The sequence below is a fragment of the Haplochromis burtoni genome, unplaced genomic scaffold (genome assembly GCF_018398535.1).
Source record: "Haplochromis burtoni strain Fernald_Lab_line unplaced genomic scaffold, NCSU_Asbu1 Contig_7, whole genome shotgun sequence".
NCBI classification, from domain to species: Eukaryota; Metazoa; Chordata; class Actinopteri; order Cichliformes; family Cichlidae; genus Haplochromis; species Haplochromis burtoni.
The window spans coordinates 4,376,488-4,448,576 of NW_024582368.1; the positions used below are offsets into that span (position 1 = coordinate 4,376,488).

Consider the following 72,089-nt stretch of genomic DNA (forward strand, 5'->3'; position numbering starts at 1 on the left):
ACAAGCAAAACTGCGATAGCTCGTAGGTGGACTTTAGGATAAGTTTAATAAATGAAAACACAATAAAAACCTTAAAACCGATCTTTAAATTGTGATTTTCAGTAATTAGTAAAACAACCTAACCATCCAGGTTTCTACTTTCTACTATGTGTAAGAATAGCAGCAAGTTGGTGTAGAACCCAAAGTGGCAACAGCTCTGATATCTGCACCTCCATACACCGAGCTTCTGCAGTATATTAAAAACTCAGCGTCTTCCTCCTCTTTTTGCTTCCTTTTTTTTATTCTCTAAGCGCAGTATGTGGGTTGTGCAGTCCTACTTTGGAGAGTTTTTAGAAGGGGATGATTTAATTCTTCTACATGCTCCAGAATACTGTGGATAAGGCAATGCCACACAAGATTTGCACATGAAAATATCACTCCAAGCTCTTTAGCTTTAATATCTGATCAGCGGGTCTACTTAAAGATTAAACTTTCACAAATCATTGTACAGCAGCCTGGGGTTTTACAATTACAGCTTAACCGCATCCACATTATGATATTTTACCAACTTCACATAATACAGATGTGTGTTCCTGCCAACAGTAGAATCACATGATTTTCTAATCTGTCTGTAAATCTGTCGTGCTGTGAGTAAAATGATGGGTCAGGAAAAGGATGGTTGAAGAGAGTTTGCATGCAGGGATCCTGCTTTTGCTTGAACTGCCAGAGTTTTGCTTGACATCTCTCTTAGATGCTTTGTATTTCAGCTGCATTCACCAGCACAGCAGGGGCCCCAGCTGAGACAGGAGGAGATAAAACAAATTTCTCCAGTACCAAGCTGCAGTCAGCTGGCAAAAGGAGCCGAGCTGTAAATGTCTTTTAATCAGCTGTGGAAAATAAAAGTCAGGTTGGCTGAGCCTCTGAGGTTAAGGGCTTAACTGTCAGACGTGGGCTTCACTGTAGCACTTCAGCTCTGGGTCAGTTCAATGACAAACCGTGGAAGTCATAAAAACTTAAGTAGTACCACTGTGGAGACCTGCTGAACAAGTCTGAAGATATTTCGACGTAGCATAAAGAATATTTACATTATGAATGTGACACCAGCTGTTAAAATCCTTGAAGCTAAAACACAAATTGCACCAAGTTTGACAGTTTTGCTTGAAAAGTAGATGAATGCCAAATGCTTGACAAACCAAATGCTCCATTCTGCTCGCCCGCAGTCTATCATCATTTTAGCTGTCTTCTCCAGCTGTTACCAGTCGTTAGGAAAAAATGTAATGAAAAGAAATCTCCAAGTATAAGTAAGCATCCTCTCTTCTGTATTCATAATTAAACCAGAGTTTCCATTTAGTGTAACAGATTCTGTTTTCTACTGTATTTTGTGTTTGGATTTGCCTGAGGGAGAAAAGTGTGTGTGTGTGAAAGTCAATATTTTGTCTCATTCAGTCTGGCATTGCCCTGCCTTATTGATTTATTTCTCTGTGATGAACAGCGTGGTTTTGATAAAGCAATTTCTACAAAGAAGTGGGAAAAAAACGTTTTCTGTGAGGGTCAGAAAATTCAAAGTGGCAAAACAATTAAAAGAGCCCAAGTGAGCTACAGGAAATGCTATTGTGATTTAGACTGAGACTTCAGGACTAATCTAAGTTCAGTGGAGGTATTTGGACAATTTCCCAGCTGGGGTTTTCCTCAAGACAGTTCTGAAACGGCATGCTAGTGTGTGAGGGATTTCTTCAATAAATCTCCTGCAGGCAATGCTGTTTAAGCTTGTCTGGTCCATCTTTTCCCTTTTTTAACTGCATGCATTTTAAACTTTGCACATAGGCCAACGCTGACATGCTGATGTGATTACAAGACCGCTGGCACAGGAAAAGAGCAGTGAATGAAAAGAGATTTTCCAAAGAAAAAGTTTAAGATTCAGTTAAACGTAAAATGAAGGGGGTTTCTATGTGCCTGCCATCATCCTGCTTTGAGAAGCCTGGAAATATTCTCATTACACACACGTTGGTTAAAGGAAATAATCCTACTGTCTTATCAGCAGCATTAGCTAAAGATTTTAGTTATGAAAAAACCTTTTTGCCATCCATTCTAGTCTAAATTTTGGGTTATTATCTCAAAATTCTAAGTCCTTAACTCAAACCTATGAGACAATAACTGAAGACTGAGAAAATATCCTGATGCTTTGAATGATTAAATAGAAAATCTGAGATAATTACCTAAAAATTTGACTTATGGATGCCGATTTTATTCTTTTTCCACTGGTGGAAGCAAGCTTCTGTGTTTAGTGATGAATCTGTAAAACATTTTGTCTGAAACCTTATACAGTGGTTTAAAGGGAGGATGAATAATAAATCAAAAAAAGAATGCATGTTCAAACCAAATCTGTGTATTGATGTCAAAGAAACAGCAACAACTGTCACTCAATAACTCACTGACAGTCTCTGTTTAATATTCTCTTCACCTCTGCTTTTCCCGAACAGAGAAGCGTTACCAGATGTGTTGTTTCACTGATCTGATGCATTCAAAGGTCAGCTGAGCTAATAACACGGAGGAGGACAGAGTGCTGTTAATTGCAGTCTGTCTCAAAGTCTACGACCACAATGGAGGAAGAGAGCTTGTCCTCCCTCACGCATTTGTTCTCACTCCAATACGCTCCAATACCATCATTAAAGGACATTATCTCCCAGTCGCTGCTGGGTGATGTTCTGGCGTTCTCCTGAAATCTGTCCCTGTTGTTAGATTTGGAATAAATATGCAAAAGTCGCTTCTTACCTTCAGATTCTGCAAAGCACAATTTCCAAATCTGTATCGTGTGTTTACTGATGAAACCCTGTGCTGGAAAATAAAAACTTCAAGGTGACTGACATCCAAATATTTGATACAGAATTAGAATACTGGATGGGAGCAAAGTATGCAATGTGCAGAGAAGCTTTTGGCTTTTAATGAGCATTGCTTCCCTTCTAGGGTCCGCAATAGCAGTATAAAATAACTTCCGTACCTTGTAAAAAGACTGCAGCCCTTTGAAGAACATATAAACTTCCCAGAGACAGAGAAAGCTTGCAGATCTGTGCTGTGTGCTTGTGGTGTAACTTGGTGGATTTAATAATGTATGCATGTTTAAAAAAGAACTCAATTTACTGTTGATGAGTGTTTTTAAATAGTAATAGAGAAGAAAGTGAATATAATTATAAAGTACTTTAAGTATCAATAATAATGTGAAATTACAAATGAAGAGTTGTCAGAGTTGCGGATGCAAAGGCCGTGAAAATACCATCTCTGTGAAAAAGCTCTTGCTTGGTGTACGATAACCGAAGGATAAGCTGATACTGTGTATCTGCAAAGCATGTTGATAAAAACCTCTAAATACCATTTCCCGTTATCTTAGTGGTAAAAACCAGTAAGTCCACGGCACCACCAATGAGAAGATGCAGTCAGAGCATGTGACATTGATAATTCAAATCTTGTTTATCAGTTTGTTCAAAGCGTTATCATGATGGTGGTTTCCAGTTTGGTGCATCTCTTGTTATCTTAACTTACTTCACATGACATGACTGTTTTTCTGTTTATTTATTTTTGTTAATTTATTTTTGATACATAATTTTTAATATAAATGTTATATTTTGATCTTGATTTTGAGTTAGTTTTTTTTCATCCCACCCTGAGGTGCCAAGGGTTGGATGGAGATCTTCAAGGGCCGCTGTTTATTAATAAAAAAAATTGACATAAGCCTTAAATCTTAGAAATTATGATTGTTACAAGTGTGGTGAGTATTTTCAACATATAGAAAGTACTGTATAAATATTTAAACTTTCATGTAATATTGACCTCTTACCTCTTCAATAGATGCTATTAATGCTATACGGAGCTATTTAAAAGTATGTTTCTTACTGCCATTGTTTCTTTTGATAACATATAGACATATAGGGAATGATATATGAGGATTCTAAATATCATGTTACTCTCTGAGATCTTCTTCAAGGTTAAATAAGGTCAAACTTTAATGAAATGCCTTTTATCTTCAAAATTAAACTTAAAACTTTTACATTTCACTCCTGCCTTTCTTTCAAGTTTATGCGTAACAACTTTAAAGAAAGTATTGTCAGCAGAAAGAGAATGAGCTTCTTAGAAATATAGCGTAGTGTAATATAGTAAGCTCAAGTTATTGACATTAGAAGCAGTGCAAGATCACACAAAGTCGCAAGTGTTGGGGGGTTTCAGCTAACTGAGTAAAGAACGATCCTCGGCCACTACCTTAAGTAGTGGCTTCTTCACGAGCCTGTGATTCGCACAGGTGTGTTTGTTCACAGGCGGGAACTCGTGATGAATCCTACCCATGAAATCAGATACAAGCAAACAAGCACAGAGAGACGAGACAGAGAGAAAAACAAGGGAGAGACAGAAAGAAAACAACACCTGCAGCAGACAGCCAAGGAGGACTGGGGAACCAGGAAAGTTCTTGTAATTATTTTTTGCATTATGTGCTGGAGTTTCATGGTTATAATTTAGTTCCTGAGTTTCAGTTTATGTCATTTTCAACTAGCATGTGGTTTATTTTTTCCTAGCCTTCTCTGTGTTTCCTGTATCCAGTTGTTAAGTCTCCCTTGGTGTAGGTGTTCTCATGTTTTGCTTACTTCCTGCTTTATTTTATCCCCCGTCCCTCGTCTTGTGTGCTTTATGTTCAGTTTTGCTAGATTTTGTCCACCCGTGTTTTATTTTCCCCAGCTGTGTCCTCTCTCCCTAATTAGTTCATGTGTGTATTTGAGCCTTTAGTTTTCCTCAGGTCCTTTGTGTTTTCTCTCTCATGGTGTGTGTGTTTTCCATCTTGTCTCAAAGTTTTGCACTTCTGGCTCCAGCCTGGCCTTGTTTGTATTTTGTACTTTGTACCGTGACAGCCTATTATCCATTACCTACTCCAACACTAATGTTTGTGTAAAGGAAACATTTGTCAAGCTTTCCTTATCTGATTCTTACTGTACTATTACTAAGTATGTTTAAAAAGGACAAAGAAAACAGAACAAATACAAACCACATACTAAACTGTTCCCTTATTAAAAGTAAATACTGCCCAGAGAGTGAGCTGCCTTGGCGGAGGACCATGCTCTCAGAGTGCTCCCTGTTTTGTTTTTTTAAATATCATTATATGTGGTTTTACTGTGCGGTTGCTGGTGTTCAGTTGGTTTGATGTTTCATTTTGAATATTGCATTTATCATTTCCAATGTTTCCAGTTGTGTCTTTAGAAATGAAGCACTCTGTGTCTCATCCAGATGTGGACTTGGAGGTTTCACAGTGGGTTTTGGTGGAAAGACAAACAAATGGGTTAAAAACCAATAAATTGACTTTGGGTAACATTTTAGGAGACATATAAACTTCTGTCTTTTTAAAAGTAAGGCCGGGCCCTATGGGTATGAAACTGTAGTGTAAGTAGTGGAAAGCAGATTTTGGTTTTGGTAATTTTATGATAATAATAAGTCGCCTGTTGTGGTTTAAAAAGCTGCTATGGGAGTGAGCTACAAAAGCACACAAAGCTCAAAAATATCCATAAATCATAGTTTCTACATTTCTATGGCAATCTACTAAACAGCAAAATATTCTAGTCTGGCCCTAATATAGTGCCTCCCTCTTAGTTTGGCTATAAATTCTTGAGATTAACTGTATTTGTGAAGATGGATAACCATTTTAAATTTGTGTTTGAATACAAAAATCAACAACGAGCTCATCCGATCCATTCAAACTGATCAAAACGGATTCATTAACTGCAGGAAATTAAACTTCTTGACTCCATTCATACACACAGCTTGTGCATCTCGATGAGATGTGAATAAATCACAATCAATTTAATAGGAATTAACAGCAATTAGACTCGCTGTCTCATGCATATGGATACATTTGAAAGAGGAGGCAGTTTATTCAAATGAGACATTATCTTCATATAGCAGCGTCAGTCTCCTAGGGCAGCCTCTTGCACTTGTCAGAAATTAATTATTTTACCTCTTTAAAGTTGCAAGCGGTGGGAGTTCCAAAGATGAACATCATGGCAGCCCTCAACATTTCATTTCATCCCTCTCGGTATTTTTCTCCCTGTTTATTCCCTGCAAGAAACAGATGTCATGAAAGATGTTGAGGGAGTTGGCTCATGACAAAGAGTTAGTTTCCTTCCTCTAAAGAAGAGGAAATGTGTCAATGACTTCAGCAATTCCTATTTTGTCTGATTTACAATAAAATGAAATGATTCCTTAATCAATAGTCCCCCTACTCTGTTAAACCACGTGTACTAATAAAACCAAAGAGGGGAGTTTGAATATTGGGCTGATTGTTGTTAAGTGGTGTATTCAGGGCTCTGTGGTGACAGCTGTGGCCAGAGTAACTAGGTTTTCAGGTTGTTTCCTTTTTAAGCGCTTCCAGAGAGTTGTTTTAAATTTAGCACAAAGCTTCACCTGAGATTTAAGATTTTGTTGAACAAAGGTCATAGGTCAAGCTCACCGTAGCCTCACAAAACACACTTTTATTTTACTTTTAAATAAATAAATAAAATCTTGCACTGATTATGGTGTAATTTATAAAGTGATTTGACAGTTTGGTCCAGATACACTCAACATGCGCCACTTGTAGCTGCATATTAGACTGGTGAAGAGGGCCGGCTCTGTCCTGGTCCCTCACTCAATGCCTCTCACACTCACCATGAGACTGTGGAGTCCCTGAGCAGTGCCTTCAGCAGCAGACTGCTACATTATGGAGAACTATTACAGTACCTTCACCCCAGCAGCAGTCAGACTGTAAAATACGCACAGGATACAGGCTAGATGCCTACTAAAAATACTCGAGTATATGTTTTGATTCCCACTGCATCTTTGTTACATGTCTTTTAGTGTATATAGTGCAATGTACAAATTTCTCTTTATTGTTTTTATTATTATTGCATTTAGCAGAATTATCATCTTTTGTTGTACTTTTAAAAAATTATGTATTTTCTATTTTTATGTTTTTCTAATATATCTCTCATTCACTTTTTCTTTCTGATCCTGATGTAACAAGTAAATTTCCCCAGTGTTAGATAAATAAATAAATATATCTATATCTATTTTTATGAATATAGTCATGGTGAAGATGACTATTTGAAGCTCAAACTGAGATACAGAATGGGGAAGAAAGGTGACTTATGGTGAAAGATGTGCGGGTCTGAGTGTTTCAGAAACTGCCGATCTGCTGGGATTTTTCAGCACAACCATCTCTAAAGTTTACAGAGTTTGCAACTGTAAGATGCTATCGTGTCACTATGGACAAAAATCTTTGAGGAATGTTTCCAGCACCTTTTTGAATCTTTGCAATTAAGAATAAAGCCAGTTCTTAATGCAAAAGCAGGTCCAACTCAGTACTAGCAACGAGCACCTAATAAGAATGTCATATGCAGCTTCAAGTCCTCCCAGGCTGATGCCACATTTTTTCAGGCCCTTAAATTCAAGCTGGAAGTCTCCACTTTAAACTCCCGTTATTCACATACCAAAGAGTTAAATGTGTTTTGAAACACGACTAAACAGCAAAAGTTGTGTCAGTGTCCAAAATCATGGTTGGATCTAATTGTGTAGATGTATGTGTCTGGACATGGATGTAATGTAAATGACAGCCCTGTTAGAGTGCAGTTAAATAACACTTTTGGGCTTTTTGTGTAATCAGAGAACAAGTGCTTGCTTCTTAACCAGTCGTTATGTAACAACACTGACACACACAAACACGCATCATGCTGAAAAAGTAAGAAAACATATACCACGATGTGTTATTAGTAACAAACACTGCAGCAAGATAAAAATGTGTCTCTGAGCTGGCAGCGCATTGGCACAGGTGCTCAGCTTACACACTCGTGCCTGTTCTCAGAATTGTAAAAAATGGAAAACACTTCTCCGTGAGATAAAGAGACTGTGCGATAATCACTGAAATGCCTGTGGATTTTTTTCACACAGCATCAAGAGATGGCAAAGTGTAAATTATATAAGTGGTAATTTGTATAAATATGTGTCCTGTACTCTGTAAACAAAATGATGAATACCACCATCACACATTTGTGTGCACTTGGAGTTCGCTTCAGCTTCAGCAGCTTGTGTTTTTGTCATTAGGCCCACTGACTCCTACTCATACAGAATGAGTCATGACAGCTAATGAAGGGAAAAAAATCCCATTTATTTAAAAGAACATCATTTAAAGATTAGCAGCGGTGACCTTTCATGCGCACGACAGTTTTTCTGGTGATAAATGTCCCAGATATAAATATATCCTAGATATTTCACAACCCTGAAAAACCCCTGATTGCATAACTCTGTTCACAGCAACTATGAGAACAGCTTCTAAAAAGTTAGCAAAAACATTCAACAAAAGCTTGTGAATGTTGGACTTTTGAAGCTCACCTCCACTTTGTGTTCTGCATCACCATCTTTTCATCTTTGTTTCAAAGGGGTAAGCGCCCAGTAGAGATTAAATAGTAATACGCTTTATATCAAGGCTGGAGTGCTACTGTGTATTCAAAGAGACTGGCCTGTTCATGAAAGTAAAATCACAGGGACGCAGCCAATCTAGATTAAATGGAGCATTTAGAGTAAATGCTGTATATGTTATGGAAATTTCATGTTATTGAACTCTGAGGAGTTTCTTGAGGACACTTGAGCAGTGTGAAATATTCACACTGAAATATATAATTTAGTAAAAATTAACTGGTGCCAAACACTATAGATTTTTCCCCCCCTCTTTATTTATAAAGTTTAGTTTTTTTAAACCTTTAGTTAACCAGGAAAAAAGACAACACTTGAGATGAAAAATCTCTTTTACAAGAGCGTCCCGGCCAAGAAGGACAGCAGTACGATCATAAGCTGCACAAATTAATAGCAGATACACGTCAGAATCCGTACACGGGTTAAATACAGGTAAAGAGTAAAAAAAAACAAACAAACACACAAAACAACCAAAATTATAAACGTGATTATCAATAAAGAATGAATACCTTAGTAATATCTTGTCTAATGCCAGAAACAAAGGTATTCACGCAAAAGATTTGCAGCCTGAAATAAAAGGTCGTTTAAAATGACCGTGAATTTATTAAGTGAGAGCAGTTCCTTAAGTCTTATTTGATTAAACTCTAGCTTTTATAATATAACCATTAGACAGATAGATAAAATCGCTGCATCCATAGTGGTCACCCTTTTAACGCACAGCTGAACTATCTTCTACTTTAAAAAAAAATCCCCTTCTCCCCAATCGACCAGCAGGAAAACGCCAATCTATTTTAGCTGATATCCTATCGGTCATATCACTCAGCAGCACAACAGCACTTCGAAGAAGTTGAAACGCAGATAAGACTGAATCTGCTGCTGCTGCTGGTGTTGGAGGTGGTGTTTCCTGCTACTTGCGTGCACCTCCCCTTTCTCTTCCACCTCCTCCTCTGTGATACGCGCAGGAGAGCTCAGTTGGATGGAGACTCCAGACTTCCGCGGTTCTTCGACGAAACCGAGCCGGCGTTTGTTATAAATGAAGACATCGTTCATACCTAGGTTCATCTGCTGTGCTGTTCTCCACCCCGCCTGACGCTTAATACAAATACCCGTCAAGTCGCTTTGATTACCTTAAGTGGCGGTCTCAGTGGCTCTTAAGCGGCTGCACAAGAGACTCTTGGAATAAAACCGACTCAACTCCAGCGTGAGTATCTTTATTCAGCGGGATAATCACAATAACAGGAAAAGTGACGGGAAAAGGATTTGGTCATATTGTTGCTATGATTTAAGAAGGTTCCCAAGCTGATTTATAGATTTTTAAAAAGTTTATTTTTCTTATACTAAAGCATAATTGCGTACTTTATCTAATTAATCCTTTTGATATATATATGCAAGTAAACGATAGACAATATGGTCCGATAACTTGACAGCTTCTAATAGACACCTCCTCTGTGCAGTACCCCCCATAGTCTACTGCGCGGAAGTGTAACCTTAACCTCCTAAGACCGGAATTCTTCCTTGGCTTGCATTTTTAATTTCTCTGTGATATTTGGGCATATTGGGACCTGATGAATGTAAAAACAAAGAACTACCTGATATTTGTTTTACCTAATTTTTGTTTCTAAGAAAAATGAGAGCCACATATGAGATATTCATTTAAAATTTCGACAGAATAGTTGCAGTATAATGTCCTCGTAAGTGGATATCAGGCCCTTGGAGAGCAAGATTGAGTATTTTGGTCTAAATAACCCAAAATGTGATGTCCACATATGTGGACGCCAGGTCCTAGGAGGTTAAAAAAGATATATGCCATAAGAGCACTGCATATGCTTTCTTTAACCCCCCTCCCCCGAAATTGCTGGAATTTTGCCTTTGCAATGTTTAAAACTTACTAACCCCTTATCTCCATCACTGAACAGCTGCAGAACATCACAGTGTCATGTCTCTGGGGGTAAAAGACTTTTAGCCCAGTTTGTGATTCACCGACTGAATCACAAACTGGGCTGTGTGATAGGGTTAACATAAACTGTGTACATGCTCTTAATGTCCTTGTCTTGTAATTATTATTCAGTTTATTATTACAAAGCAAAACCAGAAGGTTCTACGTCAACATCGGACTATCTGAGAGTTCCCCTGGCAAATTCCTTTCATTATAAGTCTTTATCTCATGTATCCAGCAAATGATGCAAAGTTAATTGTACAATGTGTTTTTGTTTGGAGAGCTCATGTTGTGTGAGATGTTTGTGCACTCCCTGTAGCTGTTTGACATTATGTCTTTTCTCTCAGTTACAGTCTATGCATGGGGTGCATAGCAGAGGTCCTGACAGGCAGGTGACCTTTGGACAAACCTGCCTCTCTCTGTGCAGTGTCGGAATACCCAAAGTTGTATTTTTTTGTTAATTGGAAGGACAAAGAGTTGAATCTGAAAGTGAGTGAAGGGGAATGTAGATTTAGTGTTTTTTTGTAAAAGATAGCACATCTCTACACCTCATTACACTGCACACACCCAAACTAAACCACATTATGGCTGCTGCACCTCTGCACTCTGTATGGTCTGCTAGGAAGGAAGGTTTTAGGTTGCCCCCCTGAAGTCGTGGAACAAATTTCTAGAGCTGCTAGGATGTCAATGCCATGCTTCTTTTGGCCAGCGGTAGAAGGCTTAGGTCATGCTAGAAGTATGAGAGGGGAGAGGAAAAGCGAGCGAGCAAGCTGTACCATATCAGATTGTTTAGACTGGACTCTAGGGGTCCACTTCAAATGGAAGAAAATGATTCTGTAACAGAACATTGGGAATGTGGGAGGACTGCGTGATACTAAAGTGTTTTGGCATCTTGGTATCTCAGAGCTTCTATTTCAAGAGTTGGCTGTTTTAACCTGTCATGACAACAAGCCTCAGTAATCCAAGATTGACTTTATTATTTCAAGCATGAAAGCTGGTTTTGAACCGATGCTTTAGTGTAGTCAAACCTTTATCTGCACCTGTCACTCTCTTGGCGTTGAGTAAATTTCCTGATGGATGATGTTTTTCACTCTAATATTTTCTTTTCCATTTGTTGGTCTTTCTAGTTTGATTATCTGTTATGTGAACATGATACTTTATACAGATGTGGCAAACAGATTTACACTTGGGTGGAGTTGATTTTTTCCCTCTGTGTTTGAGTTGTTTTTTTAAAAGGTTTTTTTTTTTTTGACAATTGAAGCACAATTTTAAAGCGGGTAAAATTCATCAATTTAAGTTTTACACACTGAATGAATTCTAGTGCGTTTAAGGAACACAGTAGCCAGAGTATATACTGTAAATGTTGAAATAACGTTTGTTTTAAAGTAAATTGAGACACATTAACTAATATTTCCAACATTTCCTTCTTAGTTTTATGTTAAAGTTGCATGCTTTATGATTTACCCATTAACAGCTTGGAAACAAAATGGAAATTTAATTATCCACATACTGTCTGTAGCCCTGAGTCAAGTCTGAGTCACTAGGCAAGACAAATATTTTCTGTAACATATGACAACATTATAATGTGATATTAGGCAGTGTTCCAAGTGAAGCAGACAAATAAGTGATTAGTTATTCTAAATATATAATTATTATTACTGACATTATAAACATGAATTAAAGTCAAAAGAGACAGATTTACGGGTTAATGATGAGTTCAAACTTTAAAGATATTAAGTCAAGCAAGTATGTGGACAGCTGTTGGCTAAAAATCTTTCATAGAAATCAGGTTAGGTCAGTCAAGCTGCTGCATGTCTTGTATCCACACCATTTGTGTGCAAATGGGATTTGCATGGATGTTTTCATAACCAGTCAAAAATAGTTCAATTGATAAAAGAACTTATCAAACATTGCTGACAAGTTCTTTCTTTAACTGTTTTCATTATTAGTGTAGTGGGCAGCTGAAGGCGAAGTCGCTCAAGAAGAGACATGCCAGGTTCAAGGAGAAGACAATAACCAAAGCCGGAACAGAGAAATGAACAGAATTTCTGTCTCTTCTCTCCACTGATAGAGCAAGCTGTGCAACAGCAGTAATATTCAATGGGAAGAATACTTCAACACAGATTTAACTGTCTGGTTATACTGTGGTTATTCTTACTTGTAAGTTATTGCACAAGTTTACTATGGAGAAACTACTGGAAAAAAGTGGGTGCGGCAGTAAGATGATCTGATGTATATATGATAAAAACCAAGGTTAGGCCTAATCAGTCAATCAAATGTCAGCAAATAAATGCATTTAGGGATGCAGATATGTCAAGTCAACCTGCTGAAGCTTGAAATCAAGCATCACAATGGGAAAGAAAAGCGATTTAAGTGATTTTGAACGTTTTGTCACCGATGCCCACTCTTATTGTGTGTGGTGGGTCTTCCCACCTCTGGAGTTTCCATGTGTGCATATGGAAGGGTGGGGATGTGTAACCCAGAACAGAGGCATATGGCACAATATAAATTACAGCAGGTGGAAATAACAATCTTCTTTCCGCTGCAGTGATTCTGAGTGAATTACAGCAATTAACTCGCGGTTAATGTTATGGAAGATTTAAAAGAAAGAGCGCAGATTCTCACTTTAAAACAGGAAATGCACATGAGAGTTTCCTGCGTTAAGGTTCCCTGTTTTATTGGTCCAACTATGGCCTTTGTCATAATTACTGCAACAACTTTGCCACTCGAGCAAACACAGTGGCACAAAAGGCACTGTTTTTAAAAAAAATGAGAGAACAGTCACTGGGATGATGGATCGAGCACAGTGGCAGAGTGTGAATACTCAGTGGGTCCCTCAACACACCACAATCTTGAGCCTTTTGCTTTTTAGTTCTCTTATACCCTCACTTGTTCTTTTTTGATCTATTGTACTTCCTGCAGGCTTTCTTTGCAAAGGCAAAGGGAGGATTTCACATGTGATCACTGCTGCTTCTTACAGCGTCACAGCTCACCCATGCTGACCCCAGGTCCTCAGATGTTTCCCTTCCATTTATTAAACAGTAGTGATGCAGATGTTCTCTGTTTTCTATTGATATGACATTGGTTTTAAAGTCTTACTGAAGCAAATCATATGTTGATACTATAAATTCATATGCATGCAGATGTACATAGTGGCATGTATCCACTGACCCTCTTGAGATCTGGACTCCAGATGTCAAGAATGTCTATATAAGCATATTCTTGTTTTCTAGTTACGGTTTCTTTTTGACCGTACTAGTGGGTGTGGCTTATGAGTCAGATTCCTGTAGAGACAAAATGTTGTTGTTGTTGTTTTTTTAGTGGAAAGTAAAAAGGAAAGGGAGGCTTAGTCCAGCTCTATGAAGTAGATTAAGCCTATTTCCTGAGATATTTGTGCTCTCGGGGTGCTTTTTCCTGCTGATTTTATTTGTAATCTCACTGCGAGGGCCTCTGAAAGGAGAAAAAAAAATAGATACATGAGTACCTCCCAGAAAATAAGTATTTGTTGTTTTCTTTCCTTTAAATTGCTTTAACTTTTTGATTTCTTTTTCACCCACGTTGAGAAAGTTTTATTATTACCTCCGTTTGGAATCCAATCTGTCTTTGTTTGACTTCCCCATCAACAGGGAGACTTTCTTATTTCCTTTTGTGGCATCAGGTTTTCCTTGTGCCTCCCTTTTCCTAGCGCTGGCATTCTGCCAAATCCCACTCACAGAATGCCCTGGATCACATCAGGATGTGTTTACACAGTTATAAACATTAAGACATGATTAAAACATGTTTCAGGAGAAGCGATAATGTACGTGTATACTGAGTACTTACTCTTGGAAGTCCCCTCTCTGAATAATGTTCTGGTTACAGTGCATTCACTCAAAGGTGTTTTCAGAAGTCACGTTTCATAGACTCGTCATGTGAAATGCTATACAGAGCTGTGCCACAGTTGCATAGCATAAAGCATTTTGTTCACTGGATGAACTCTGCGGAGATGCTTGTAATCACTGTGTCTAATTCCTATCGTTTTATCATGAACACTAGAGATAAAGAGCAAAACAGAAATTAAGAGTGTAAGGCATTGAGGAAGGTTCTAATGAGCGTGCCTTTGTGTAAGCATAAAAGCAGGAAGTATGCATACTGCGAACGTGTATGTGTGCAGGGCTCATGCTCCCATGTATAAATTTAACATCTCAAGCAAGATTTTCAGTTAGCAAATCAAACAGATGCATGACGAACCACCAAATATCATAAATGCAATCAAGCTTGAGTGCACCACCTTTGACACCGCCTATGACTTTTTTTTTCGATCCAAAGAACAGAGGGAACGCAAATAACATATGTGGAGTAGGCCTGTTGTTTGACAGTAGACATTGTTCATATTTATCATTGGAGTAGGTTAAATTCCAGATCTGACACACATCTGTTAAATCTGTGCCGCTGGGGCTGATTAAAAATAACGAGCTCTCGTTGTTTGTCCGTTTTACAGCCACAAGCTCTTGATAGGCTAAGCCACAACTGAACATATTGCCATTAAGAATCAGAGGACATTTTATTTTCACTGTAACACTTGTGAGTAGACTCCAGACAGACGGAAAAGGAAGAAACCACTTTTACTATTTGTTGACTACAGCCATATTGACTACATGGACTGGGATGGTTTCCTCTAGCCCCACCATAAGGTGGATTTTTTTCCCATTTTAATTGAAATGGGTAACATAAGATTTAGTTTTACAAAACTGTGCTAACTTTGATTGTATAAGCAGAAATGTCATGTGTGATTTGCAAGAAAAATATTCCTATGTTTAACTGCAATATGTTTGACCTAATCTTTGGCATTAAAGGAAAAAAAAGAAAAGAAAAGAAATAAAAAAAATTAAATGCTTTTCACATGATCAGGCTCAAGAAATCCCAGAAGATTTTATGGAAGTTTCCACATTAGCTCAAGGACAATATTGACCCGAAGATGGGGTCAGAGGAATAACAGGTGTTAAAAATGGAAGAAGTTTTCTCTGTGAGTATTTGGTTATGTGTGCGTGTGTTTTAACGGTGGCACTTCCTTTCCTTAAGTCATTTCAACATGACTCCTTGTGTTTGCCATTGGCCAATAGGAACTCACTAAAAGCATTACCATTAATCTTTCAGGGTCAAGGAATGTGCACTGTAAGAAAACTCACATGTACGTGTTGCAATATGTTTATTTGGTCCAAAATGTGCGATGGACTGAACATCTGCATCTCATGAAAGATGATCCTGGATCAGCCCTCTTTTCTACCAGTTAGCATGGCCAAGTATTCTAAGGAGCCACTCTTGATGGTTGACTCCTTCCTGAGCAAAGAACCCTAGGATGTCCGAGCAGAAATGCAGGATCAAGTTCCTCTTCCCACGGCTGATATGTTGTAACATGTATTTTATGTTCTGCTTTTAATGGTAAAATTTTTAAGTACAGGTGCATCCTGGCAGTCTCATGTATGCACTCTAGCTTAAAACAGAGGTTATATAGTTTACAACTGCATGCAAATTCTATTTGGATTCATGAATCCAGATAGATTTATTGGCCAGAGGGTTCCATCTATATTTAGTTTATATGAGAAACAGGTTTTATGAAGTCAACCTGTTGGACATAATTTTAGCTGTATAGCTCACGTGGTAGAGGATTCTACTCTTAATCTCCGGGTTCAGGGTCTTTTCCCCATGTCGGAAAATCTTAAACAGTTCTGAACATTTAAGCCTAGTCACAGACCAAAAGAAAAATCAAATGAAGATCACCACTAAAAAAGGTTTTTAGTCTAAGACAAGGCTTAATCCACGTCTGGGAAACTAAGCCTTAGTATTTAAGAGATGTTAAAAACCCGTTGCTTTAAGCCACGTTCACACTACACAGTATAGGCACTAAAAAGCCAGACCGAAAACGAGTGTTCGTCATTAAAATTTATAGTTTTATCCTCAGTCATGAATTATGAAATACTTCGACTAGCGTGACAGAAACTTCTTCCCTTCTCTCACAAAATTGAAAAGCAGACTGAAAGCAGCATAAAACAACATCTGAATTGTCATCACTATCTGATCTGTGTCTGACTTTCGCTAAATTGTCTTTCAGTTTAAAAGTTCTAAACAATAGTTGTGTGTTTGATAAAAACTCTTTCTGGTTTATTTGTATATCCACTGTGTGTTGTCCAAAGGAGAATGGACAGCATATGACTGCACGAGCCATAAGCTTAGCTACTCCTACTTAAACTTCCTCTTGTGTTTACTTTGTGACTTTTGCCTGAGTGAGTGAGCTAAGGTGCTATGGTGCCAGAGTCATGGGTTGAATCTTTGTTGATGAAAGGCCCTTATGGTTTCCAATTTAATGTGTAGATTCAAACCATTTGTCTTTAGATTTCATTTAAGTTGTATGATGGAGCTTCCCTTGTGTTTGCAAGCCAGAGTCTTTTTAATAACCCTCTCGAAATTAAAATGATGAGACTCTTAATTCTAGAGGCTAGAAGTTCAACCATGTCAGTGAGTGGTGAAGAGATTTCATCCAACTTTCTGTTCATCAACATCAGGGAGTTGCTTAAAGCCACATAGGCACAAAAGGACCTAAAAATGTAGACCCACAGAAAGAAAATAAAATCTGTTGCAGTAATCATTCTGACTTTGATATTCTTGCACAGCCATCTTAACATTTTGTATGCTTAGGACAGCAAAGGCTTCTAACTCAATGATAAATGCAAGTTTTTATTTTGGTTTATCAGGATTTTTATGGTAGGGTTTCACCTCAGTCAATCCCACGTGGTGTTTATTGCTTCCCGTCGTTGATTGATTTTGAGACCAAAGAATCTAAAACCCGTCTTTCCTGCACGTTCTCATGCTGTTTTTCTCATCTCTGCTGCTTCAGTCCTCCACTCTGTGCTTTACCCTTGACTTTCACTGTCCTCTTTATGCTCTGTCACATTTCCAAATCCCTCTCTTCTCCCACACTTTGAAATTTGCCCAACCAGACATAAATCTTTAATGGTGATAAATAGATAAATAGATGCAGAGAACAGAAAAGATCACAATTACCTGGTTTGTAGAAATAAAACATGAAGAAACAGAAATAGGGGAATGGAATAATTTATTAATATGATTATGGATCATTAAAAAGAATGAAAAAGCTTGTATATATGTGAATATATGGCATATAGGAAATAAAGATTAGTATCACACACAGCCATGTTTACTCAGAACATGAACTGTTAATTATGATGGATATTATACCTTCTTTATCCACCGATATTTCACTAAATTATCCCTCACAACTCTAGTTGGATCAAAAATAAGTTCAGTCTCTGCAGCTGCCCACGCAGGCTTACAAATATCGACATGCATTCCTGATAAGTCTGCAAGGGCTCAGGTTGGTCCCATTATGAAATCTGCAAGTCTGTGGGAATTGTTTAGGATTTTTGAAGCTCCATGTGCACATATTTATCAAACATGCTGCAGACCTTACGTGAGTACTACACAATTTATATCAGTGTTGCAGAGTGACAAGTGAAAGGCTATAAACATTAAACAGATGTGCATCTATTGCGGTAACACTGAATCACAGTATGATTTTCAGAAAATTCCTTGATGTTAAGCTACAGAAAGAGTAAATTCTAGGTTTTACGTAATGTAACTTGATATGATCATTCGTTAGACTCTCTGGTTTTGAAAGGAGTGCAGCCATGTTTATAATCCAGGCTTCAATTAAAAATTGTTCGAGGTAATCCCAAAGGCATGAGTATAAAATCATCCTAGTGAAATGAGTAAATTGACTAGCATTTGGGGTATGCCGGTACGCACACAGTCCACTTTGTTAGAACTGCTCAACTGCTTGTTACGCATTCTTATCAGCTAATCAGATGTCAACAACTCAGTGTATTTAGCACACTGGGTGCCACTTAGAAAACTGAGGCTATAATTCACCCAGACTCACCAAAACTGGACAATAAAAGTCTGAAAAAATGTTGCTTGGTCTGATGAGTTTTGATTTCCTCTGTGACATTTGGATGGAAGTCAAAATTTGGTCAACATATTAAGTATTCAGGCTTCTGGTGGTGGTGATGTTTTAATTGTGGGGAGCATATTTTCTTAGCAAACTATGGGGATTATTGTACCAACTGCGCATTTTTTAAACACCACAGCCTACCCTGAGTATTGTTCATGACCATGTACATCGCTTTATGACCACAATGTACCCATCTCATCTATGCCATGTTGCTCGCCTCAAAACAGAGCAGATTTTTTCTGTCTGTATTCAGACAGCAGTACCTTGTGAACACCTTATAACCCTCGTCTTCTCTTCTTTCCAAAACTGCTTGATTTTTTTCTCTAGCACAAACTGTAATGGAGTTATAGTCATTTAGTGCTTTTAAAATAGGCCCGCCAGCGGGCCCACAGGAAATAAAGGGTTAATCTGACTTCAGTAACAGACGAAGTAGGTTACAGGAGAAACCTGCTCTCAAGATAATATGACAGACTTCCAGTAACTTGTTAGTGCACAATAAGTAAACGGTCATGAGCAGGTGGGACTTTCTCTTTCACTTGAAGTCATCTAATTACTGGAACTGCTTGTTTGGTTGAAGCACTGAAGCACTGACGCATAATCACGTTTCACTATAACAGATTTTGTGAACAGGTTGAGATAGCATCGCTAGCGTGGTTGCATTTTAACAGACCCTTTTCCATAGTAAGGAAAAAAGAAGTTGCATCCATTAGAACTGGTGCAGGATTTCATTCCTTGCTCTACTGGGATTTTTAAGTCAACAACAAAAGAAAAATAACTGTAACTGGCTGAGGACATGTCAGAGTAAAAAGTCTTTTAATAATGTTTTACACTTTAGTGCTGGGATTTTTTTTCAGTACGACATTCTTGAAATAATCTACTAATTTACTTTCTTATTATTCATGTGGTGGGAAAAGAAAACAGTGTGTGCACTGTTTGGCCACCTGTATCAATACCTAATGTGGTTTCCCTGTAAAAATAAGTTAATCTTGAAAATAACATTCATAGGTTAAAGAAATAAAGCTCAGAGTGGGCTTTTAGCTCGAAGAGAGTAATCGTGTGTTTTTAGTTTTGAATTACAGAGCTACCATTATTCTGACCTTGAAAATTTTCTAGAAGAGCTTGCCTTTGCATGTGCTTTATACCCCAAATCATCAAGCCGGAGATCTCCATATAGCAGACCACACACATGCAGCAGCTAACCTCAAACATTTTAGAGGTGACTCCTATTATAGAATGGAGAATAGGATGAATTTCACATACTGGTGTGTGAGAGTGACAATGACCCGTAGTGCTAAAAATGTTCACTTAGTTTGGGTGACACTCTATAACTTCAAAGGAAAGCACACTGCTGCACTTTGATTGAAAAGACATGTGTTGTGTTTTAACAACTGTTTCTGCTTTACAGGAGGCCACATTGAAGACTCAGACACATGTAGGAAAAATGAAGACAAGCGATGACCTGCAGCTTAATTTCACTAAATTCTTATGGGTGAAACAAAGCTTTTTTTAGAGAGTAATTTCCTTGCTTCTATTTCTACATGCCTGCTGTGATTCTCGGTCACTATGTCACTATCAGACTGCAAAAATGGGAGCAACACTCCAAGGCTCCAAAACCACCTTCACAGCTTGCACATTGCTGAAAACTATGCAAAACGGCCCGTCCGGACGTTTTTGGACTTCAGGGACACAAATGTGGCTGAAAATCTGGACATCAAACATGTTCCTATGCTGTTTTTCAAGAACCTACAGCGCATCTCGAAAATCAAAGTGGTTAGCTTCCTCCTGGGCTTGACGTTGACATTTTTCATTATGGCTTCTTACGTCCTAATGTGGGATAAGAAAGGACCTTTGTTCACTCCATCACCATATCAGCTCAGACCTGCAGCCATCCCGACCAGCACAACAGCAACAAGAGCTTCTTCTAAAAAGAACCCAGTAAACGTGAAAGTGCTTGTAAAGCTCATCAAACAGGAGTACACACCCAGGAAAGTGCCTGATGAGAAGGATGTCATTGCAACAGACTCTCATGTAAGTTTGCTGCAGATTTTTACAACAAGAGCTTTCACTGTAAATGCTCCAGACTATTGTCACAAACAGAGACAACATAGAAGTGATAACTGAATTTATTTTTTAAGTGTTTTTTTATTTGTTGGCAAAAATGAATTATAGGTGTCAGTTAATTTACAAGCACCTTACAGTCAACCCTGCAGTAAATGCCTATTTGGTGAAGCTCATAATGACAGGTGTTTGCTAAGAATGGTTTCACAAAGCATTGCTAAGGGCCTATGGACTACTTTTACTACGTGCTTTTGCAGATGTCCTGTGTTTAGCGTGTCATCATACATTTCCACATTACAGTGCGTAATTTTGCACTATTTATGCAGAGAGCATCATCAGTTGTTGCTGTTGAGATGACTTTTACTACGTGCTTTTACAGATGTCCTGTGTTTAGCGTGTCATCATACATTGCCACATTACAGTGCGTAATTTTGCACTATTTATGCAGAGAGCATCATCAGTTGTTGCTGTTGAGATGTACAGTTATTACTACCATTACAAGTGAGTCATTAGGAGCAACAGTTAGTGGGAAGTTTGTGTCAAACATTTGGAAACACAACTGAATTTTTCCACACGGCCATATATTCTTTACTGGCTATTAACAACTTGTAAACACTGGTGTGCAAAATATATGACATAACTGACAGATGCAGATACCGAACTATACAGAGGACAGGATTTTACAAAAACAGCATCATACAAAAATGACAGATGAGTATCTCTTCCTCTCCAGCTTTTTTCAGTGATTCCTCACCGTTTCTTGCCTGGTATCAAGAGCCCTTGCTGGTACGAGGAGTTCTCCAGTAAACCTGGCAATGACCTGTACAGGAAGAACCTCTTCACACTGCGCTCAAAGTCCTTCAAGACTGTGTGTGACCGCCTGAGGGCCAATTTCCACAAGCATTTATACCACAAAGATGGGAAGGACTTTCGTCTGCGGTGCCTGCCATACTTCTACATTATTGGTCAACCAAAGTGTGGCACGACTGACTTGTTTCACAGAATGCTACTTCATCCAGAAGTCAAATTTAACATAATGAAAGAGCCACACTGGTGGACCAGGAAACGGTTTGGTAAGTCATCAGGAAATGGATGTCATTTTGGACTTGTTTTTGTAAATCTCGCAAGTTTAAGTAATACTTTAATCGATCATTATGACAGATACTTTAATGTAGATAAAGCACAAGCAGATGGTACTAAATCAACTGGTTTAAAGTGACTAAGAAGTGAAGCCTCAGTAGGAGTTTATGTGAAAAACTGACCTGGAAATAAAATGTCCACAAAGTGTCAGATTATTCCCATGGGAGGGTAGATGCCATTTATCCCGTCTGCTGCACACGCTACCCAGGCAGAAACATTTCTTCATCCAAAACTAGAATATTTCCTCTGGCTATAACTAGTCTGACACATACAACCTCACATTCTGTGCTGCATTTGAGGGCAACTCATTCAGGGGCATTTACCATTTTTCACTTCTTCTGTTCCTTATGTATAACCCAAAAATGAGTGTGCAGAGTTTTCATAGTGGTTGTGCAGATCCTTGTGTGCGTCATCTTAAAATTCCAAACTTTAGCGAGGAAAACAAGTTTAGTTTGTGCAACAACTAAACATGAGTTCATCACTTACCTGCAACATGACAAACAAGATGACACATTCATCACTGACCTTCACTGGAAGCTCAGAAAAAAATGTCAGGCTCGAAAAAGAGTTTACAAACCATAAAAAATGTTGCTGTAGCTAATGTTACATAAAAATAATAATATTCAGTAGTTTGTTTTAGTTACATCATTTTCCCCAGTAGCACTAACAGCTATATTAATGGATGGAAGAAGTGATGTCTGCTTCGGTGAGGCTGTAGTGTGCTCTGCATGGAAGAATTTTATTTAGGGAAGTCCTTTCTCCTGAACAGAGAGCACGGTGTACTGTTTACTGAATGTACAGCATGGAAAGTTACACAACTCTTAACTGCAGAAAGTAACTTCCTGAAGCTATGAGGTCACTGCGAGGTTAGAAAGGTAACCAGTGGAGACCACAGGAAGTCATGGTCACGACACATGTTCCAGCAACCGCATCCACTGTCCACATTTTACACAACCGTCCGTGATTAAACAAACAAATAGTGACTTTACAAGTATGAAGAGCAGCTTTAAGGAAAATGAAAAATGGGTGATCTGTTTGCTGTGTTCACTTTACCTTTTATGCTTCCTACGCTGTCTGTTTTCACCTGATTGAACTTGTGCTCATTCCCATTCTTCCAGCATTTTTCCTTCTTCTATACAGTTAAATACATAATAAATAAAATGGAGCTTTTAAATGTTTTTAGGAAAATAATCTTGTAGTGTGTATCTGTATAAAGTCACCATTATTTGCTGATTGTATGTCATGTAAATGTAGCTAGTGTGCAAAATGGAGTCAAATTATTGCTTATTCATAAACAGAAGAAAAACAGTACTGTTTCAGAGTCCGGAGTTTGTTTGTCCTGCCAGGGTTAAAGTGTACACACTTCATTCTCTTAATTTGATTACAAAGCAGTCTAAAAGGAAATACATCATAAGTGATGTTTTGGTGTAAATGGGGTTGCAGGTTATATCCGTTTCAAAGATGGCTTCCAGGAAAGTTTTCGTGTGGAAGATTACCTGGATCTGTTTGACTTGGCAGCCCACAGCATCCAAGAAGGAATCACTGGAAATTCATCTGGACACCACCGTGCACTCCAGCTCATAACAGGTGAACACATGTGAAAGTGTTTGTGTGTGCAAGTGGTTATGATCTATTGTTAGTGTCACTGTGCATCAAATGGAAGAATGTCTTGGCTTTTTATTTCTCATTTTGTATCTTCTGAGGGGCTTTCAGCAGCCAAACAACTGTATCCTGACCATAATTCAATTGAGTTTTTTTCTCTCTCTTCTTTTTCTTTAGCGTCAGGCCATGATCATTTTCAGCAAATGGCTCTCGTCTCAGAAGCACTACAGTGCTCAAGAGAAGAGCTGGAAGGACACAATGTTGGAATTATTCATGATATATATTTTTGCGATGTAGAACAGATAGCTCAGTGTATTTATAAGTGTACACAGAAAGCCAAATGACTTGGGGCTCTGTCACAAGAACATTTCTTGCAGGTCATTCTGTTGCACGTTGAGATTCAAAATGGAACTGGTTTCAAACCTGGTAGTGAGAGACAGCAGGACTACCAGCATCTGTTTTAGTCACACGCATTTCCACATTTTTACATGTAAAAAGACAAAACTGTACCCTTGCAAAGCAGCTCAAGCATATGCATTTACTGTATCAGGCTGCTGTTCCCAGTTAACTAGTGAACGCAAAATCTTTTTCACAGCTTTGCTTAATAGGAATCTTTTCTATGCTATAGTTTACCCAAAGGACTGCACAACTGTATTAAATCAACTGTTGTTACCCAGAATGATACTGAGACTGTCACTGTCTTGTCAGGTGAAGCCAGTGCATCCACTATGTGGGACAACCAAGCCTGGAGCTATCTTCATGCAGACAAGGAGACAGAGCCCCCCTTCCTGGCCCAGGACTTTATCCATGCAGTCCAACCCGATGCCAAAATTATCATAATGCTCAGAGATCCAGTAGAGAGGTAGAAAGAATTTCTTACCCACATCCATCTGTGTAGACACAGACTTGAATTTCTGTAGATAAACAATTTCTAACACTTCTGATTGCTTCTATGAGACTCCCTTATGTTTTTTCATTGTTGCAGAACATATTTGTTTTCAATCAAAATTTCCACTGCACAAATTGTGCAAAAATGTGCTTTCCTGCTTCCAGTTGATTTATGGTTTCACTTTGTTGCCAGGCTCTATTCTGACTACTTGTATTTTAAGACGGCCAACAAGTCTGCAGAGGACTTTCATCAGAAGGTCATAGAGTCTGTGCAGTTGTTTCAGTCCTGTGTCTCTGAATGGTCACTGCGTTCCTGCGCCTACAACACCAGCCTCTTCAACGACATGCCAGTGAGCTAAAATGATTTTCTCATTTTTAAGAATATTAGGAGCCTTTTATAAGCATTTTCAATGATGAAACATTTGTACTTTGAGAATCCACCTGACACTGTAAATGGATGTTGCTGTGCTGAAGTGAAGCAAACAACTATCATGCAGCACTCTCTTGGGAATAAGCTGAGTTATGAGCTCTGGCAGTTGGTCATTTTTTATGATAACATACAGATGACAACACTGTTATCTTGAAAGATTTAATACAGTAAAAGCCAGTTCATCCCGAAAACACTGTGAGCCAAAGAATGTGTCTCTGATCTAACAGCAAGTTCAGAAAAACAAACTTAATCCTTTATTTACATGACTCTTCTCTTACGAAAGAGAAGATGACTAGGGTTTGTGGCACTCGATTTGACCAGTATCACAGCTACAATAGGTGATGTTGTATAGTGGCGCCCTCTGGAGGACTCAAAGTGTCTGTGCATTTAGATTAAATAATATACTGTCTTGCTTCGTGTTATTATTTAGGTTCAAGAAGAAAATTATACTAAATAATCACTATAACTGAATCCATGCATGTGGGTCACATTAGTTTACTTGCTGTTAATATCTAATTTATCCAGAAAAGGTCTTGTTGGCTTTTTCCATAGTTCATCTGTGTTTGACAACAGTTGTTATGGTTTTGAGAAATATTGAGACTTTTGATGCACTTTGCCACATCTGTATAAAATCAAACGCATTTCCATGCAACATTTCTGTGAAAGAAGGAGACATTCTTAAGAGCTCTCCGAAACAGTAGTTAATGATTAATCATCTGTTTATTAATGTAAAATACACTACTTACACATTCTAAGAGATCTATATGTCAAAATTTGGTATAAACATAGAAATCATACCGTAAAGGTATCAAACGGTATGTAATAGACTAAAATGAGCACTTTAAAGTGGTCAAGAATTTAAGATCAGTGCTTGATATACTACTACTCAATAATGTAGTATATTAGTAAATCCCATGACAAAGGACAAAACCAAAAATCAGTATTTACGCTGTGTGCATTTCTTCACTTAAGCATCATAATTGCAACTGATGATTTAAACAGTTAGAAATAAAATACTTTTATCATATAAAAAGCTCAACTGTTTTTTAAATAATGTATTTGGTGTTTTGTTTTTTTTGTTTGTCTTTTTTTTAGATATCTACAGGAGGACTCAAATTTTGACTTAAAACTTTCAATTAATTAGTTGATAATAAGGAAAAAAAAATAAAAGCAAGAGCAGCTGTGCCCCTTTAATTTCAATGACTTTAGATCAACAGGTCATATTCAGATTTTATTTTTGGCCTTTGTAACAGCAGCTGGCTCACCACAGCGATTTGTCATGTTGATTTGTTGTTGTTGTTTCTCACCTTTGTCCCAAAGGTGAGATTAAATCTGGGGATGTACATCATCTTCTTACTGGACTGGCTGAGTGTTTTCAGTAAGGAACAAATCCTTGTTCTTCGACTGGAGGACTATGCAGCAAACCTTAAAGAGACAATCCAAAAAGTTTTTGATTTTCTGAGTGTAGGTAAGTGTCCAAAAAGCTACAAAAACATCAGTCAGAGTGACTTTGTCTTTGTAAGTGAAATAAAATCCATTTTTACGGGTTGATTATGCATTGTTTGACTTTTCCTGTAGGTCCTCTGTCACAGCAGGTGGAGGCAGCACTGACCAAACAGCCTATGTCTAACACTCGGCGGGAGGAAGACCGGAGTCTTGGTCCTATGCTTCCGGCTACCAGGAACATCCTCAGGAATTTTCACCAGCCTTTCAACCGTAAACTGGCCAGTCTGCTGGACAACAAGGCCTTTCTCTGGAATAACTCCTGAAGGAGCACAAGCACTGATAAAATTCTTGTTTGAGATATTTATTTGCTTTTGGAATATTGTGAGCCTTCGAGATAAGATAACAATAAAAATAATTGAATTTGTTTTTTGATTTTTTAAATTGTGGCTTTGATGCACTGTTACAATAATAACCAATACATTAATCTACACTGAATTTAGCTTTCTCTTCTTTTAGGCCTTAAAATGCTTTTATTGAATATCATAGGATCATGGTACTATTTTATACAGTATAAAGAAACATTACCTGTCCTAGTATTGAGTTTTCTCTTTCAAATATTGTTTGCAAAGATTAATGGAAAATAATTTACCCCTGTAACAATACAATTTATGAATGATCCTCAAATGAAATGGATGTTTATAATTATAAAGACTATTGTGTACTTTGATAGCACTGGTCTGTGCTGGTCAGAAGGTCCAGCAGGTCTGGAGAAAGTCAGGCTTGATATTTCATTACTTGAAAGTGAATCTCTTAAACCGTAAGCCCTGATAAAAATGCAAATTCAAATTAAAATTACAAATATAACACTTTGAATTAACTTCAGATATTTCTGCTTCATTTTTCATGAAATAAAAAGGGAAGAGGCCTCACCTGGCTATTAAACTGTTGCCAGTCATTTGTCCAATTACTTTTGAGCCTCTGAAAATGGGGGACAGTTTATAAGACTAAACAATCTTGATTATTTCATTTAAATCCATTGTGGTGGTATACAGAGACAAAACTACAATAATTTGTCTTCGTCCAACAATTTATGGACCTAACTGTAGAACTAAACATTATCAGTATAAAATAGATGCCAGCTATGTGGGATAATTTATTAAAGCAACAAAACAGTGCTGCAAATAACTACACATCCTGTCATTCCATGTGGCCACAAAATCTCACCAAACGCTTACCTACAAACATGACTCTTGGGTTTGAAAATTTTTTGTAAATATATACACATAGATTCAGACAGAGTCAAACCAACTTTGGGGGAAATAAAAGGGCAAATGTGGATGGTAAGTAATTAAATATATGATACGTGAGAGATGGAGTGATGTCTGAGTGAGACAAATAATACATCATGCTGAAGTTAAGGCATTAATCACAAGAGGGCACTAAAACACACTATAATTCAACACTTTAACACCATGCAACTAGACACTGAGACATCTCAAAGTATTATAGGTATTATACTACAATGTCACATTGATAACAATTTCATAATGTAATATGTTATTAATATTCCAATTTATTAATATTAGGTGTGTGGACACTTTTCAAGCAAGAAAACGTTGAAATTCCAAGACACTTATTCAAGTACAAAAAGATGTTCTCGTGAAATTAGGAATTTTTAAATAACCAACACTTTAGTTTAGCAGAAGAGTCTCCTTTTCTGTGATCACCAGTGTTTTGGTTTGTGTCACTGAAAATTACACTTTATCTTATATAATGACCTGCCTTCACATTCCTTGTCTTTAAGGACTAATTGGCTTTCAGCTCAAAATAAACTACTGCCTCATGATGTTGCACGGAGTGAATTAAAGTGCCATCAAAGTTTTGCTCACATGAACTGCTGTTTTACGCAGATGAGTTACTCATGCAAACACTTTTCTATAGTCATGCTCAACTGTTATTTGCGGAAATTACAACTATTAACTGTGACATTTTAACTCTTCAGCTGTTTCCCATATAATTGGTGAGAGAAAAATCAAAGGTCAATGACTGAGAAAGGACTGTGTGTGTGTGTGTGTGTGTGTGTGTGTGTGTGTGTGTGTGTGTGTGTGTGTGTGTGTGTGTGTGTGTCTGTGTGGTGTGGGAACTCTACTTTGTCTGATTGATCACTGGAGTGAAAACTTGGTTTAGGTCCTTTCTGAGATACTGCCCAATTTTTCAGTGCTGTAAAACCACCAGAAAGGGTGGTTCCCACAATGCATGTTCTGGTCATGTGTCCCTACAACATCATAAAGACAAGGATAGAGGGTGTGTGTGTGTGTGTTTAGCATTTTGATTATGATTGTCACTTGTCTCACAGAAGCCAGCAATCTTTCAAGGTGTGTTTCTATTTATGTTAAAATAAGAGAAAAGTAGTTCAAGCATTTCAGGAATGGCCTTTAAGCGTGATGTTGATGGCAATTCTCTCCAGTAATTTGGAAAGCACAAGAGCCTGATAAAATGGAAGAATTTTAAATGACACTTTATCAAAGCCGTGAGACATCTGAGTGTAGAGAGTAGTGTGTGTGTGTCTGTGTGTATTTAAGGTGTTAAGATGTTGTTAGAGTCAAGTGCCTTTTTTTGTTGCATCACTCCTCTTCACACCCGTTTTCACAGTTTCAACTCATTCACACCTGAGAGCTGTCAAGAGAAGCCATGATCATTACCATCATCACGACTGAGCAGTTTTGCTATAGAAGCATAATATCCAGTGCCTTGCTCATGAGCACGTTGAGTTTGGTTGCACAGAGTAAGGCTTCTGTTTTTCCTCACTTCTGTGTGGAATACGTGCTGTTGCACAATGATCCCTGGACATAAATACATTAACATTTCAACACTAAGAGTGTTTTTTATCAGTAAAGTCTAGTGGAGAAAGCTGAAAATGTAACAATCACCCGATTAGTAAACCACAGTAAAAAACACATTTCTTTTCACTTGAGACTCACATGTCACAGTGAGCAAAGTGCTGGTGTAAAAATAAATGTAGACAATAAAAGATGACATTTGTTTTATAAATTTTTCTTAAAAAAATTCTCGTTTTTGTTTTCCACTCTTGGCTCATGATGACCTTCGTTAAATTAGAAAGCTTTCATGTGGAAGAAAAAGGCAATCAACTCCTTGACGCATCCTCAGCTCTCTAATGAGTGGATCAATCGAGAATGCATTGAATAATGATCATTAGTCTAGACCTCAAACATGAAAGGCTCAAAGGAGACAGAGACATAATGGGAAGAGGGAAAAGAGAAGGTCTAGGATATTTTTAGTAGTTATTAGTTAAGCTACCTGTTCAAAATTGAAGTAAAGTTGTTGTTTGTTTAAATTGTGAATACAGTACATTTCGGTACAGTACATACACTGTTGATTCAATGTTGCAGTTAAAGAGAATCGACTGATTTCTCTTAAACCCCATTTTTCTTCTTCTGTTGTGCTCTCTTTTTTGCGTTTTGTGTTAATAAAGACTGACTGGCAGGAAAAAGAAACCTCCCTTATCCATATATTTGATCTGAAAAACCTAAAATTCTCTATTTGTCTGAAAAAGTCTGACAGATAGCAAGTGGAAATAAGAAACTATATTGTTGTCCACTTAACTTTTGTTAATTTTTAAAAATCTTATTTTGTTTGTTTCTGTATTCTCTGCTCTTCTTTGATATGTAGGTAACTGACTTAAAAGGCCATTGCCATTTCTATTTACCAGTAATGCATTCAGGTTTTATCTAGTAAAGCTTCTTAAAAATACGTGAGGTCAGAATGAGAACAATGAGCCTCTTGATAATGATGACTAAACAAAAACAAAACAAAAAAAACAAATGCAAAACATTAGCACGTAGTTTGATGCAGACGCTTGGATGTCCTGTATCCAGGGTCTACAATTTTGTTGTGACATCCACATCTGTGCTGAACATAGTGAAGTGCCAACATCTAGCACTCTAATTAATTCAACCCAGTTAATCACTGTTCATCTATACCCCGATTATGAGAATGTGCTGGCAGTTGTTGATGTGCAATGATTAGCCAGATTCTTGGCAGCAAGGAATTGCAAACCAGAACTATTTGTTTCTGCTACTCCTTAAAAAAATACAAAAAAAGAAGAGTTGAGTAAAAACTAGCAGACACTGGGAAAAGAAAAATGACTCCAAGGCATAGAGAAGCAGACAACAACAACCAGTATCTATGAAAACACCAAATATGTAAATATTGGAGCATCAACACTTACATGGATGTCCTCGGGTTTTATCTTTTAATGTGTTTCTCTGCAGACACTCGGGGTTAAAGTGGAATTTGGCAGGTGGGTGAACCAAAAGTTCAGGTGTAGTGGAGCAGCGTATGGTCATGTTACACTTGCCATTATGGCTGCTTTAAATGTAAAAAGCATCTGTAATCCATAGCCAGTATAAAGCTGGAATTTGGCAACAGCATAATGTCAAACTGAAACTGATGACATCTACTAGAAGCAAGTCCTGTTACTCAGCAACAATATTGTAAAGCATCTGTGCACTTGTATTTACAATTATTTTGACTCAATATCTAACTTACCTTTCATTTCAAAGGTGGCATGTCACTCTCTCTCAGTTTATGCGTCAGTTTAAGCGCATTTTGGATAAAGAATTTCTAAAACTTACCCCGATTATGCCCATTAAATGTCTGTAGAGCTAGCTAGTTGCTGAATACGGAAAGACCAGTTGTAAAAGTGGCATGATTTGGTACTAATGGCTTTCCGTACATGAACATAACTTTTTTTATCTTACCCCTGAACGCATCACAGGGATGAGACGACAAAAGCATTTGTGCACCCTGGATCATGTGGCAACTTAACTGTGTCTGTCACATCACCTAAAATGATGCCAGACTGCATAGAAAACTGAAAACATTTGACAATATTTTACTGCCAATCAGATTTAATTACTCATTAAGAGGAGGTGTCGGATCAACATTCTGGGTTGGCCCACTTTAACTCCTGCTGAGCCTGCATCTTTATGACTGACTCAAGCGGTTTATAAAGGTACTCGGTAAGCAACCACCTGCCATGCATTGCAAATGAATGATGCCGATAACGGTGTGTAGTCGAACAACAAACGCTCATAAGTGTCAGAATTAATCTAATTAATTACTTAATATAAGAAGTTTTAAAATAAAAATTGAATATTGGCTTCGATTTGTGAGATTGATTTATATTTTTTGCACAAAATACAAAACAATTTCACTTTGAGTAAAATATGGAGTATTAATTTGGAAAAATCAGTGTAAACATGAGTTCAACTGAAACTGGATCAAACCATTTCAGACAGTCAAACAAAGTGAAATCATGTTTTGTCAGTGCAAAACTTGTCTCTCTCTTAACTGTCCATGGAGAACGATGTATATTTAACGTAAAATTCAGCTTGTAGAAAAAGTTAATGAACATTCCGTGAGCCACTTCATAAGTTTAAACTGCTACTCGTGTGCCTGTTAACACAAATATCAAATTAGCTACTCACATGGCAGTAACTGAATACATTTAAGTAAATAGACATGGTCAGTATGTGATGTTAAAGTTTAAATGAAGCATCAGAATGGGGCAGAAATGTGATTTTAAGTGGCTGTGAATATTATGGTTACGTGGGCTGGTCTGAGTACTTCAGAAATCTCTTATCTACTGGGATTTTCCCACTGACGTGTCTCAAGAAGTGAATGGTCAGGAAAAGAGAAAATATCCAGGAAGCTGCAGTTCTCTGGGCAAAAAAATGCCTTGTTAATGCCAGAGGTCTTAAGAGGATGATGAGACTACTTAAAGCTGATAGGAAAGCAAGATAAACTTAAATGTAAAAAGCATCTCTAAACACAAAACATGTTTAGAGATAAATTCTGAAGCAGATGCGCTAATGCAGCTGAAGACCACAGCAGGTGGGACTCCTGTCACTTAAAAACTTGAAACTGAGGCTACAATTTGAAAGCAGTCATCAAATTGGACAATAGAAAACTAGAAAAATGTTGCCTGGGGTCAAAATTTGGCATAAACAACATGAAGGCATGGATCCGTGCTGTCTTGTATTACCGGTTCAGGCTAGTGGTGGTGGTGTAGTGCTGTGTGAGGTATTTTTGGCTCACTTTGGGTCTAAGTAATACTAAGGGATTCTTAGTATACTTAGTATACAGCATTGTTTAAACACCACAGCAGCTAACCTGTGTATTGCTGTGTTATTTTCATCTTTTATTTACACTGAACAGAACAAAAAAAATTGTGCTATTGGACCATCCATGTGTTGAGGAGTCCTCATGGTGTGTATATTGGTCTCTAAACAACAGTTTCTCATTTTCTTCTTTGCAGGGACTAGGGGTAAAAGAATGATAGAGATAAATCTCTGTGTACTAAGAGTCCTGAGCAGAGGCAATCAGTCATGGTTGAACTGTTCTATGACTTCAATTTCGGTGTGAGGAAACTCATCCTGCTATCTCATTTGATTGCACAATAGAGTTGCCCTCAGCTGGGACTCTGTTTTTGTCATTCTGTTGAAATAGAGAAATGCAACATTTTTGTCAATGATTTTTTTTTCCTTTTCAGTGTTTGAAAGACACACACTCATGTTGAATGACAATGTGCACAGGGACACATACTCATACAAGTCTGCTTATATTCAATATTACAAAAAATACAAATATAACAATAAAAATAGAGAGATAAAACACTCAAATAAATACAAAAAAGGGGCACATACGTTTTATTAAGAAACATTTCTGTTCTTTATACTCTGGAACTCAAATACTGTCACTACCTCCATAACCATTAATAGAAGCTATAACCTGTGCATTCGGTAACTGCTTCAAAGTGAATTCATATTCTTTGTGGTATGATGTTTACTTGCTGTTAAGTAATTTGTAGTCTTCTTTCCATGGTTGCAACCCCTATTCTTTTTGCAGTGGCAGTGCAAGAGTCTTTGGGTGTTGCCTGGGCTGAATTGACCACACCTGGTGAAGTGTGGATAAACGCATGCCTGAGGCAAGTTTTATCGGGGAACACCAATCTTTGTCTTTATGCTGGTTTGTTTTAGCTAACTTATTATGTAATTTAAAATAAAAACTATTCTTTAAAAAAAAATCTGGTGTCAGTCTCTATGGTTATGTTGAGGCTTTTGAGTCGGGTTGTAATGCTGCCTTTGTAATCATCTGGCCTGCCCTGTAGTTTCACCTGTGTTGTATAAGTCACACCAGTTTCCAATAAGCTTATCACCCTCTTCCATAATTAAACTTCTAGTTGTTTACCTCTCACTTGTCAGACTCGAGCTGACAAGCATTTCCCGTGGTTCTCGTATATTTTTGTGTTCCACTATGTTTGCGGTTTTTATCCCACATGTGACCTTTTTGTCTGATTTTTTTGAGCTGGTCTTTTATCTGCCCCTTACTGGACTTGTTCGCCTGTGTCTGACCTTTGTGAGGATTTGGATTTTGCTCCTTCTACCTCCTTTGTGTTAATATTTGGGTCCTCCAGTAAGCAAAATCTACTCCTTCACACGCAGCTTAATTAGTGTTGTGTTCTCTATTGCATTGTTTTTCTTGTGTGTTCTTGTTGTTTGATAAAGGGGTTAAAAAAATGTAAGAAAAATAAGTACCTTATCCCTGTTATTTGTCTAGATAGTGTGGTATATTTGCAATAGATCTGGTGCTTTGCATGCTAATCAGATGATCTTTTTTCATTTAATGATTGAGTTTTTTAAGGATTGTTTGCCTTTGAAAAGGTGTTTTTATTTTTGGCTCATTTGGCATAGAGTTTGTAGTTAGTGTGTAGATTTTCAAAGCTAGTGTGTTAGTAACAAATATATATAAATATATAATATATAAAGCCTCATCTTCATCTAACATTTAGCATTTGCAGAATTTTGTACTTGACAGACTATAATGCCCCCCCCCCCCATAAATCAATACTTTGCCAAAGCTGTTTTTTTTCTTCTTCTTTTTTAATTATCAGAATTCTAAAAAACAGCGTTATCTGGGTATTTATCTATAGTTAGGGAGGAATTTTGGTTTTCTTCCTGCAGGTCTTTCAAATGTTTTTTGAATATTGGCTGCTTTTTCACTCATTGGATGAACCGCTGTTGTGTCTTCACATAAGTGACAACTTATCTTTAGGCATTTTATTTCTAGCCTGTCAAAAAACTACAACAACAACAGGTTGTATGTAGGTTATGGAGTGATGAATCCAAAACTTGATGAATCCAAACTTTTGCTTCACATTATCATATATACTCATTATCATCAATATATATGGAGGAGGTCAAATGAGAGGTATAACAGTGAGTGTCTACAGCCATCTGGTAAACATGGTGGAGGCTCTTTCATGACTCAGGGCTGGATTTCAGCCAGTGGGGATCTTATCAAAACTGATGGAATATTAAAGCAGAAAAGTACATCTTTGATAAATAATGTAATACCTGAAAACAGTCTGATGGACAATGACTTCATGACAATGATCTTCCACACACTGCTAGTACAGTAAAAGCATACCTGTATAGAAAAGCATACAGTGAAACACTATCAGTCATGGATTGGCCTCCACAAAGCACAGACCTCAACATTATTAAAATGGTGCGGGCTCATCTTGATAGAGAATGAGAACAAAAGGCAAAGGAAAGCTTTGAATGTCCTTCCAGAAACCTGGAGAAGTTTTCCTGAAGGCTACATAAGGAATGGAACGAAAGTGCATAAACCCTGTTTTTCCCTAAATATGTATGTTTGCAGATATTTCCATAAATCTCTTCACCAATTTCTCGTTTTCCTAACAAAACATATTGAAGAATTAAAGGTGACTTAGTTTTTTGCACATTACTCTATTATATTTATAAGATAATTGTAGTCATGCTTAAATACAAAACATCGTTGACTTTTGGATTAAAACAGGACACAAATCGCAGTCTTCAGTACTTTAGCCCAGTTTTTCATGTGTGAAACATAAATGGCTACATCGGCTCTCACAACACTGATCGAGGCTTAGAAATTGCTCTGAATTTTAACCCACAAAGATCCACTACAGAACTTCTGTCTCCTGTTGTGAAACTACTATTCTTTCCTGGTAAGGCAAGAAATACACATGTTACTCTACTGATACAAAGTGATATTATGATGTTCACAAGTACACAGAAGTGTGAGTGATTAAAGAAGATTCAATTAATTTGGATGTATCATGTGTGACAGGAAACGTGACGGGAATGCAAAAAATATCGTTCTGAATCACATAAAGTGAACATGTCTATTTAAAAAGTCATCGACCAAGACTCTTTGTTCAGTCAAGCAAGGTCAATGTGCAACTATCATCTGTGCTGCTGCACTGCTTTATCTCTGACTCATCCTCCTCATTCGTCACAAATAATTACAGTATGCCAAACTTAAAATGCATTGATAATTGCTTTTGTAATGTGATGATGTGCTGAATGATGATTCAGATTTGTGAGAAACAAGAATCTTTGTTGTTGGTGCTATTAATAAACACAGTTATTAAAAGTGAGTTATTAGATAATAAAGGAGGAATATGAATATCTCTTTATCATGTTCCTTAATCATGTGGAAATGATTTTTACCATCATCATCAAAGTACCAAATTAAAGAAAATCCTTTCACAGAAAGATATTATAGCCTTTCAGTAGATTGCCAAATATATGCAGATTTAAAGCTTTTCTGGCAGCACTCAGTGCAAGGCCCCTGCAACACACGTTATGGTAGTATTTCTTGCCGGTAATCTATCAGCAGCCTGGAAATTTTTCTTTTGCCTTTTAGTGAGAAGTGTGACCACTGGACCAGGGTAAATGTATAAGAAGCTTTCATAGTTCACAGCAGGCGATGATTGCATGATGATTCCCTTTCTCTCTCAGGTTAATGTCATGCCAGCTTTTATTTGCTTTCCCTTTTAGATCCCTCTCTTTACACGTGCATCCAAACTCGCTCATACAATCACACATATCAGCTAATGGATGGCGGATGGTGTTGATGGTGCTTCTGCTGTGGAACATGTTGCACGTTCTGTGTTTGCAAGGAAATTTAACATACACTGCATATACTCCACGTGCTGGCACATTTAGAGTCCTTCAAAAGGTTTCCACAAATGCACACCTATAGTTTTCCACTTCACTTGATGAGTGTAGAGTTCAAAATTTGAGGAAAATTGAGTATTGAGACAAAACCCATGCAGACGCTGTCCAGTGGAAGAAACCAGGAGTTTTTTAAAAAATTTTTTAACTGTGCTGTGAGCATAGTTTCACTTGGTTCAACAAAGCTTTGAACTTGTTCTTTGCACTTGTACTCAAGCTGATGTAAATAGACATAACTGCTTTGTGTCCTTTACTGATAACACCGTGCAATGAAAAGGATCTAAAGGAGTGTCCTTTCAAGATGTGGTTAAGTACTGAGCACGGAACTGGAATGCTTTTCAAATTCTTCTCAGATCACTACATTTTTTTCCTGGATGCGCTTATGTTTTCACAATGGGAAATATACAAGAAGGTCATCAGCAATTGTAGGTGCCTCTCAACCATTGTTCTCAAGTATTTTCACTTGATAGTGATTCTCCTTTTCGCAGCTTGTATGTTCATTTGACCTCTGTGAGAGAGGCTTATTCATGTGTAACCACAGTTCTCCAGAAAGTGGCTCCATTGTCTCCAGTTCTTTTCAATGCTGACGTCTCTCCGATAATGAAATGACTTGATGGATTTTCCCTAAGCCGTGGGCTCTTAGGTGTCTGAAAGAATAATTACATGGATCACTTTTGTTCGCAGTTCTACTGATAGATTCCCAATCCCTCTCTTTGGGTTTTTTCTGCCTCTTATAATGGCAGCCTCCTTACATTTCTGCCGGAAATTTCCTCAGCATTTGAGGGTATTGACGGACTGGAACAAGGCTGGAAAAAGACATATATGGTCAGTGGGCGACAGTCACATCCTGTTACGTTTAAATGCCCTTCTATTTCTATTCTTCATATTGCTCCACTCAGCATTAGTGGACATATTTTTCCCTCTCGGGCCATGAATCTATCAATGCAGTATGTTATAATATAACCATTGTTGTTTTCTTCACTTCTGCTTTTGCTTTAACCTTCTGCGAGCTTTCACTCACCTCATAAAGGATAAACGTCCTCCCTGTGTCAGTTTAGATGTGCCCCTCTTTGGTCTCAATTATTGTCTGATGGGATTTTTAATGGTACCACATGTCACACTGGGTCTTTGGCACATTTTTATCACACACAACCCTCACTGCAGCTGACAGCAAGGTAATGAAAAAGGTGGAAATACCTGTCAGGCACATTTCACGGCATTGGCTCATAGCCTAAAGTTTATCTGAAGGATTTATATCAAAATGACAGAAGCTAGTGATGCACTGGTGTGCTTATTAGATATTATAGAAGTACGCTGCTTTGAATGGGTATGTGACTGAAAACAACAGTTTTTCTTGCATAATTACATCAGTAGAGTGCCACTGTAGCTTGATAACAGCATGTGACAAATTTAAAAAATGGATTTAATTAAAATTGAGACACTATCAAGTGAAATTAATGGATTTGAGTAAGATGGGAGTCTGGATGCAGTGTTCTATCAGTGAAGTAGGAGGCAGCTGTCTGAATATGTGCCTTGTATACTTGGCAGGATGGGTAAACATGGGCTGCATGCTAACTCGAAACATGAAGGTCAGAAAAAGACTCGGGGAGCACAGACAGCATTTGTTGCTGTAAGCTTGTCGGCAGTTTGTTAAAACCAGACTTAACTTGTCTGACACAAAGTTTCCAGATGCAGGTGCAGTTGGGTTATAGCTGAGGTAACACCTCGATCAATTTATATTACATGCACACATAGGACAACCCGAGTTAATAGGACAACCTGAATTAGTTTTACTGCAGAGTACCATCTGATATAACCCTCCTCATCGAATGCCAGTCTATATTTCATGTATTCATCCATCTGTATGCTGCAAGCTACAGTATTTACCTTTCAGCTATCAACTCATACCTTCAAAAGCTGACTCGCAAACACGGAGCTTCAAAGCTACACCTCATAACGAAATCTATTATTTCATACTGAGTTATATTTTGTTGTTAATGTAAAATATCCTAATAAATCAAAATGAAATCAATCGTTTGACAAAAAGCTGTTATGCACAATAATCGCAAATTCACCCCAACTTTCTCCCGTTATTGTATCTCGTGATCATGAAGCAGATGGTTAGAAATGACTCAGTCTGAACACTGAAGCCACATACATCATCCTCTCATTAACTGTCAGCATTGATGCTCTCAGAGCAGCTGGCACAGTTAAAGTCACCAAAACATTACCATATCCACATGATGCCTTAAAAGTGGCCAAGCAGGAAATCACAGAGTACTGTGGAGTACTCTTTAAGAAGCAGTGATAAACACCTGGAGCAAGCATTTGTATTTAAATAGATTAGCTTTATTATTCACTTGCAAATAAAAGCTTTGTGGTTACACCTTAACCTTTCTGCTGCCTTGTCTTGAATTTTGATGAGGAATAAAAAATGTGGAGCATCTTTTACCCTCTGATCTATTTTTAAGAAGTGTAGAAGAATTCCCACCTCTGGAGCTTTCTGTTTGATTCAGGGCAACATTACTCAGCTGTGTGTGTGACTCAGACAAGAAGAAGCTGCAGGAGAAAGAGGAAGTACTTGAAGTGAGGTCTCATGTTTCCTTTATCATACATGTGCATGAGTCTTTTGTTCCCTCCTGTCTTTTCCTGTTAAAATTTAGAAATGCACAGATCTGAAAGAAGCATATATCTCTTCAATACATACATGTTTAATTGATTGCACAGTGAATGCACCGTGAAACTCTTTGATTATTCTGAGGATGGTGCCGGTAGTGTAGTTCTCAAAGCTGGACAACAGTCAAGGTTTGCATAAAGACCAGATGGGGTTACAGTAGGTTCATTAGTGCTTTTATTGCTTTGACTCTGGAACAATGTGGTTCTCACGTTGTACCGTATGCTAGCAAGATAATGTCTGTACTTCTTAATTAGAGCTTGTGTGCAGCACATGAAAATCATACCACAAATGCCCTTTGAAAGAAGTCTTAATAACAACATCTTATAGCTACAATAACACTTTTGTGGGGATTGCATTAGCAGATGTTTTTGTCTGAAGTCATGGAAAATTTGTTTTTTGATATCATTCTTTTCAACAAACGCAACAAAACAAACAAAAAACTTTTTTAGTTAAACTTTTTTCTAAACAAAAACATTTAAAATATTGCATGTTTTTACGAACACTGTTTCTCAGGAGACCATAAGCCTAAAACTGGATAAGTGACTAAGAGAGGAGATGGATGGATGGATAGATGGAGTGATATGATTTAGTGATGTAGAACCATTCCAGAACAACGGGAAATCTGAGTGAATAAAATTACCCTAAATTAATGTGTTTTCCCAGTAAAATAAATTGACCAATTTTCCGATATCATCATGATGACTTTTATTTAAACAAATAAATAAATAAAACTTGATCCTTTTGTGTTTATGATCATTGAAAATTGAACTATTTGATGGCTTGCCAATGTATTACACAGGATGACTGGTCTCGAGAGGATGAATGCCAGTGACTCCTGGGGTTATACAGCACAATCACTAGTCTGAGTTGACATTTGTGCTTCAGAATGAAATGTCTATTTTGGTCTCTATTGGATGGATTACAATTCAATTTAAGGTGGACAGATATGGTCTCTGTTGGATTTGGTGACTATGTCACCCCTCCCACTGTCTCCGAGGTGGTCCTGGCCTACTCTTGATGATGACTGGTTGACAAGGGAGGGTTATAAGCCACTGCAGTGATCCTGGGGCTTCCAGGTTGTAAAAGCTGGCCTAGATGAATTGCTGTCTGTCTAGTTCACTCAACCTTTTTGGTGTTTGTGGTGGTTTATGTTTGATAAATTATCTTTTAATGAAAAATAACATCTTGTGTGGATTTGTTTATTTTCACACAAGATTTCACAGGACTTTGGAATCCTGTGAAAAACTAAGTACTCCACATAATACAATAACATGTAGAACCACTTGTAGCAATAACTTGAAGCCACTGCGTTACTTTATCAGTCTGTCACATTGTCGTGGAGGAGTTTTTTCTTTACAACATTACTTCAGTTCATGGAGGTTTGCAGGCATTTGTTTATGAACAGCTTTCTGAAAGTCCTGGCATTTCAATCAGCTGAAGTCTGCACTTTGATTGTGCCACTGCAGCACATTGAGTCTTTTCTCCTTCAGCTATTCTGCGTGTTTGGGATCATTGTCCCATTGCATGACACAGTTTCAGCTAAGCTTTAGGTGTTGGACAGATGGCCTCACATTTGACTCCAGCATATTTTGCTACTCATGGCAAAACATGTCATAGACACGCTGGTCCACCTCATTCAATTCACCCTTTACTAGCTTAATCGTTTCTGCTTTTTAAGGACTCTGGGATGCACTTTTTATGTTTTTTGCTCACTACCGACGTCTTGGCTTTAAATATATTACCTCTGTCTGCTGGTCTCTTCTAGATGCGTCTCCATTTCATGTTTTGGAGAGACAAAGTGTGAAATGGACACGAGGAACGGGCATGTCTATAACACGTTTTGCTGTGATACTGGGTTGTCAGGTCATACCCCAAACATCACCCCTCCACCACTGCCTGACAGTTGGTAGGAAGTGTTTGTGCTGATTTGCTGACACGGTGCTGTGCATTAAGCAACATTGTCCCAGAAATTATGTCTTTGTTCAGATGCAACTTTGAAAAGCTAAGCAATGCTGGCATGTTCTTTTAGGAGAGATGAGATTTTCTCCAGCCCTTCCAAACAAGCCTTACTAGTTCAGCCTTTTTCTGTTATACTGTCATTAAATTTAACCTGCTAACTAAGATCTAACCCAAATGTAGACGTGGGTTTTTTGTAGTTTCTCTGAGTATTGTCTGACCTTTGGGCTAGTCTGCTGGGATGTCCACTCCTGGGAAAATTGTAGTATTGTGTTAACACACACCAAGATCCTCCACACTAACAAAATGCCAAAACTAGTGGTCACACTTTCTGATAATCAGTTAATTAAGTGCATTTAATTAGCAGGACCTAGCTGCTACTGACCCTCAGTTACTGCTCAGTAATGATGCTCTTTATTTTTCATGGGACTACGAATAAAACTTTCTTTTTCACATGATTGCAGCTTGAGCCAGTTTGTGAAAGTGACCTCTTTGACCACTCATCTTAAATCATTTTTTTATAGTTTAAATTTGTCTCATTTTGGAAAAGCAAGTGGGCATCAGTATTCAGTTAATGCTCAAAATATGCAGATACATAAACAGATATTGGCATGTCCATAAGCAGTAGAATCAATGTTTACATGCTGAACAGATGGCTGGAGCATAACTGACTTGTAATGCTATTAATTTAATATTTGCTTGACATTTTTGCTGCAGACGTGAACACGCAGTGTGGACTTTGTCCTTATGGTGAGTTATCCATGGTATCAAAACAAATAACTCTTGCTGCTCATTAATTTTGTCATGTGAAAAGCTTTCAAATCAGATTTTTTTTTTTAATTTTTAAATTTTGAATTATTGCCTTTATAAATTTGTGGAATGTTAAAATTAACCATGAAGTCCTTGAAGATACTGAAAACAGTAGCATGAGGTTTTCGCTTGAAGGCAGTGATACTCTTTAAACGTTTCTGTAGTGGTTTGGGGGACAAAAAAAATAAAAAAAATAAATAAAAAACCCAGGGGAAAAAAACAAAACAAATGTGGCATTCCTGGACAAAAATAGATGGTCTTTTTATTACATCTATGAGCAGGGCAGGCTGTTTGCTTAAGGGCATGGGGAAAACTTTGACATTTAAGACCAACATTCCCATGATTCACATTATGTGGTTTGTCTGGTAGATTTACTGGAAGAGATTAGGATAAACTGCTATATAAGGAATACTTGGAGATTAAAGACAAAGAAAACTAGAGAATAGAGGCCTAGTGAGACAAGGGGACATAATAGAAAGTCATGCCTTCATTATCAGCATTATCTGCTGTTTTCCTCGGATATGTCATGTTTAAACATCTACGGATACTGTATGTAAACCCTTCTATGTGCTTCTGCAATTAATGAGCAGATCAGAGGGAGCTCACGGTGAAAGATTGTCTAACAGAAATTAAAAAGATGAGTCAGTTACGTTTTCTCAGTGTGTGCACGGTGATTCTTTTCTTATTCAGCTCGCTGTAGCTGCTGCTGATTAAAAGAGGTTGCAGCACACGGGTGACTCCAGCTACTGTGGCAGTCTTGCACAAATTTGACAGCCAATTTATTTTGCTACAGTCTTTTAAAACACCCGTGTGAAATGCCACATTTAGATTGTAGTGGCTCTTTAGCTCTAAAACTTCATCACTGCATATTTTCAGGAATTTAGAGGTCTGGCATATTTGCATGCTTTTATGAGTTATTAATATTTTGTTTATGAGCTTTGGCCTTTATGATAAATTTGCACACACATACTGTATTCTGTGTAATCTCCTGCAATCTACTTCTACTTTACTATTGTGGTATGATGACCTGTTATAGCTTGTTCAATAAACTCAGACAACACTGTAAAGACGGTGACTGCACTAACATTTTAAATTGAGCTTGATCAGTTTAAGAGACCTGACATAATCTGATCAGGAAGTCAAATTTGTACAGCGTTTAAAGCTCACATAAAACCATAAATCCTTTGATACTGAACTGAATTTTTACCTCACATGGTCGTAAATGGTTTTTTTTACACGAACAACTTTTACTTTGTCGGAGTGGGAGAACTGTAGCGAGCGCCACTCCTTCGTCGTGCCCTGACACTCGGGTCGCATGAAGTCATCCAGCAAACTCATGTTCTTCTTCTTCCTCCTCTGCTTTCTTGTCCTTCCCACGCACAGTGACTTAATCGCTAGGTCTGTACACAGCATTTCGTGTATGGCAGGTTTGTGTCTGCCACTACACTACCCACTCACTAAATCTCCCAGGGAGATGTGGTATGCACACACCTCCAGACTGGGGCTCCTTCCAAACTCACTGAATACTTTCAGCTAATTGCCCTCGCTTGGTGTGCTTCACAGTGATATGGTCAGCTCATCTTTTGCCCTTTTGGTGAATAATTCAATTTACTGGAGGCAGTTTTGTCTTATGACAAGACATGATTGTTTCAAATTTTTTGATTCAATTTGCTTTGCATTGGATTTAAGTAGGATAGATGACACAGATGGCAAGGACCTTTGAAAACTGCCACAGCATTTCGCGAGATAATGCCTACCTCCATCCTTTTTCGTGGCTTCTTTTATTCTTTTCCCACTCCTTCTAGAAGCTCTGCAATTAAGAAAGCCTTTAACTTTCAATCCTGATGCTTTTGTATAAAGTCTTTGTTCTGCTGCCACATCAACAGCAGCAGTAGTGGGAGGGACCCTTAAATGATTTTTCAGGTTAATTATTATTTCTCCATGACTTAATCATCGTGGGAGAATAAAGGTGTTGGAAGATTGGTGCTATAGTAAAGCATTGTTCAAGATCAGATTTGCTGAATTCTCTATGCATCATCTCAATAAAAATACAGATGATAAATGTTTAAGAAGACAGCTTGGCACAGTTTCAAATGTCAAAATGCACAGCATTTATTGTAATATCATCACAAACGTATTAGCAAAATTCAGACACAGTTTTGACAAAAATAAATAGATTTTTTTTTTGCCTTTTAAAGGCTTCATACTGTCACAGTAAAGTAAAAACACAACATCCTGATTAGTCAGTGTTGTCTTACAACACAGATATCGCACAGCCACTCATATGACATGAGCTCAAATGTTAATTACACATTACTGAATAGCTGCTACCACATTCAATAACATTTCACCTTGTGCTGCCTTACGCAACCAAATAACGAGGTTGTATTACAAAATAAACGTTACTTACAAAACGGACTACTTAACAGGATTAAAATCACACACTTTACCATAACACAACCATTGAGAAAAGTGTTCCCTCTGTTGAGTTGTGATTCAATCAGAGACTTCATAGGCACTTTAGAAGTCAGGCCTCACAGTTATACTGTACAGTATTTTCAATAAAACTATCAGTGTGGTGCAACACAACTTTAAAATATCATCTGCTTTAAATGATTCCATGAACACATGAAGTATTTAATCCAGCTTTCTTCATCATGAGTGAGGTCAGAGGTTATGCTTGAATTTCAGTCAAGACATGCAGCCATTCGCTTTAGGTGGAACACAACACTTTGAGCATCTTTTTCCAAACAATATAACTTATAAATACATCGATTTGAGGTAATCAGATACTTCTGTTCCTTCGTTCTGCATTTTGGAGATGGGGCGGCAGTCTTGTTCACGTGCGCTGCAGTTTGTGCCTTTGAAACAGTCACTAGATTACCATGCCACAGCAGTCTAGGTATTTCACACAAATTTACCAGAATGCTACAAAGCTATATCACAAAAAACAGGTCCAAGACCTTTGCAGAAAAAGATGTACACTTGTATTAAATCCTCAATGCCATTAAAGTCTACAAACATAGACCTCCCCACAATAAACCTACTCTATTGAGAGTTAACAAATAATAATTGAAAAACATATCTACAGTAAGTAGCACTGTGTGACATGCTTCTTGTAATCACGAACATGGGTATCTGCTGTAAATAAAGAGATGTCACTGTCAATAACGGTCAATGCATTTTTGCATTCAGGAATACAGATGCGAAAAAAGCAGCACAATCTGAGCATTTAGCTATCTAAGTCAGAAACGGTGGCAAATTAATAAAGTATGGAGATGCGGAGTAACACATTGCTGGTTTTGGTCTTTTCATTGAATTTGTTCACAATAAAAAGTACAAAATATCTTGTCCCTTAACAAGTAATTACATGAGAAACGTTTGATATTATAATATCACTTTTTATGTTATCTCAAACTCAGAAGAAAATGTCAGCATCCAAGATCAACACTTCAGCTGTCACTGTGTTGACATTCACTGGCCGAGGGGTTTTTCGGTCGGTGGTTGGACATTGTTGGTTGCATTGGAGGAGTTGTCACTTCTCCTTGCATTGTTCTCTATCCTGAGTGAGGAGGAGTTGAACGTGCTCCTCTTGAGGACTTTGTTTGCCAGAAGGCTGCAGGTCTTCCTGTACTGGTGACGCAACAGTGAGTAGACAAATGGGTCGCTTGCTGCCTTGGTGTAGGCCAAGCATTTGGACAGCACACCCCAGTGAGAGTTTATGGGTCCTGGGATGAAAAGCTCTACAATTCTACCTCAAACAGAGAAAACATGGGAAGAAAAGTCACATACAATTGATGGACAAAGTGCAGCTTCTTACATGAGTGAAATGGAAGAAATCTACAACACTTAATGAATCTCCACCAGTGCCTCAGTACTGTGAAAATGTCATCACTTCATTTCACTTCACTGAAATGTCATCACTATGTTCGGGGAATCTGAACAGATGGCTGTGGCTTTTGTGGATTCTCAAGTTCTTGCAAATGATGATTTCTTTTTAAATTCCTATTACATCAAAATAAAGGCTAGACAAACCAGCAAGAGCATTTTTTTGCACTTGTTATTAACAGCAAGTGCAAACAGTGAGTGCACGTTATACTGTAAAGAATTAAGTAAAGATGTAGTAGCTTAAATATTTAAAATATTATCTTACACATACAGTAGTTACTACCATCTGTATTGCTGTACTTGATAAGCTTTTGATCATTAGCTGTAGTCCAATAGCTCCTTGATGCCAGTTGTTAAAAATGTATTTTTAATCTTTTGATTCAAAATGAAGAAAAATGTACGAAACCTTCACATCTTCTGGTGACAGTATGGTGGTAAATATCTCTCACAAACATGGATTCTGCTCCCACCCACCCACACACACATACACATCCACAAACCATGCAGCATTATACATCGCTCCTCACCTTGTAATGACATAAGGCGTGAAGCACACCATAAATGTGCCGATGAATGTACTGATTTTTTTGGTGGCCCTCTGCCTCCTCCGCTTCTGTTCATCCAAGCATTTCTGGCGTACACTGTCAAAGCACACAGGTAAGATTATCTCCCTTGTATGCATTACCAGAGACATGCAAACATAATTAAGCAGTCAAAAGAGAAGACATATGAGGCAGACTTGAAGAGAACAGTACACTGTGCACTGTTATCTAAAACAATTACATCAGAGATTCTCACACTACAGAGATAAAAAGAAAATATACAAAGAGAGAGCATTTCAATTCTGTTACTAGGAATCAAATGTGGTTATTTTATTCAATCAAATGTCCAACATTTGATTACAAATTTTGATAGACATTATCAATATGATGGACAGCTTTATAACAGCTAGTGAATCTGTAAAGATTCTGTTTGATTTAAATAAATGCACTAAATAAAGGTTTTCTTATATAGTCACAATTTGCTGACAGAATGATTTAACCTCCAAAGTATCCAAATGATTGTTTGACACACTGGATAACATAAATAACAATGGGTGGAAATGTTTTATTAAAAGACACATGTATTAAAAGGACAGGTGGATTAGAGCGAATGCATCTCTAATGCTTGTTTACCTGGGGTGGATATCCACAAGCAACACCAGTGTCTGCATAGTGATGACGTCGATGCGTTTACAGTGAAACCTCGCAACTTTGAGAACTTTGAGATATGTTACACACAGCACGATCAGCGTGAGAAGGAAAGTGAGAGAGTGCAAAACCACGGTGAAAATGATGAACTGCGTCCCGGCTCCCTTCGCTCTCACACTGCACAGCGTGCACGATGCGTAAAGGTGGTTGTAGCCGACCCAGGAACGGCAGGTAGCCACCGTGGAGAAGCAAAGTGAATGTATCCACGTGTATCCTAGGGCTATCACTGCATCCCGGTGCCGTATTCTTGAGTGGTAGCTCAGCGGGAAAACCACCGCCACCCATCTATCGATGCTAAGAGCTGCCATGGTCAACATGGAGTTTGTGGTGAGAAAAGTGTCGAGGAAACCCACAATTTGACAGAAACCGCTGCCCCCGGGGTGGCCCGTGGTGATGAGCCCGATCAGAGTTAGTGGCATGTTGGACACGCTCAGCAACAGGTTGCAAAACGTCAAATTGAGAATAAAAAGGCCGGGTACCTGTTTGCGGATCTCCGGATTGTACATAAAGCAGATCAGCACCACAACGTTGGACAGCAGCGACACGACAATAATCCCCAAAACCAGCACAGAGGCAACTATGTCCGCTGCGTCCATCATGCTTCCTCTCAGAAACCCAGACTTTTGAAAAGTGCATCCATAGTCCTGATGCGAGCTGTCATCGTGAGTTGTGGACACAACGTATATGAGTCCAACAGATGAACATGCTGCTTACCCTCACCGGTATACGAACGTCTTCATTACACGAAGCTACTCTTCCAGCAGCGTCGAAGATGGGGTTGTGGGAAATTCGCACAGAGACCGCTCACCTTGTTACTGTGGGGGAATTTAGAAGTCTTCTTTACTGGAATGGGGTCACAGTAGGAGGCTGGTTCTCTTGCGGCGCTGCGGTAGTTTTTTCAGTGGTCAGGTCACTGGTCTCACACATCGGGGGTTCCTGCTGCGCAATTGCGCACTGACATGATGGACGGCTTTTTTTAAGGACAAAAAGTGCTTAAAGCAGGCGCTGTGTTTGAGCACTTACAGTCTATTGTCTTTTACTGCCAGCGTCTGAAGCACGCTGGTGCACTCGTTCAAAAATAGCTTTTTAGTGTAAAAATAGAAGTGCGACGCACGATTACGTGGCTGGTGGTAATGCTGATGTCATAAGCGTCACGTTGAAATCTGGAGTTTGGTAATGAAATGTTTTTGTGGGGTTTGGGGAAAAAATAGAAGCTTTAAAATATTTAAATAGCTAATTGAATGTTTTGCAAGTCAGTGTGACGAGATTAAATGGCAACACTATCATCACTTTATTAACATTTCACAGCAGATACACTTTTGCCCAGAGCTCAGAAATCGTTGCGAGAACTGAGTTACCGGAGCAGTAACAGCCCAGTGTTCAAAGCTTTACGTGGTGCTTTAATTGGACGCAGTGCAGCTGGATTACATCCAGGGTATTAGTCCACAGTGCAGCAGTACCACCGCCTCTGGCACAAAACAGAACCGCGTGCATCCCCCAGCCCTGCAAAGGAAGGCACACTGTTAGAGATACTGTGTTTTCAATAGATCAGCAGTGTGTGTGTGTGTAGTGTGTGGTTAAAGATCTTGAATTAGAAGACATTTCGGTTCCTTCCTGTCTTCTTTACAAGATTGTTCAAGGTATATTTAAGCTTTACAATTAGAAATGCGTTTAGATTATATCTGAAGTTCAGCATTTAAAATGGTGATTTGGAAGTAAGGGAATAGTGAATTTATGATGTACTGTATACATCATTTGCCATCTTTGTGAATTAAAAAATAGTCTTGTTTGAGTTCAGAAAAGCACATAGGTATTAAAATATAGAAAAGATGACCCACATAAATGCTTTCTTGTTTATCAATGGTTGTAAATAATGGCAACATTTTTACATAAAGGTAGATCAAATTGATTTCAGTGAAGATTTAGAGGTTTAAAAAAAATACAAAGGAAATACAAATGTGAAAAAGTGCACAGTAGAGTTCTGCTTAGTACCTATATTATGCTGATAACAGTGCACTATAGGTCTGTACAGATATCCTTCACTACCCATACATTTGAAATATTATTTTACTTTATCGCTGTCCCTCACTATCACTAATATATGTGTGATAGTTCTTTTCTATCTATCCAAAGTAGTTCAAATGCAACATGATGCCTACTTTTGAATGCAGAAAGTTCAGCTTCAGACATACAACAAAGAATTAAATATTCATGCAGTGTCCTCTTTTCATTTCAGTTAACAGCCAAACGAAAAAAAAAGAAAAGATAATGACATGTTTAGGCTACAGCAGTCTTTGCAGTGAAGCACAAAGTTAATGGCTCTACAGATTTACCCTATTATGTGAAAATGTTCACACTGAATAATATGGTACAAGGCTGACAACTGTGCAGAGCACTGAAAGGGAAAATATGGTGTATTCTTTACAAATCACTAAGTGTAACTAGATCAGACTAATGAAAGTGGTGAATAATGAGTTGCAGTGATTATATGTTGTATGTGTTTTGATACATGCTAAATCTTATGTCAAGGGTGAATCAGGGAGGTCAGACAACGAGAACATTTAACATCTTTGTCATGCTGCAGTTACTGTGTTGTATTAAATTGCTGTTACAGTCTGAAAAAAAAAACAATCTCACACTACAAACCTGTAGACTGTTCATGTGACAAATGTAATTTGTGACCATCGCATCAATATTAGTCATATAGCAGTTTCTATTTTCACATATCCATTAAATACACAGTATAGAGTCATTAACCACTGTCGCCATCCACCACACATGTGAGCTCTTTGAACATTTCAATTAACCTGTTCAGTGAGACCGGCACAGTAAAGGTGCAAATTAAAATTACTAATTTCCACAAAAATCATTTAACTCAGATTAGCTTCAGGGCCAAAATTAAAAGCTTGGATTTGATGTATGGTGTTTAATTGAAAAAGATTTCCCCACTGTCCAGCTACAAGGTGAGAAGCCAGTCTATTTGCTAGAACAGTGGTCACATGTGCAGCTGTCTAGCCATCTTATAAATTAAAGGTAATGACAAATATCTAGCAGGGCACTGATTTTTTTAATTAATACCACAGAGAGAGAAGTTTTTAACTTTTTCATACAGGAGCAGATGGTAAGTCCACAAAGAACATCAATTTTCCCTGGTGCTCCCAAAGCCAAGATAAAGTCCAACTTCATTTTCTTACACAGACTGAGTTAATGAGGTGAGAGGTTACAGCTCCAAATGGCCATACAAAGAATCACCCAATGGTCTCTGCAGACACTAGAAGTCAGAAGTAATTTCTAAAACCTTTGATTTAGTTCAATTTTCTTCATTTGTGTTCAGACTGACCAAAAAAACACAAAGGATTAAATCCATGCTTTCATTTTGTTTCTGTTTGAAAATACCTTTCTCTGGCGCCATCCAATGGTAGGAATAGAAAAAGACACCACGACCAGACAGCGTGAACACAAGATGAGCGTGCTTCAAGCAACAGGTAGATGGCTGTGTGTGTTAAATCATTTTAAATCTGCTGTAATACACAAACAAACATTAAAGCAGCACAACTGAAACAAAAGTCGCTCTTGTGTTGACAAAGTGCTTCACAATGTTTGGCTCTTCCTTGCTGGCGTGTTCAGCCGCATTAATGCAGGTGTCTTCATTCATGCTAAGGTCGCATTTGACCTGATAATAATAATGCCCCTGGTTTCGGAAGGCTTGGTTAATCATTGAGTAATATGCTAACGCACACCAGAAGTTTTCTCGTGTTTGCTGCCGATATCTGTCTCTAAGGTCTTTTCAAATGAGTCGTTTAAGTGTCTGTTGCTGTTTAGATGCAGTTTGTGATTGGTTAATGGCTTTGCTATGTTTTCAGGCGATGTGGTGCCTGTTCAGTTGTTGTGTGCGCATTCAAACTGTGTGATTGTTGCTATCCACAGTGGTCAATTGTTATCTTCTTTTAAATATTCGCTTTTGCATCCTGCTTTATCGCTAGATTTATATATTTATATAATATTACTGTTTTTAGAGATTAATATAAGGATGAGGCCTGGTTGCAAATACCGTGTTTGGTTCTGAATGTGTCGCTCTCATGAACTTACATTAGTATTTTGGACATGTATGCCTTCTCACCCAGTATTATTGAGTTCCATCTCGGATGAGAGGGGCTTGCTGGCATTCAAATCACAGTCTGGAGTTCATCCACATAGGTTGGATGCATCACAGTGTAGAATATTAATTTTGAATTTGAATAAGGTCAGTATCCAGCGACAGCAAGCTTAATGCCACATGGGACACCGTGATTTAAGCCTGTTCTCATCAATTTACGTTCTCTGCAGGCGGCCTTGTTTGTTTTCGTGTAGTTATATGAATCGACTAATTAAAACTGACTGTGCCATTGGTTTGTCTGCTTAGCTGGACATCTCCTGTGTCCATCTGCACAGTTACTGCTTCGTCACACCGAACATGCTACTGGCTAAAGGAAAAAAAACTTGATGACCTTTAAAGGAGAATCATAACATTTCCCATCTCTGTATATTTTTAGGTCAGTTACTCAGTACACCTGTGCTCCCTCTCAGTGTGCTGCCTTCTTCAGATGTTGGATTGCTTTCATGTTGAATTTACACTTCATGCAAAGCTCTGGTTTTAATATTGGCTAAACCTCAAATGGCTGGTTGTTTCTTGGCTGTACATAAATTGTTGCAGCCATTCCAGGCTCCGTTAATCATACCCATCGCCCATCTGCTTTGATGTCCTTTCTCTGGTAATGAGTGTAACATCGCTGTACACAGCCGCGACAGTAAGCAGCTTCCACTAGCCTTTTAAATGAAGTGCTGGGTAAGTTTTAATGAGATGTCACGATGGTACATGTCAGGACCTTCATAATCTGGACATATGAAGCTTTGCTTTATCCTTCTGGTCTCCCCTAGCACCTACAACTGTGTGTGTGTGTGTGTGTGTTTGCTCGCTCCTAACCTTCAGTTCTTATGGCAATTAAAAATTGCCAGAAAAAAATGCCTGACTGCAGCCCGAACTGGCTCTTTTGTATTTTCAGGCTGTCTTTTGTTCTTCTTCTCTGTTTGGAGCCATATCACTTTTTTTAAGCACAGTTTCATTTCCACATAAATTGCCAAACTGCTAGACAATGTCATGGTTCATCCTTTTGACAGAGAAGTGCACAATTACATTTCTGCATTTTAATATCTATAGGTGATGTCTTAAGTTCAATACTATAAGTTCAATATTCTGACTTGATAATGCACATAGCAATAGAAGTAAAGGGTTAAAGTGGGGATATGTTTTTCTCTTTTTTAGCTGCAGAAAGCTGCAACAGAAAACATATAAAAATGAATATAACCTTGAGAATGTTTCAGTTCAGGATACTCAGACAGTTAATGTAAACTCATTTTCTTTGTTTGCCTCTCTGACCATAAAAGCTATTTTTGTTTAATAGCTGAACAATGTGGTTCCTGAAACATATTAAACTCAATTATTTTAAATAATGATGTGGAGGATTGGAAATGTCGGCGTTCACATTAACAGTAAAGTGGGGTTTGTTTAAAACAAAAGCCGCCTCTGTTTTCTGAGACGACTGAGGTGCTTTAACATCTGTTTGCTCGGGATGTTTTATGAGGTTGTGGTTGCCAGCGCCATCCTCTATGTAGTGATGTGCTACGGCAGCAGACTGAGCGCAGCGGATTACAACAGACTCAATAAACGGATTCACAAGGCCAGTAATGCTGTGGGTGTGGAGCCTGGCTTTCTGACAGAGGTTTCAGAAAAGAGGATGCTGTCGAAGTTATGGTCAGAATTGGACAATCCTTCACATCCTCTCCATTTTGTGCTGAACAACAACAGGAGCATGTTCAGCAAAAACTCCTTCCACCACAATATGTCGGAGGAAAACATTTTTTAGTTTTCAACCTAAATTTTCATTTGGATTGATTGTTTGTCATTGCGATGTCACTATATCTACTTCTATGGGTAGAGCGAGAGAAGTGTCCATGATAGGAGTGCACACCTTTTCATTTACCATTAAGGCTGCTCTACTGGTCCTTTCATATCGTAAGCACCACAGTATGATAAATGACTGTGGATACATTTGTTTGCTTTCATTAGATGCTCATCTTTATGTTTCATTGGGATGGCATCAGACAAAAGTTCCATTGTCATCTCTGCGCCCATTCCAGATCATCCACAGTACACAATTGCTTCTCTTTAGCTCTACAAGATTTCCGAGAATGCTTTGACAGAAATTGAGTGCTGTTTCTGTTTCTTCTCTTTTGTTTTCCTTTTTTGCTCATTTCCTATTTTCAGGGAATCATGTTTAAATTTTTCTGTCCTTATGCTTTGCTTTCTTCCCATACATTTTCCTTTTATAACCTTTCTTTTTTTGTATTTCCTGTTTAACTAATCAATATCTTTTGTCCCACCTATGATGGATTTCACTTTTAAACAAGATGTAAAATCCTTTCCATTGTGTCAACTCGTATATCTCTTGTTGAGACCACAGTTCCCTTCAATCAGCCAGGTCCTGGTTAATAAGGACTGCAAACTGCTCTGTTTTTAGCTGCAGACTGTTTGGATATTTAGATTTGTGCAGGTATTTGTCTTGGAAATGCAGGCTTTTTAGTGTTGTTTTTCATCAACATCAAATGATTTCATAATTTCATCCTCTACTTGATCTGGAAAAAATGTAGCATTAATGACATAAATCTGAATTTTTTAACCAAAATAAACCAAAATACATTTGTGTCATATCAGCTGAATGAACGTCCTCCAGGTGTGTTGATTTCATATTTGTTCTTGTACTTCACCTTTGTTTAAACCTACAGCATTGTATGTGGAGGATGCGTCCCCTTGTGGTAAAAGAGGAAAGTAGGATTGTTGCCATCTCCTCCATGTGACAGCAGTAGCATCACGCCCAACCTGATGTGGGTGGATGGATGTGCTGATCTGTCAGTCACCTGCTCCTCCCTGACAGTTACGATTGCTGTAGTTACAAAAGCAACACTTGCACAGGCTCAAGCTTATGTTGCTGGAATATTTGCTAGGAATTCATTGTAACATTAACACTGGACATCTTTTCACCTAAAGCATGGTAGAGATTCTGTTAATCTGCTTTCTGGTGCAGTGCTTCCCTCTACTGATTAAGAAATGGTAAGAAGGGAATGACTGTTATTCAAATACAAGAGTAACCGTGTGACAATATTCTTGCTACAAATAAAATTTACATTGTCAATTCTGAATAATTCATTAAAACTTTTTTTAAATTATATTAATGTGACTATTGGTACATTTTCTTAATAGTTGTAGTCATTAAATTACATTGCATACAATTATGAGAAGATTTCTCAGTTTTACCTTTTTATATTAATGGGGGCAGATACAGGAAGGGAGAGGGGGAATCGTTTCCCTGGAGCACCTTTGAGTCTTCTGGTGATGTCCTTTTTTGTCCAGAGGAGGGCGCTCTCGGCTCTGTTGACGCTCTAAAGGCTGAACCTGGTGGAGGTGAGCTAATGCAGTGGGTGCTGTCTGAGCTGTCAACACTCATTAGTGCTGTCTCATTAAAGTAATGTCAGTGGCACTCCATTAGCAGTAAAATGAACAGCTGCCCTGCCTTGAAGCCAAGTCAACAAGTGAACTTTGTGAGTCCGTGCAGCCTGCAGGTCAACCTCCTTTTAAGTAGGAGGAGAGAACAAACTGTTATTTGTTTTGGTTTTTAAATGAGTCTGCAAAGCTGTTTTTAGGTCAAATTGTAGAATATGGTTTCAGATTAGGATCAGGGATAGCTCAAAATTTAGGTAGTCACTGATATTTGAAATTTTGCAGGATGTATGCAGATTTTGGAGATGCATTTGCAGTCATGGCTTGTTTAACACAGAAACATTGTAGGTGTCTGTTTTTCTGCAGACAGGTCAATAACAAAACATGATGATATAAAATTTAGAGATCTCAGTAAGACATGGGGAATCTGGCCATAGGATCAAGATTGAGAGACACGGGAAATTGTACCTTTGCTGTTGTGGCCCTAAAAGCTCTCCAGTAAGCTTTCCTCTGCATATTAGACTCACTTCTCCACTGCCTTTTTTAAAAAAAAAGGTATTCCACTTTTAAGATACATCTTTAATTATACAGTTTTAACACTGTGTGAATATAGCTTTTGTTTTTGTTGCTGTGTAATTCGTATTGCTCTCGTCGCTTAATATCCTTTTTTTTTTTTTCAATTGGTGTTTTTAATACTCTGTTTTTCTGCTTTGTACAGCCTTGTTTGGTTTTGAACACACCGTCTTCATCATTTTGAATTGATAAAATAAACAATTGAATGGGGAAATGGGGTCCAGAGATTAATTATCTCTTGAGTATTTTGTTAATTTTATGATTTAATAATTGTGGCGATCATAGAAGACCACAGGCAACTGACTCAGAACTTTTTATACATCAATGTGTTCAAAAATTTCATGTTGTGACACCAGAGGGTGAAGTTACCCCTTCACTTTGATGTAATGACTGTGTAAACATTCGATTTTGGGGCATTAATATAGTATTTATTCATGAGACATCAATATATGTGTGATTTGTTTTCTGTCAGTTGTCAGTTAAAGATGTTTATTAAAATGATGATACTTGTCTCATTACTGTTGTAGCCCATTCATGGAGTTCCAGCAGCTCAGAAATTTTGCCATGTTTTTATGTCTTCCTAGTAATGACAGTAGGTTTGTAATTCAAGTTTCAATGTTCTTCGTTTTACTTAGCCCACATTTTTTTAAACACATCTTTACACATTTAATGTTTAATGTCCTCTACCACAGTGGAGACTATATCCATAATAGTGAAACAGAGAACAGTGGAGAGCATTTTTTGGGGGTGGGTGCATTTTTACCCTTTCTAATTGATAGGAGAGTAGAGCATAAACAGAAAGGGAGAGAGTGAGGGGGGTATGACCCACGGTAGCTAAAGCCAGGCCCCTGCAGCCTTTCAATATATATATTGGAATTAATATAGATTAGAAATGAATATATATATATATATATATATATATAAAATCAGTACTTTGCAAAAGTTTTAAATAATTAAAACGGGGATCAGAATGGACATTTTACGTTATTTTTACATCATATTTTGAAAAAAAAACCTATATATATATATATATATAATATCATATCTACACACACACACACACACACACACACACACACACACACACACACACACACACTTTTCAAATATGATGTAAAATAACTTAAAAATGTTCATCTGATCCTGGTTTCTAATTTCCCGACTTTGAAACTTGGCAATGTGTGTGCTTTTAACGATCTGCTAGCAAATTACAGCAAAAACATTTGATCTTTTGAAATGCCTTAATAAAGGCCAGCCACACTTTAGCTCTTTTAACACAATCCCCTTCCTCTCCATTGGCTCCTTGTTACCCAACACATGCTACACCTCAAACAGCCACTCAGATAGACCAAGATCTGAATGGTATTTGGGGTCAAAACCACGATTTCCCCCATTTGCCTTCCTCCATTAATGGCCTATTTAGCGTACTGCCTATGGCAGTAAAGAGATAGCTGGGCTTTTATACCTTCTGACTGGATATATTAGCAGGTAATGTCCTTAAAGAGGATTAGCGGATGGAAAGAGAGGAAAAGAGAAAGGGAGGGAGAGTGGCTGAAAGTGCCGTAGGGATGGCATGGCAGTAAATAGGCAGGTGATAGCAGGGAGGACAGGAGAGCTTATGCTGCCTTGTGCAGCCTCTGGCTATAGATGGGGGGGATTAGCTGCCATTCTGGATTCTCTGGTATCTTTAAGCATGTTAAATCAGACCTGCGTAATTTTTTATTTCTTTGCATACAAAGACTATCTGTTGGAAAATAAATCTTCCTTTTCCACATATGCATTGAAGAATATGTTGTTTTATCATATTGTTAAACCTCATTGTATAGCACTTTGGGGAAATGCAAGGTATTAGTCGCCATGGTCAGTAAGTGGTTAATTCTGCATCTGTGGTTATCTGTTCTTTCCAATCCAGTGGAGTCAGTAAAGAATGTGCCCTAGATCAAAGGTCAAGAGTCCCAGTAAACCAAACAAATCACCCGTTTACTGTGTTCAACCTCATTTCTACTTAAATGCATTCTTAAACAGGCAGAGCGATGTTTAATGGCGACGTTAAGGAGGTGAATTATGAAGTTGACAAATGTGCGAGTGAGGGAGCAATTAAAAGTATTCATACTGTCCATCAAATGTAGCAGAGCATATTTGTTTATGCGACTGGGCTTGAAAGGAGACACTGATTCTAAAATGGTAGTGCTCCTTGATGCATATCCTTTATTCTATTTCTATTTCTGTGTGGCTGGTGATATTTTCAGAATAATGACGATATCTGGCCATTTTGCAGCTTGTTACACGTCAATGTTCAATTTCAGTGTCCTTCGTGTATAACAAGGATAGATGGGAGTCATAGATGTGTGTGTGTGTGTGTGTGTGTGTGTCTGATTTTCGTATGGAAGACAAGTTTTCTGTTCTTTCACACTTTAAGGTTTTTATGCATCAAGTGGTTGAAACTGTTGCTAACCTTATCCTGGCATTTTTCTTTTCTTATTAGTAAATGGTAGACTTACATCTGAAAATGTTGTAGACGGAGGAAGATTGAGGAGAACTGACAGTGTTTGTCGTCTTTTTCGCCACACTGACATAAATGAGGGAGTAAAATGTAATGTTCTGGATTATATTATATGCAATATGACCTGATTTAAAAACAAAAAAAACAAAACAAACTTAAGCTGGAGAGTTTTCTAACTCTTTTACCAACAATTTTTGAGAATGTAGAGGTTTGGTAAAAGAATCCTTTATAAAGTGTTGTTGTATTGAACTGCACAGGTGTATCTGTTAAGGTGCTCTATGGCTGTATATCGAGAATATTATGTAAAAGTACACCAATTTTCAAGAAACCATTTCAAGTTGCTCCTTAGGACCTTACATGTGGGATGTGGGTGGGGCTGGGCGATTGCTAAATGAGCAAGTCTACTCAGGCCACCCCCACCTCCAACATTCTCACTGCAATATGACTAATGTCCTAGACCTTGACTTGGCCCAGCTAAGCTGTATTTGGGGTATTTGATCATGCATAGATGAGTTAAATTGGGTCACTGCAGAATCTGCTTTAGTCAAAGTCCGTTGGAAAGGAGTCAAGTGGAGGGCAAGCACCTGGGCTAGCTGACCTTTATCTGGGAGAGAGGATATGGAGAGGGATCAGAAGGGAGAGCCTGCAGAGATCTGGTTTGTCAGATCGTGCATTTCAAAATTACAGGGATGAGTAAGTGAAGTATTTAGCTTGGCATGAAATCCTGTCATCAAAACTCTCCATCCAGTTTCTGATTTACTTTACTTACAGTATTACTTAATTTATCTTCCTTGTACATGGTGTCACAGAGTACTTTGTCATGTCAACTCAAGTTTCCAAATCTTCAGAAAGTGTGAGATTGCACCCTCTCCAGGGGAGGTATGCGCAAAATATATTCTGTGCCAACACATCCCTGTGACCATCTCTGCTCTCAGTAGCACCAGGATATGAAAGAAGCATTGTGAGCTGCTTCACGCTCCATGCCCAATTGACTTCTTTCCCCGTTAATTAAATGCACTGTTTACCTAATCTTTCATAGCATTTCAAAACCATTAAACCAAGAGGATTATCCTAGTATTTCTGACAGTGTATCTTTTCCTCAGCGCTTTGATAAAGCTCTCGTTTCCTGTCTCTCTCACTGCCTGTTCCCATTTTTTTCCTTTCCTTTCCTTTTGATTCCTGTCATATTTTTACTTTATTTTGATCTTACAGCTTTCCTTTCTCTCCCAAGTTTACTTACTGCTCTGTGTACCTTCTCCAACCTGCCGATGGACATGTCTATCCTTTCTCTGAATATCCTTTCACCGATTAAAGCAGATTAAGCAAATGGAAAGGGAGTCAATCTGAAATTGGGTTTAATGCTGCACTTAACTGTATTCTTGACTGCTTCCTTAGTGTACACTTGTGTCTTTGAGCAGGAAGTTGGTGTTGGTTAGAGGGGCTACATTTCGGAGAGTATATCTTATGTTAGAGAGGAAATTGTGAATTGAATTGCACTTAAAACCCTCTTTGTAAAACTAGACGAAGCACACAGCAAACTCACATGCCAGAACAGTTGGCCAGGAACTACAGATTGGTTTAAAGGTTGTAGCCAAGCTGCATTGAAGCTTATTATAGCCCAAAGCTGTGGGAGCATGCAGTTACTTTTCTCACTCAATGTACAACTCAGATATCTTCTAATAAGGTCAAAAACAAGAAACTTGACTTAGAGAAATCTAAAATTTTAAACATTAATGTGCAAAAGTCTCGAGCTACCCCTCATTTCTTTATATTTTGAGAGGAATTTTCTTGTCATTTTATTCTTGAGCAATAGTTTTCCAGGATTTTAAGGTTTTCCTTTAGACATTGGCTGCTTTTCATTCCTTTTCAGTCCAATCCTTGCACCTGACCATATTGATTAAATAGTAATCATAGAACAGCTTTGGAATGACCTTCAGCTGTTTCTGAAGACGACTTAAAGAAATTACAAGAGGACCTACTTAAGAGAGATCAGGTGATGATGAAGACTAATGTTGAACTTAAAACTTGTTTGAATCTTACAAATTTTGTTTTTGCTTTTCTATTTATGCTTGCACATGTTTCAATGAATCACTGCATCCATTTAACAATTTTCCTAGAAAAATAAATAAAGTTGGGTCAAGAGTTTTTCACAGTAGTATTTATCCAGATATCAAGGTGCTGACAATTCTAAGTAATTCTAAGTTTTATTGCAGCTAAATAATATCCTCAATTTTATCTGTATGTGGCAATATTATGTTTACAGCAAGATGAAGTTATGTTTTCTTTATAGGCAAAAGGTAATCATGTGGACTGGATGAGTATGCAACGTGTCTGGCGTTTGTGTGGGAGATCTGGACAGACATTGATGATTTTATTAACCGTAATATTCATTTTTTTGTATGGGTGGGTATTGTATAAAGATGCAATTTTATTGTTCTGGATGTAAGAAAAAAACAAACTGAGTAAATGCAGTTTGGATTTATTTTACGTTAGTGTGAAATATGAAATTTAAAATGAAAGAATTATGTTCCTTTTAAATTATTTTTTGCATAAAGTTTGTTTCAGCTTCCAGCTGGAGTTCGTTGTTGCTTTGGAATGAACAAAGGCATGTGTTTTCTTTGTCTTAGCCCAGTCTAATCCTTAAATGATCCTTATTTATTACTGCTGATAACTATAACGACTTTTGAAGTGTGCGTTATGGTTTTCGGTATGCTTGCACACACGCATGACTGAGTTAGTCACGTTGATTGAGTGGTTGCTGATGATTCTGAGGGGTTAATCTGCATTTAGTTGGGCCATCCGGATGCCTTAGAGGCCATCTTATTAAAGGAAATGAGACGTTGTGAGTTTTTTTTTTCCCCAGCAGACAGTTACTGAGCTCTGTGTGCATTCCTTCATGTCTTCTGCATACTGGACAGGAACAACGCTGTCCATAGTGGGTCCTAACAGAACAAGGCAAGACAAAAAGGCCCTTGTGCTAGTACACATGTTAGAGAGGGCATGCCGGTGTGTCAATCCAAAGCAATTATGAAAGTTTATCTCTAAACAGAACGTGACCACCGTAGACGGCTGAAGTTCTGAACTATTTGGATCAAGATAGCTGAAGAATCTAGAACCGTAATGCTTTAAAAGATTGACCCAACCCCCCCAGATACAGTGGTGAGGTTGGGGGGGAAAAATGGGGACCTGTTGAAATGGACTAATAATGTCTTATACAGGTCATTTTTTGGCTTGCCAAGGAGTTGACTGTACGTTTAGATGAAAGGGTTTAATTGGAAATGATAACCTGATGACAGAGGGCATCTGTCAGCCCACAAGCCCTGGCTGTCTGTCTGCCAGTACTGCAACAATATCCACAGGGAGATTGGCAGATAGAAGCTGCTGTCAACGCCCTTAACTCAGGGTTGTTCCAGCACTAAACCTGCACTTGTGTCTGCTTCAGCAAGGGTACCTTTTACTGTTGCTGGCTCTGTCTCATAGCTAACCCTGAGCGGATGGAAACAAACACATTTTCTAATTTACATGCAAAGGATAAAAGGATAAAGACATAAGTGAGATGAGCATCAAAGAAAGCAGGCCACAAATGCTTTCAGACCATCGGAGTAGTTCAACAAGATCCGGGACATCAAAGTCACTTAAATATTTTTCATTCTTGGGGCCACAAAATGTAGGATGATATGACAGACACACAAAAGGCCCACAGTTTCCTCTTGGCCCCCGCAGTAGTGTTGACATGAGTAGAAATTAAGTTATCACCCTTTTTTAAAGTCCAGACGGCTGTCAGACAAGACCCAATGGCACGGTGGTTGATTCGATGGTTCCAGCAGCATGGCTACTTTACAGGGAGAGCTCTGTGTCACATATCCATTTCCAAGAATACTGCACAGAGCATACCACACGTGTCTCAGGAAGGATTTGAATGTACTTCCTGCTTGGGGCATGCATTTCCATTTTTAGATGGTTTATCAGTTGCTAATACTGCATATGTGGTCATACTGTGCTTTTGTGTATTGTATTTACATTTCATTCATATTGTGTGTAGCAGATATTTCACATATCACAGTGGAGCAGCCTGTTTTTTGTTGTTTTGTTTCACTTCCTGGTCCTCTATGCAGCGTTTGACCTCATGCCTGACCTCAACCCTCAAACCACTACTATTTAGCTAAGCATGTCACAACAGTCTTTATCCTTCTCAGACTGCAGGCGGGAAGATTAGACTAACTGACAGGTGAGTTAGTTAAAAAAAAATGGTGATCCAGTTTGGCACATGTTAATGAACTTTTTCTGACCGGGCGCACAGTTCTGTTGAGATCTGTTTGTGGAGCTCTTGAACATTGAACAATTCTTGAGCTGTTTCTGAATATACATACATCCAAAGCTGTTGAATTTTAGTTTTTAACCTGACAGCTCCCAAGTATAAAGTCTTTTGTTCTTTTGAATAAAAAGGTAATATTCTGGTGCATTCGCTGCTCTTTTGACAATCTGTGTGCATCCAGTATCCACCTGGCTTCTTTGCCTAAAACATGCAAATGTAAATGTGACTATTTTTATGTGTTATAAAATGTCTGAAGCTGTTTATTTCCTGCTTTGTGCTATATACACACATAGCAGACGGGTCTGGCCCGGATCTGGTGTCAAGCCCGATTATGGTTTGGTTTATGTGGCCCAGGCTCATAGAAAACAGGTCTTCCCTAGATCCGGCATCAAGCAGGCACTTCTGACTGACTGGTGTCATGGCAGGGTGTATGTCAACCAGATGTGGGCCAGGTCGTGGCAATGATGGCGCTATTTATGTTCCTATTTTCCTATTAGAAGACCCAAATGCCATGTTGCAATACTACACTGCTATGGTAGCCAATGTTTCAGATGCAACGGAGGACAATTGGAGCAGCTTTAGGGCTCATTGCTGTGTAACTGTGATCGATGATGACCCTGAAGAAGTCCACAAGCCAAAAATAAATGCTAAAGTTTTCCGTATAATTCAAGTGTTGCTGGACCTCCAGCCTGTTCTGGAAGTATTTGTCAAAATACTTCTAACTCAGTGGAAACTGGATTTCTAGGTTTATCTGGAATGTCAGCATGTTTCTGCCCTTCAGTAACACAGACACTTTTTTTAGTTAGTTAGCAGGAATGATCTACCAGATCAAAAACTCTTTTTTTGTATTCTGTAAATAAATGCTTAAAGAAGTGTGCTTGCTCAAATGGAGCTACCTTTGATGTTCTGCTTCCTGTATGTGTTGGTTTGAAAAAGACCATATTCTTTATCCTTGCCCCTGATCAAGGGTCTGTGTCACCCTAACGCATCCCCACTGAAACAAACATCAAGTGGTTCCTACATTAAAAATGGAGGCACACACCATCAAAGAGCCACCATTTAATTACAACACACAGGAAATTATCCCTAGAATAGGCCCAGTGCTGATAAGAAGTCCAGGGCTTCTGGATGACAGCTCTAGAAACCTGAGAGAACTTATCACCAAAGTGGAGGTGGGGGCCCACGACTTGGTGCCTGACAATCTGATTGGACTGTCATCTCCAGGTCATAATTAATATATTTATAAAATAATAACTGAAAAGAAAATCTTAGCATCATTGGCGCTATTGTAACAGAAGCTTGCCCTGGCCCCATAGGTGAACAGTGGCCAAATTCATGTGGCGGCTGGTTTCCCTTGTGGCTAATAAGGCTGCTGTCAGTATAATGGAGCAGAGGGGGGCAAAGTGACCTACCTCTCTTGGAAGCCTTGACAGATAAATTGCCTCCCCATGCATAGAATGAAACAGAATTTAGAGAAAGAAAAGAAATATGTTACTGTCTGCTGACAACTATAACCACAGGCTTTGCATATGAATACTTGTTATTGTGGAGAAAGTCGTATAAAAAACTGTGCCAGACATCACAACACAAAATTGTTTGATTTTCTTTTTTTGTGATGTGTCTAACATTAGTATGAGAAACTGTTAAAATATGTCAAGCTGACATACGAAGTTATTGTTAGCATATTATGATCCTGCAGGTAAATGCATTGGTTGGGCTCTAGTTAACACATATTGGGATATATTATGTATCCAAATGGGTGCCAGTCTTAATTTGTCTAGCAGAGACTGTTGCAACTTCATTTATATTTTTCTTAGTATTCTTTTCACTGTCGGCAGCAGATTTAGTATATGATGCATCACAGCTAATTGAATGCTGGTGAAAAGTCAAGTGGCTTATTCATAGAAAGTTGATCATCAGCCTTTCAAATACATCACAGTAAGCTTAAAATGAGTTTAGTTGCTGCAAAATAAAATAAGAGATTTTCTTTTTTTTTTTTGTAAAAGTGATTTTTGCAAACCTATTATGGTGAAACTTTGTTCTCTTTACCGCTGATCTAAATAAAACATACTTTGATACATACTTTCCTTTGGCAAACCAGTCATTGTTTTCATTAGATATCCAAGTTGCTGGTATTAGATTAGATTCTCTGAATTGCCTGAAGTAATAAAAACTGTTTTTGGAAAGAATGATGGTTTTATACTTATATGGTCATTTTTCATTTTTTCAAGAATCAATCCTAGAGAATTGGTCAGATTTTGGTGAACTGGCACACAAGGATCACTTAATGGTTTAGCCAAATCATTCTCAAGGTCAAGGTCACATTTCTTGTTTTCCAGCACATTTTTGCAAGTATCCCTATTACTCCTGGAGTATTGGTCAGTTTTTCCTTGACTTCTGAATGGATTTTAACTTGCATTGTTTGACTGTACTGCACCAACTAATGCTTTCTCTCTGTACTTCAAACATTCTAATAATCTAGCACTGGAGTTTCTCAAAATGTGGACAGATGCAGTAATTTGCATTGGTATTTGCATTGCTAAACAACACCACAGTAATGGACAGACCCTTCTTAAATCTGCGGTAACTGACTTTTTTGCCTGTAAGTGGGAGTATAAACCAACTGCTAACACATCAGTGATATAAAGCCACTTTTGATGGCAGACATTTTATAGTACAGTTGCCTTTTTACATATCCACCGAATATGCTCTGTGGTTCACTGCTACATGCTCCACATTCCCCAGTTAGTTGCCAGCACTAGATTAAAACAAAGCTGCAAAGCTTGCAAAGAGCAATCAGAAAACACAAGTTAACCAAACAATGAGCTAGAGTTACAGAGCAGCAAAAAAAATTGTTTCTTTGCAAGCGACTGCTTACATCTATAAAAAAATGTAACTATTCACATGATCAGTTGTTAACATTAAATGTTTGTCCATTTATCGTATAATACTGTATGTCTCATAATGCATGTAAGTGATATTAGCACTTATAAAAATTATTTTTATTTCATTAAGTTCCTCAACCCCTTAACCTAGGTTAGAGAACCCCATGTTGATTCCCCCAAGGGACTGAATTTTAATTCCGACCCTAGACCACTGCCATGTCCTCTCCTGTGCAGGTGGAAAGCCACAGTGGGGATACTTTTATCGGGCATTCCAAGGGTACAAAACAGGAAGGAGGGAAAGCCGAATTGTAAAGGTAACACAATCAGCCGCTAAAGTAGTCACAGGAGTATCAGTTTCTTTAAGCTGCACTGAGCGCTGCACAAGATTAAGATGTGGATTACTGAACATTTACTTCATGTCACACAGACTGAGCCATGTGGTTTGTTCTATAGAGTGATACGGCACCCTGACCTTATTGCAATCCTGTCACAAGATATAATTATCCAAAGAGATATACTAATGCAGTTTTACTTCAGAGAGTGTTTGTAGCAGTCCACTAAAAAACAGCTTGGGGAGGGCAGAAATACTCATCTGCTGCTCATGCACGGTCACTCCAATTTTTTTAAAGTATTTCCCCCCCACACTGGAATCTAATCCTGTGGACAGACTTCACCTTTGACTCTTGTACTTGACCCCATACCTTGGGAATGAGTTTGTGGAAGTCAGACATGCTCAGGCTTTGTATGCATCATCGCTTGACCACTTTCAGGCTGATGTAGGAGAGAGAAAGTAGGTGTGCAGAGTCTTTGACTGATGGCACAGCTTTATAGTACACAATATTAAGCGCCCGGTCCTGAAAGTTAGACGCTCTTTTGCTCTTGAAAGGGAAGCTGTAATCTCCATTCGTCTCTGACCACATAGAGAAGGATTTTGCAGTCAGATCTGCAGCTACCAATAAATAAGTTGCCTGTAAGTTGAACTATGTGTCATATCTCAATCACCTTTTGTTCCATGTCCTTGGGGGTTGCCTGAATTTACTGCCACTCTATATAAGTGAGTGGGTAGCACAGGTGTGCATTGGCGCACAGTTACACTGACACTCCATCCCCCACCCCGCCCCACATGCCCTGGGTTCATTGTGTCCATTTTCTTTATCCAGAAAATGTGCTTCCACTTTCCAAAAACCAAGTTTGAGATCCAACCACACACCCACCTTGCGCTCATCCAAGTTAGACACAAATGTAAAGATTTCCACCAATCTGGGGAAAAAATGTGGGTTAAGATATAATGTGAGCAGCACATGGAGGGTGAGTTGGGAGTTGGGACCCCCACCGTCACCCCCACCTACCCCTCCTCTACACATCAACCAACCCTACAGACTTTCTTTCAGGTTCTTCATGTAGAAAAAGGCTGTCCCGCTGTCCCAAAGCGTTTCGCCTCTGTGAATACGCACAAGATGTCCATTCATGCCCCATGGCCCTACGACTTTGCTGCACCCCCCACCCCCCACCCCACCTCCCGCCCCCTCCACTCCCTTCAACGCCAGCTGAGGCAATTCAACTCAGGCCAAAAGCAGGGACCTTTAATCTAACAGAATGTAGCAGGCACCTGAACTACTTAACCGCTGTGCTTGTTCAAGGGGGTGGGCACAGAGGCTAAGGTAACTGGCGTGTAACAAAAAGCCCCGAACTTTATCCTTGGCCAGGATGAGTACATTTCCTTTCTGTTGTTCCCAACAAAGGCCAGCAGGCACAAATGGTCTGCTATCTGTGTCACTGGGAAGTGGAGAGCAATTTGTTTCTATTAAACAGGACGGTCCTCATCTTCCCCAACTGCAACCCCTTTTGCTCCCCTCCCATACTGATTTAGATGGCTTTTGTGCTGCAGGTAAAACTCTGCCAGTCAGTATGTTTCATGTGAGAGCTCACCTTGACCAGGTGGAGACCTTGTAGACTTGACTAGCTGGTGGCCTTAAAAAGAGCATAAAGGACTCTCGGGGGATTTTTGTGGTTTGGCTTAATGCGAGAATTTGTGGGGGGCAAAAAGGATGAGGAGAACCAGAAATTGACTGCAGCACTCAGGCAAAAGTTGTCCTGCTACACCTGCTGTTGATCAGTCCTTTCCAGTTAACGACTGTGGGTCTCTGTGACACACAGCAATTCAACACTTGTTAACACACACACATGCACTCTAACAGCATAACCCATCTCTATGCCTTCTTACTACATTATAACAGTGGCAGCTTGACCTTCTTGATTTATCAGGATTCCAGTAGAGGGCAGAAATACAACAGCGAGCCACTGTATTTCACCCACATTGGTTCCAGAAACACACAGACCCATTCCCTGACTTTGACAGAGCCAAGATGGCTGCTTTCGTAAGAGGATGTTTCTCTTTTTTATTTAAACCCTAGTCTTAACCCATTCATTTTGTCCTTGTTACAGATATGAAACCTTTTGAGTACAATTGTATATCAGTCACAATACCACAAATCAAGCTGCAAGAAACCTTCCTATTATTTATGCACAGCGTAAATGTATATACTGCTTATGAAACGAGGCACCATAGTTTTAGGTTTATTGGTTCCATTCATTATGATTAGTGTTTGTTTGAATTTATTGAATGTTTATCTAAAATAAATACAAATAATGTTCTAAAAGAGATTAAAATTGCAAAAAATTGTTGGGATGAAAATTTGTCATATTGAGATTCCTGTGTAAATGAAGTGTTCCTTTTCTTCAGTTAATTAGGAATTAGACACATATGGATCAATTCATTTAGCTAATGAGCATCTCTAAATGGTTAAGGCAAGACTCCATCCCTCCTCTCTTCATTTGTCTTTTCATTTCTTCACATTTTATTCCCTCACCCCTCTGTTTTTTGTCCTGCCTCCCTCCCTTCCTTTGTATTGACGCCCTGGGACCCCATCTGGGCCCTTTGGAGGCGTGAAATGCACAGTAATTATTAGTAATCATCACACACCATCAGAAACGGATCCTAGTGCTGTAATTACATGATAAATGTCTGCCTAACACATGCCCTCTATTTAGCAGCCCCCTGGAGACCAAGGATAATAGACAGCTAACAGGGATCCGCAGAATGGGCCTTTCAGCGCTGGCCGGGGCTCATTGTCTACGCGCCAATACACCCTCGCCCCCCGTTTGGCAACAATGCAGACCCCGATCAATCCCCTGCTCTGCCCCCTTATCCAGCCTGCTGACCCCTCCTCATACACACATATCCCTTGTCACTGCTAAGTAGACAGCAACGTCAATCATTGGCATTACACTGCATTGCTAATGGCTGCCAAACAATTTCACAGGAGAGAAAAGAGTTTTGTTCAGCCATTTATCAGGTAATGGTGACTTTGTTTAATGCTGTTGCTGCTGACCCCTGAGCAAAATGTGATAATTGGAGTTATCATTATCTGCGTGTCTTTTGTTGCTTTTTCATGAATCGTTGTGATCGGAATGTAGCCAACATCTGGCTGCTTTTGATCAAGATTTTTATGGCTGAACTGCAAGAATTGTGATAAGCTTTTTGCCTATATGCTTGCAGTAACACACGTGCAAGGACTGCATGCCTGCAAGCCATAAACATTCTGGTTTATTCCAGTTCTTCCAACGTATGCATTATCTTGCAGAAGAAGATATACTGTGACAGCCTAGCATGCAATAAAAACCTACACATGATGGGACTTGACTTCTCACTTGAGTAGCCACATGGCAAATTTAAATTAAAGTGGAAAACGTTAATTTGGAGTTACAGGCATATATTGCGCTTGTGCAATCTAAGCTACTTATTTATATAGAGTAGCATTATAACCACAACATTAGTAATGGCTTTTAAATGAATTATAATCCCTAAAAAGCATTTGATTTATAATATACACAAAAAATGTATAATTTCCTTTTTCCAAGTTTTAAAATTATTATTTTTTGTTCTTCCACATCAGTTCTAGTTATTCAGAAAATGTCACACTAGATCTCACCTAAGTTAAAACATGCAAAGTCACCTGCAGGCAGGGTGTAACTCTGAAAGCAGCAGTCAGAACTGACAGTGACAGTTAGGAGAGTGAAAGAGGCCACCAAGCCTAAAGGAGACTGCCTCTGCAGTTTTTCGATGCAAATAAGGCCTAGGTGAGTCAATAGACATGTGCAGGGCAACTTTTACACAACGCTTTTATATTAGTTTTTCATCGACTGTCACTGTACCTGAATCTACATATGGAATGATCAGATATGCATGCAAAGAAGTACGCTCTTATCAAAATGCATAGAGTGAAATGAGGAATCGTGTTTGTGGACAACAAGGGGAATTTGCCTGAGATTTGCCTAGCTGACTCTAAACAACGGTCAACTATTCGGGGATATTTTATATATTACCCAGGTATGGCCACAAGAGTTTTGGCTGTTAAGCAAATTTTATACACTGTCTTACATCTGGCCAGAATTTTAACAGTAATCGCTTTAAATTTTGGCATGCACACTGTTTATTTCTTGTTCCTGTTAACTCATGAATACAAGCAATAACTGATTTACAAACATGGGTGTCAGTTGATACAATGGAAAGCCCAAATTACCTGTTTACCTCCAGTAACTGTTGAAATGGTCTCTTACAGGAAGAGGGTTGTGCTTTAAGACAAAGGCAGTTTGAGTTTAAACAGAGGCCCACAGTTTTCCATGCTACCACACACTGTTAGAGACTCTAACAATACTTTATTTTACGTGTAATATGGCGACATCTTTAATTTATTCTGACCTTACTTATCCTTTTACTGGTTGATTCTTTAGCTTCTCCGAGTTATTGCCCAACATTGCCATGACCACACATACAAACTACAAATGTAACAGCTCTGCCTGAGTACAAAACGGGAAAGCAGACACTGAATGAAAAGCCGAGCAATCTCAGAGTATGACAATAACAGACATATCAACTATCCCCTAATTGATACAGCTAGGCGGTCAGTCAGTTACTTAATGAATTGCTAATAGTCCTCAGCAATGCTATGAGTGACAGGGCCCAAACATTCCACCTGCCTGATGCTGCCCGGGGTTTGAAGCGGATGGAGATGCTTCTCATTAACGGAGGCAGGATGCTTGGTGATTGTTCAGTCTTGTGTGGAGAGGCCTCTTCCTCATGGAGGCCACGCTTCTCTCTTAGCTAGTCCCCTTAGCGTCAGACAGCCAAGCATCAGAGTCACCGACAATGAAGACTTGATCAAAGAGACATTCCACTGAGCCTGGCTGAGCAACGGGACGGGATGACGGAGCAGAGCAGAGAGACTGACTGAAAGAAAGATGAGAAGAAAGAAGAAAAGAGAGAGGGGATGGTGGGAAGAAAAGGCTTATACTCTGCATAGTAATGCTGTAATTAGAGAGTTTGCAAAGCATACTTCTGCTGGCTAAAGAAATGGGATTGATCTAGAAGTCTGGCCAATGACACTCTGAAGATGGTTGTTGTGGGATTGGGATCCTGTTAAATCATTTACGTTGGCTTAACAGGATGGGTGTTAATCACTTTTCATTTATGTGTATTTATATATTGTAATATATTTTTTTCTGTTCTGATCAGCCGGAGCTGCAGTGAATGACTGCCGGTGTATCACTGAAAAGATATACTAGATAAAAGAGTTATGCGCATGGGTAAGAGTCGAGCTTTATACGCCATGCATTTATTTCTGTACTTGTCACCAACTGCAGCATTATTTATCTTAATGCATATAACTACTAGACCTTCAACTGACCCATAATTCCCTACTAATAACTGCTGTGGGCAGAGTGATTATAGCTTTTCATTAGTGCCGGCAGCTTTTACTAGTGCTATCCCAGCTAAAGGGCCCTTGCTGTAATTGTTAGCCATTATAAATATAGTGCGTTGAAGGTATAAGGGGGGTAGTGATGCCTTTTTGTTAACTGCTGATGATTGAGCAATTAAACTTTGGCAACTTAATTACCTCTCCACAGAAACATGGCTATGAGGCATTAGGACTTACATTATGGTAAACATGTTGTCAGAGATCAACGGCCTTGACCTGCGTGATATTTATTTGCAGCTGCTAGAACAGGTATGCAAGACATTTACTGTCAGGTGCAAACTAACACTGTAAAGTTATATTTTTTATCATTTTTATTAGTTAAAAAATAAATATTTCAGTAATTATCATAATTTCATTTACATCAGTCATACTGCTGATAAAAGTAAAATGTACCATTGGTATTTTCTATTTGTATCAGCACTGTTATTATAATATTAATTCATGCCTGACCACCAGCCTATTAATTAACTGCCTACTTATTGTACACAGAGAGAAAAATCAGGACCCACAAGCGGCGCCTCAACTAGTTTGCAGCATAGAAAGGCTAACAGATGTTGTATGGAGAAAAACAAAAAACACCAGAATAAAAAACCAACATCCATTCATCAGCCCAAGTAGGAATCACACTATGCAAGCTCCTCATTAAGTGGCATTAAAACTGTGAAGGTCTATAATTATCGAATAAATCCTTTCCCACATGAATGAATTCATCTGCGTGCCATAATTCTTCCCCACACAGAGCAGCTCTGGTGGTGAATGAGCCTTTTGTGCACCACTGTGGGAAGGCTTTTGTGAAATTACACTACTGCATAATGATGCTAATCATAAATTAGCATTTCAAGATGGAGCAGCATGTTTGTGTGTTTGAGTGTGTGTATTTTGTGCACGTGTGTTTATATATAAATTTGGCCATTTCAGTAACACACAACTTTTTTTTTTTTTGTTTATTTTTGTTTCTGTTTGGGCCCATCCACCAATTTTATATACTGTCCACATATTTTGTTGAGAAAAGTTATTTACGAGCCTTTCAGTTGTAAAATTCAAAATGTCTCGTGGTTTGTTTAATGTCTCATGGAACTTTTTATCCTCTCTCAGGTAGCCATTGGAGGACAGAGAGGATGCAACGTCGACTAAAGAGAAGCTAAACACATGTGAGTTTGCTTCCTTCACCCCGCCCCCTAATTCCCTTCTGGATCGATATCTTATAATAATCTTTGCCTCCTCTGTCTTCTTTGTCTTAAAACTACAGCACAAAGAGAGGCACAAGCATGCAACCTGCAACACAAACACAAAACACAGGCATTGTGTATCCTAATAGGAACCACATGACGGTGATATTAGATTCAAGTTTCTATTCACTGCCCGAGAGTAGCAGGTGTGTGTTTCATTACCCACGAAAGAAAACACGACTCCACTGTGGGCTTCTTAATGTAAGGGCTTGACCCACTAATGAAAGGAGACAAAGAGACCAATCTAGAGGCAGCGCCCACTCTGTGTCCACTTAGCACCAAGCTAGAACCTTTGTCAATTAAGACCTGTCTGTTTGATGCGACAATTAACAAGGAGGCGGTTGGTCATTAATCCCAATATGGTTTCACTCACGATTAAGATGCACATCTTTGTCACAAACATCCATGCAGTCACAGAGTTTGCTGTAAACATCTTTGGAGTGTAAGGGGGGAAAGAAAAAAACCAAACAAATGGAAAGACAGTTGCGAGTTTGTTTGCATTGTGGCATCTTTCCCTAAATGATTATTAATATTGAATTGTCTACTGTTTCAAATTGAGCAAATAAGTCATTTTAATAAACACCGACTCTAAGTAGG

The 72,089-nt window shown here is 38.4% G+C and overlaps 2 protein-coding genes across 2 annotated transcripts; one reads left to right on the top strand and one right to left on the bottom strand.

Moving 5' to 3' along the window:
* The first annotated feature begins 9,341 nt into the window (after positions 1–9,341).
* LOC102289027 (carbohydrate sulfotransferase 15) lies at positions 9,342–26,389 on the top strand. Its single transcript, XM_005914187.3, has 8 exons — positions 9,342–9,658; positions 19,807–20,429; positions 21,193–21,532; positions 23,043–23,186; positions 23,910–24,063; positions 24,283–24,439; positions 25,840–25,987; positions 26,098–26,389. Exons 2-8 carry the CDS (start codon positions 19,965–19,967, stop codon positions 26,286–26,288), a joined length of 1,599 nt encoding a protein of 532 aa, XP_005914249.1. The 5' UTR covers positions 9,342–9,658; positions 19,807–19,964; the 3' UTR covers positions 26,289–26,389.
* Positions 26,390–42,714: 16,325 nt separating this feature from the next.
* Positions 42,715–48,133, bottom strand: LOC102289542 (G-protein coupled receptor 26). Its single transcript, XM_005914189.2, has 3 exons — positions 46,560–48,133; positions 45,912–46,025; positions 42,715–45,247 (listed from the first exon to the last, which is right to left on the bottom strand). The coding sequence occupies exons 1-3, from the start codon at positions 47,231–47,233 to the stop codon at positions 44,971–44,973; spliced, it is 1,065 nt and encodes a 354-aa protein (XP_005914251.1). The 5' UTR covers positions 47,234–48,133; the 3' UTR covers positions 42,715–44,970.
* Positions 48,134–72,089: the final 23,956 nt, after the last annotated feature.

Bases quoted from the DNA above. Each gene is read 5' to 3' on its own strand.
- LOC102289542 (XM_005914189.2), bottom strand. From the start codon at position 47,233: ATGATGGACGCAGCGGACATAGTTGCCTCTGTGCTGGTTTTGGGGATT. The intron at 46,026-46,559 runs GTAAACAAGCAT...GTGCTTTGACAG, and splicing joins CTTGTGGATATCCACCCCAG to TGTACGCCAGAAATGCTTGG. The intron at 45,248-45,911 runs GTGAGGAGCGAT...TGTTTGAGGTAG, and splicing joins ACGCCTTATGTCATTACAAG to AATTGTAGAGCTTTTCATCC.
- LOC102289027 (XM_005914187.3), top strand. From the start codon at position 19,965: ATGTCACTATCAGACTGCAAAAATGGGAGCAACACTCCAAGGCTCCAA. The intron at 21,533-23,042 runs GTAAGTCATCAG...ATGGGGTTGCAG, and splicing joins GTGGACCAGGAAACGGTTTG to GTTATATCCGTTTCAAAGAT. The intron at 24,064-24,282 runs GTAGAAAGAATT...CTTTGTTGCCAG, and splicing joins CTCAGAGATCCAGTAGAGAG to GCTCTATTCTGACTACTTGT.